General features: G+C 52.0%; 1 protein-coding gene across 1 annotated transcript; it reads right to left on the bottom strand.

Moving 5' to 3' along the window:
- Window positions 1-31,070: 31,070 nt before the first annotated feature.
- Window positions 31,071-54,892, bottom strand: MTX2 (metaxin 2). The gene is made up of 10 exons (XM_061557578.1): window positions 54,277-54,892; window positions 49,395-49,442; window positions 47,725-47,771; window positions 45,966-46,038; window positions 42,915-42,991; window positions 40,406-40,498; window positions 38,403-38,441; window positions 36,893-37,018; window positions 34,870-34,946; window positions 31,071-32,443 (listed from the first exon to the last, which is right to left on the bottom strand). The coding sequence occupies exons 1-10, from the start codon at window positions 54,311-54,313 to the stop codon at window positions 32,251-32,253; spliced, it is 810 nt and encodes a 269-aa protein (XP_061413562.1). The 5' UTR covers window positions 54,314-54,892; the 3' UTR covers window positions 31,071-32,250.
- Window positions 54,893-72,089: the final 17,197 nt, after the last annotated feature.

Below are 72,089 nucleotides of genomic sequence, written 5' to 3'. Positions count from 1 at the left end.
CAACACCATCTCTATGAATCTCAACACATCTCTATGGATCTCAACACCATCTCTATGGATCTCAACACCATCTCTATGAATCTCAACACCATCTCTATGAATCTCAACACATCTCTATGGATCTCAACACCATCTCTATGGATCTCAACACCATCTCTATGAATCTCAACCCATCTCTATGAATCTCAACACATCTCTATGAATCTCAACCCATCTCTATGAATCTCAACACCATCTCTATGGATCTCAACACCATCTCTATGAATCTCAACACCATCTCTATGAATCTCAACACCATCTCTATGAATCTCAACACCATCTCTATGAATCTCAACACCATCTCTATGAATCTCAACACCATCTCTATGGATCTCAACACCATCTCTATGAATCTCAACACCATCTCTATGGATCTCAACACCATCTCTATGGATCTCAACACCATCTCTATGAATCTCAACACATCTCTATGGATCTCAACACCATCTCTATGGATCTCAACACCATCTCTATGAATCTCAACACCATCTCTATGGATCTCAACACCATCTCTATGAATCTCAACACCATCTCTATGAATCTCAACACATCTCTATGGATCTCAACACATCTCTATGAATCTCAACACATCGCTATGGATCTCAACACATCTCTATGAATCACAACCCATCTCTATTGACACACATAGCTGAATTAGGGGATACATATATATAATGATTACTCATTACTCAAAGCTCATATATTTTTAGAATTATCACGTTTGTTTTCCCAACAAAGGCTCACTTAGTCCCAAGCGGTGTTTTCGAGAGGGTCCTGCCACGGTGGCGAGATGTTAACTACCTCGCCTGGTGTACAGGAGGTCGTGGGTTCGATTCCAACCCTGACGATTGTTTAAGAGTCCTTCTTAATGTAAATTATTTTTCATTATTTGGAGTTTGCGTGTCTCCCTCCCAGAGGTTGCGTGGATGTTTTATCCATGTCCTCCGGTTTTTCCCTCCACATTTAGAAACATGCGTCTCGAGTATGTGGTTGCTATAAATGTTGACATGACACGCCAGTACGTTGAGCTATCATTTGTGGCCAGGTCGCGTCTGATTTTCTTTTTTATATATATAGCTAAGTGGGGTTGACCTGGTAAAATAAAAACAATTGTTTTATAGTGTTAATTTACATAGCTTCCTTAGCAGGGTAGCGGGGGGGGGAGATGTTGCTGCTTTGTGTGATCCCAATTGAGTAATTGGGGTATTTTCCCAAATGACAGAAAACAATTACAATGTATGGGATTACTTTATTTTAATCTGAGAGACCGTAAGAAACACATGCAGGGCAGGGGGGAGAACATAGAAACTCAGCACAGAGAGGAGCCCGAGTCGGGATTCGAACTGAGGCCCTTCATTGTCGTGAGGCACGAGTGATATTACCACCTTGCATTCTCCACGTGATCACAACGTATTACTGCAAATGCGTTTGGTATCTTCAAAGCAAGGTAATTTGATTGCTTCATTACATTTACGATTCGTCTACTTGTAATACATCTGTATATATATAAACTAATTCTAAAAACTGACTTGTCAACGTCCATTCTTCATAGCACGTGGAAGGGACATTCCCCGAAACGTCGCTTATTATATATTTGCCCCCCCCCCGCCGCCCTGTTAAAGACCACGGTATTATTAACGAATGTGTTAACTTTGTGTTGTTATTTATACTTGTGCACCACTGCCAACTCCGCGGCAGCAGCAGCAGCATCGCCAGATATATATAATGTATATAGATTTTAAATTAGCGGACATTAGGCTCGATTTAACCTTGAGAGCAGTGGCACGGCGCTCGCTGCAGCCGCGTGGCGTGAACAGCGCGCGCTGCTGCCTGCTGCCGATACTGTCCTCCCATTGACCCAGACTGCTGACTCCATCATTACTTCCCATTTATATTTAATCACTGCGGGAGTCATTTTTTTCTTTGTTTAAAGAATTTCAAATTAAAGTACTCCAATCCCGCCTGGCCATGGAGCACATCGCGTGCCCTTGTGTCGTCGGATCTCGGCAAGCCGAACGAGGTTTTTTTGTTATCGACGTAATATGCGCCCGTACGTTGAACTTCTTTCGCACCGTACGTTGCACTTCTTTCGCGCCGTGTGTGGGTGGCCGTGCTCATCGCAGGTTGAACCTGGGTAGCGGTTGCACGTACAAACAGGTTGCCGTGGGCAACGTGATGGGCGCAGCAAAGGGCAGTGCAGAAAAAAAGAACATTGCTGTACTGGACTGCTATGCTTGCCACGTCTATGCTCCTCGCCTTTCACCAACACGCACTGACCGGAGTGGTGAAGTATGGTCAAATAACCCAATCCCGCTCCCAACGACTAACGGTGTAGTTAGGAGCCGTCGTCCAGCAGTGGATTGACAAAGGAGACGTTGCTACCGCGTACGATTACAAAAGCAATCCCAAACATGATCAACCGCCACGCGTCAAGTAACGGAATCTGGTGACACACTGAAAAAACAACAACAACAACAACGCAGGATTACGTTGTTGTTGTTGTCGTCCTTCGGTATAATCCGAACAACGAGCCCCATCGCCCGATTGTGGCCCTCGACTCGGCGACTTGAGACCGCGGAGACGCGAAGGCGAAAGCCGACGGCAACCAGATCCAGATGGGGAATTCGAGCGATGAGTATGAGACCACGGCGGCGGTGGCGGGGGTGGGGGTAGCGGAGTGGGGGGGGGCACAGCGGGCACAGCTGTCGAGTGTGCAGGCGGTGCAACTGCGCCGCGGCTCACGGGGCTAATGAGGGCCCAGGCGCCGGGCTAGAAAGAGAGGGACCATTTAACAGCCCCCCCCTCTTCCCCCATGTCATCCATTGCAGCAGCAGCAGCAGCAGCAGCGGCCGTGTTGATCTCCACTTTCATTTACACGTTTCCTCCGTATAGGCGTTTTCTACATTTTATATCACGGGGGTCCCCCCCCCCCCTCCTTAAATGTTTTTTTGTAAGATACGTGTAGATTTTGATTTAAAGCTTTCGTGACTGCAGGGATTCATCTTCTTGGTTCTTTCGGTAAAGTCACGTAGAAGGGAAGTAATAAAATAATAAAAATAAAACATAATAAAATTATTCTCACGACGTTTCGGCCACAACGCAAGCAGCCGTCCTCAGGTGAAAACCAGGTCCGTCGAGGCGACAGAGTCTGAATGAAACAGCACACGAGCTTGGAGCATATATATAAGCTGGGCGCCTTGACAAAGGAATTTGCATATCAAGAGGAATTTAGCATATTTATCACATTCCTGCATTTCCCATAAATATACTAAATTCCTCTTGATATGCAAATTCCTTTGTCAAGGCGCCCAGCTTATATATATGCTCCAAGCTCGTGTGCTGTTTCATTCAGACTCTGTCGCCTCGACGGACCTGGTTTTCACCTGAGGACGGCTGCTTGCGTTGTGGCCGAAACGTCGTGAGAATAATTTTATTATGTTTTATTTTTATTATTTTATTACTTCCCTTCTACGTGACTTTACCGAAAGGACCAAGAAGATACGTGTAGATGTTGAGCAGACTCTGGTAGCGTGCTGTAACGTGTTCTCTTGTAAACTGTTAATCCAATGTGTGAGCGGTAATTGGTCTTTTCTTCTCATTGGGTTCCAAAGAGAGACGTCCGCAGTGGCATATTTAACACTGCAGTTAGCCACACCATGCCAAGCCATGCCACACCATGGCATACCACACCATACCCCATGCCACGCCACACCAGGGAACTCCACACAATACGACTATAGCATATCATGCCACACCACACCAGGCCGCAACCATACCAAGCCACACGATGCTAGGACACACCACGCCATACACTCCCCCTGCGATTCGCACGGTTGGCTACGTACGGTGCGAAAGAGGTTCAGCGTACATACGTACGTACGTACATACCATGCCATCGGCACGCCATGGCCATGTCAGACCACGCCGCCGCAACAATCCACGACGGACTGCTTCATCTCAGCGTCATCGCGGCCAAATGCAGAGTTGTGAGAAACGAGCCGTGGGGTTATCGCGTGGGCCTTTGTCTATTGATATAGTGGACAGTTCGACAGTTCGTCACATGTTTCGCTTTACCAAGTCGAGAGCGGAAGGGCCCAGATTGTCTGATAACGCCAGGCGGACAATTGGTTACAGCGCCGCTGCCGTGGGAAGACAATTGGGAATATGGACCGGCAATGGTAATTATTATAATGATTTTTTTCTATAATTATTATAATTTTTAAAATCGTCGTCATCGTTAGCACGGGCCGTGGTCAATCCACAGCTGGTTTAAAGGGCCTCGCCAAGTCGCTACTATCTCTCACGATGGAATAATATGAAGCGTAGAAATACTAATGTTAAGATTTATGTTTCCAGAAAAGGTTATGATATGTTTTTTTTCCTCGGGAGAGAGCCCTGCATTGGAATGTTTTGCCGATTTCTTATTTTGTTTGGAAGAACCAATGCGAGTTTTTTTCCTTGGTGAAAAAAAGAAAAATACCGCAGCGTGATACGTAAGGAGAAGAATAAATCCGTGCATTCCGCGGTTTAAACAGTACGAAGGGAACTGTCCGACATAATTCCATAGACGAAACTCAACATTTCATACATTGTCATTGCAATCTGTAATTGGGGGAAATATCCGAATACTGACAAGAAAAGAAACCTGCAATTTACTCAATGGGGATCACACATAGTAGCAACACCCCTCCCCCCTCCCCTCCCCCCTCCCCTCCCCCCTCCCCTCCCCCCTCCCCTCACAGCTCCAGTTGCCTCGTAATATCGGAAGAGCGTTCCAGACGGCCGCAGAAGCGCATCTGAAAGCGCGCGATGTAGTGACCGTCTTTGTCGTCGTCGTCATCATCATCATCACCCACAACCAGTATAACGACCAACAACAGCAGCATCAGCACAACCACCACCACCACCAACATCAAACACAAAGATCCACCCGGGCTGTTGGGCCAAGTGCTGTTCGCGAGCACCTTCTGTGACCGGCACGGCACCGCTGCCATCACCAGCAGCGTGATCGCCACACGCCTCGTCCCTCGGGGCTTGCGCAGGAAACGTCTCCTCCCTCCTCCTTCCCGCTCCTCCTCCCTCCCCCTCCTCCTCCTTCTTCCTCCTCCCTCATCCTCCTCCTCGTCCGCCTCCTCCTCCTCAAAGATTCGCGCCGCGAGGCCTCCCCCGCGCCCACGGGAAACAGCCCCTCGGGAGACGGAGAGAGGGAGGGCAGATAAAATAGACTGAACCTTGTATAGATGCACGCGCACCCGTACGCGTATTTGTCTAGAATATGTAAAATGTAAAGTGCGTCAAAATGTCCGTTTCGACGCAATCGGTTGCTGAGCGCAGCAGTGGGACCAATGGCCTAAGAAAACATCAAGAGCGGCCAGCAAACAAACAGCGCCAATAAAGGCTGCAATAAATGAGTTGAACAAACAAAAGGAGGGCGGGGAGGAAGGGTATCCGCGTGGCGCGCGTCTTGAAAAGCGATTGTTGCCGTGAAAGTTGCGCGCGCATTCCTAGCCGGACTCTCGTGCGAGCAGAAGAGGATTGCGCGTGCAACGCGCAGCGCGCGCAATGCGCGCACCAGGGCCTTGACGTAGCGGTCTAATTGTACCGAGAAATATCAGAGACAGATGTCTGTTTTTTTTATGGAAATCGCTAGCTCCGATAGAATCAAGCCCCCTAACTCATTTGCTGGAAACATGAATCAACAAAAGACCTGGGCAATGCCACTAACGGCGAGCGAGATTTCACGGAAGGCGGATGATTTGATTCACCGAAGATGGAGATTTTATATATTTTTTCGTGAACGTTTAGGACGAGACCTAAAGCAACGTGCAACTCCAGATTGACCCTGTCCTCGAAGTGACACCAATAAACCGAGGCGCCGTCATCCTTTGCCGGGGGTTACAACTCGACAGTGTTGCTTTTCGGATTGCTCTTTGTACGCGTCATTCTCTATAGGACATCTGTCGAATTGACGTCGGTCACCGACTCCGTCGCGATCCTCTCGGTACGTCCGTGACGAGAGCCCGTCCCAGAGAAATTGTGGGATCAACATTCCCACTCGCTCGGAATACAGGGACGACGCGTCAACGTGGGACGCGGGGTACAAATGCGGTATCGTGACCGGGTATCACTGCAGCACTCATCGCTTGCCGTGGTTGTTGATGGGGGATGGGGGGGGCAGAGGGGGGGGGCGTAGGGGGGATTCGTGTTGGGTAGAGAGGACCGCGGAGTGGTTCAAGCGAGGAGGGGCGGGGGACGATATTTATCTTTCAAGAGTGGGAGTCCAACCTCAATGTACGACCACCAACACCACCGCCCATCACACTTCCTCCGGAAACCACGAGTGTCCTCTGAAACACTGCGATGGTGTGAAGACGATGACACAAAACACTAACAAAACCGCAGTCATCAAACACCGCCACCACCACCACTACCACCGCGCGCGGTGCCACCACGAACACCACGAATCTGCCGCCCCAACCCTCCCCCCACGCCCGCGGCGCACCGCGGCTGAGCCGCCGTGTTGGCGCCGCCTCCCTCCAGCTGTGGAGGTGCAACGTCCAACTCGGGGCCACACGTCCCGTGGGAGCTGTAGGGAGAGCAGATCCATTAGGAGCAGCAGGGCGGGGGAGGGGGTGGGGGTGGTGGAGGGGCGGGGGAGAATGGGGTAGAGGGGCGGGAGGATCTGACCCTTGACCCCAGGAATTCCCGGCCACCGCCCACACCTGTGGCCGCGCTAATGACAGGGGAAGGACCTCTCGGGGCGAGGGGGGCAACTTGAAAGCAGGTGAGGGGCACGCTGTGCCCAGGTGAGGGCACGCGCACTGGTTCAACAGGTACAGACAGAGGCGGTGTTATATTGGCCACTCAAAACACCATCGCGAATTGACATCGACTATTGCCATCATATTTACCAAGCCCAACTCCCATCACCAACTACCATCAGCAATTCCGATCAGCCATTTCAATCAACAATTACCATCATAAATTATAGTAATCCAATTGCCATCAACATTTTGAATTCAAAAATATACCATCACCGATTAATATGCGATATGCAATCACCGATTATTATTTAGTCCTCTTTCAAAGATCAGATCTTTGACCATGACTAATTATCAAAAATAATTATCACAAACTCACACCACCTTTCACCATCTACAACTACCATAAACAACAATGATCATAAACAATTATCACGAATTACCAGACAATAAATGTTCAGGCGAAAGAAGCCATTGGATCATAAATGACAACTATTTTGAATTGTTCCGTGACACAGAGATATAACGAGAGAGAGAGAGAACGCGACACAGCGAGAGAACACGGGCACGTGGCGAGAGACGTTGGAGACATCGTGAGAGAGACACGGAGACATAGAGACGTGACGAGAGAGAGAGAGAGAGAACGCGACACAGCGAGAGAACACGGGCACGTGGCGAGAGACGTTGGAGACATCGTGAGAGAGACACGGGGTGGGGGGGGGGGCTGGAGCGTTTCTGCGTAGGGCGATTGCGTGCCGAGTCCAGGAGGGGGCGGCAGTGACAGCGGCGAGAGAAGATCCAAGTCATCGTGTCGCCGTGAACAGTTGCGTGATGTGATCGACTCTCAACCTCCGTTTCCCCGTGTCTCCTCCATGTCCCCGTGTCTCTGTCTCCGTGTCTCCCCGCGTCTCAGTGTCTCGATTTTTCCGCGCCTCTTTGTGTTCTGAAGTCTCCGTGTCGCCGTGTCCCCGTGTCCAGGGACTCGGTGTTCTCGTCCCCATGCATCTGTGTATCAGTGTCCCCGTGTCTCATGGCCCCACCAATGTCCCTTTTGTCCCCGTAACCCCGTGTCTCCGTGTCCCTGTGTAACATTGTCTCTGCATCTTTGCCATCCCCGTGTCCCCGTGTCTCAGTGTCCCCGCGTCCCCTCCCTCGCCATGACCCCGCACCGCCCGTGTCTCCATCGCCCCCCGTGTCCGCCCCCCCCCCCGCGTCGTCTCTGCATCCTCGTCATGGTCCGTGTCCCAGTGTCCCAATGTCCCCGTGTCTCAGGCCGGCAGAGTTGTGGGGGGGGGCCGTGTGGGCCGTGGGTGCCCCCCCCGCCCCCCGCTCGAGACGAGGCAGCTATCGCAAGTCGGTCCGTGTCATCATCCCAAGATCTCTCGGTGGGGGGGGGGGGGGGGGCTGTGTGGGGGGGGGGGGGGGGCTCACTCCCCCCCAGGTGACCCCCCGCCCAGGGAGTGCTGAACACGACGCGCGCGCTCCCTTTAATTTCACCAGCGAACGACGACTCGGCAACAGCGAGAGGCGAGATTCTACGGTAACTTTGTTGTTGTTGTACTGCACCCACGATCACACACAGCAAGTATACACACGTGTACACACACACAGCAAGTACACACGTGTGTACACACACACAGCAAGTATAGACACGTGTACACACACAGCAAGTATACACACGTGTGTACACACACAGCAAGTATACACACGTGTACACACACAGCAAGTATACACACGTGTACACACAGCAAGTATACACACGTGTGTACACACACAGCAAGTATACACACGTGTACACACATACAGCAAGTATACACACGTGTACACACACAGCAAGTATACACACGTGTACACACACACAGCAAGTAGACACACGTGTGTACACACACACAGTATACACACGTGTACACACACAGCAAGTAGACACACGTGTACACACACACAGCAAGTATACACACGTGTACACACATACAGCAAGTATACACACGTGTGTACACACACACAGCAAGTATACACACGTACACACACACAGCAAGTATACACACGTGTACACACACAAAGCAAGTATACACACACGTGTACACACACAGTAAGTATACACACGTGTACACACACAGCAAGTATACACACGTGTGTACACACACAGCAAGTATACACACGTGTACACACAGCAAGTATACACACGTGTGTACACACACAGCAAGTACACACACGTGTACACACACAGCAAGTATACACACGTGTACACACAGCAAGTATACACACGTGTACACACACACAGCACGTATACACACGTGTACACACACAGCAAGTACACACACGTGTACACACACAGCAAGTATACACACGTGTACACACACAGCAAGTACACACGTGTGTACACACACAGCAAGTATACACACGTGTACACACAGCAAGTATACACACGTGTACACACACAGCACGTATACACACGTGTACACACACACAGCAAGTACACACGTGTGTACACACACAGCAAGTATACACACGTGTACACACAGCAAGTATACACACGTGTACACACACACAGCACGTATACACACGTGTACACACACAGCAAGTACACACACGTGTGCACACACACAGCAATTATACACCCGTGTACACACACACAGAAAGTATACACACGTGTGTACACACACAGCATGTATACACACGTGTACACACACACAGCAAGTATACACACGTGTACACACACAGCAAGTATACACACGTGTGTACACACAAGTACACAAACACACAGCAAGTATTTCTACGCACACAACGATTATACTTACGTGCACACACAGAAATACACAGCAAGCATGCATACGTTTACATATATACACACACACAGCACGTATACATACGTACACAGAAATATACACCGTCTGTACACTTACGTACACACACACACGTATACAGACATCCACATAATACAAACATTCTGAACATTTCTACTTATATCCATACATATATACAGGCTGACATGCATACACATACTTATATATACAGTATATATACTCATATACCAAGATACACATATCAAAGATAGAGGTCCCCCGTATAGATATCACAGACTGTTAGGGCAAGTGCTGTTAGCGAGCTCCTGTGAAGGTCACCTTTGTCTCCCCAGTGGCGATGTTTACACGCCGCACCGGTTACTCATTTGAGGCTGAGCCGACCTAGGGGAGGCCCAGGAACGGTTCAGATATAATCGTTACGGGTTCTTGGCCGTGAGTAGGAATCGAGCTCGAGTCGCGCTGCGTGCTAACCGCTGTTCCACCGCTCCCCATATATAGACATATATATACACACACACACTTACTGTATATACTTTACACACACTATCCATACATACCTGCAAGATGCACATATGGCGCATATACGCATAATGCATGCATACGTGTCTACGTAAACATATACACACGAACAATTATTACATAAAATATTAATAATACAAACAAAGACAAAGATCCCCCATATAACCTTTACAGACTGTTGGGGCAAGTGCTCTTAGCGAGCACACATAAGAACAAAGACCGGCACGGCACACGAGGGGTGGGTGGCCAACACCACGCACGGACGTCTTTGTCTCCCTACAAGGACAAAGATCCCCCGTATAGCCTGTAACAGACTGTTGGGGCAAGTGCTGTTAGCGAGCACCTACGAAGGCCGGCACGGCACACGCGAGGGTGGGTGGCCAGCACCACGCCCGGCCGCCTTTGTATCTCTCATGGCAAAGTTTACACGCTGGGTACTCATTTGAGGCTGAGTAGACCTAGGGGAGGCCCAGGGCCGGTTCAGATAATCGTCACTGGTGTTGGCCGTGAGCGGGAATCGAACCCGGGTCGCCAGGTTCGTAGCGCGGCGCGCTAACCGCTACACCACCGCTCCCCACATATATATATACACTCTCATATATACATACACAATACTCGCATATGCATATGCACACATACATACACGTACATATATGTATACTGTACGTACAAGAGCGGTATAATCACGCCGGAGCCGAACGGAAACAACGTGATAATTAATGTTCACTGCTTAAAAACATCACAGGTCGCGGTCCAAAAATATTCCAGCAATGAAAAACTAACTCTAAAATCGGAACAACAACAACCAACATCCACAACACTCGAAGCCACAATTGTTAACCACCAGAATAACAATACAACGAATAGTTCTAACGCATAATAATAATTTAGATTTATCATAATCCTGGCAACCGCCTGATGATGCTGGTTGTAACTACCGGCGCGACGCCTCTGGGTAAAAGTTGTTGTGGCTCGCTCTCCAACATCACAGGGTGGTGTGCTGCCGAAGCAATAATAACAACAACTTTTGTTCACGTGACACAACTCTATGTCATTGTCTGCGCCGGGTGGAGGAGGGTGGTAACGACACACATTTTAGCCAGGCGGCGATCTGACTAACCATTTTCTTTTTTCAAAAAGCAATCATCATCGTCATGTCGAGTTTGTTGCGCTCGGAGAAGAAAGCGATGCGAGCTCAAACGCTACGTTGGAAAACAATGGCACGAGCTGCCAAGATCAGCAAACCCTCCGATGCTTCCAAAAATAATGATGAAGGTGGGTGGTGGGGGAAGGGGGCGATGTTTGTCTAATTTTTACAACTTCAACATAAATCTTCGCTGCTTTAATTCACGTGGGAAGATGGGATATGGACTCGGCACACTCGTTGCAATGTCCCGAGCTGTTGGGCAGAAAGAAGAGTTCCTCGTTGTAAAGTTGTTGTACAACACGGACACAGAACTAAGACGGGACAACGTCGGCGAGACAAACGCCTCGCTGCGCTCCGAGCCTCGTGAAAACTATACTCTTAGTTCTTTCGGTAAAGTCACGTAGGTAAAAAATGAAATTAAAATTAATAAAAATAAAATAAAAAATAACGACGTTTCGGAGGCAACACAAGTCTCCGTCATCAGGTGGGACCGTCACGAATGCTTCAAATCTAGAACTCGTGAAAACTCTTGGCTGCCTTCCTCTCGCGCGAGGTCCGACGTTTCAGGCAGTAGGCCCCGTTCCTCCGGGAGATATGTATTACATTGTGGCGGCAATTAACAAAGACAACAATTCGTTGTGTGTAATTCAATATTGTGTAATTCGCTAATTGATTGCTATGCTTAAAAAAAAATGTAGACGTCGATTCAATGCTGCTGCGAAATTCATGAATATAATTGAAGGGGATTATTTATTTAATTACTAAAATAAGTCACTTTGAGAAGTAATTCTAGACTTTTTAAGCTTTCGTGACTGCAAGGATTCATACTCTTAGGCTTTTTCGGTAAAGTCACGTAGGTAAAAAAATATATATAATGATAAAATAATAATAAATGATTTAGTTAAAATATATAATGATAAAACAATAATAAATAATTATTTTATCATTATATATATATTTTTTACCTACGTGACTTTACCGAAAAAAACCTAAGAGTTTGAGAAGTAACTTTGCACTGGACTACCTGGCCGTTTGTGTTGATGAGTGTTTGTGCGAGCGATGGACAGATGCCTGATTTACACCATTGTGCCCTGCAGTCGTTCGTATACAACTCGACACACGCACACATATAAAGATCCCCCGTATAGCCTTAACAGACTGTATGGGCAAGTGCTGTTAGCGAGCACCTATGAAGGCCAGAACGGTACACGAGGGGGTGGGTGGCCAGAACCACGCCCGACCGCCTTTGTCTCCCCAGTGGCAATGTTTACACACTTGCACCAGGTACTCATTTGAGGCTGAGTCGACCTAGGGGAGGCCCGGGCCCGGTTCAGATAATCGCCACTGGTGTGTTGGCCGTGAGCGGGAATCGAACCCGGGTCGCCAGGTTCATAGCGCAGCGTGCTAACCGCTACACTACCGCTCCCCACACATATACACACACACACATATACACACGCACACATATATACACACACACATATATAAACACGGTTATGTAATTTGTAGTTTAGATGGACGCATGGAAATACTTGCGTTGTTTAAAGAAGACCTCCCGCTGCTAATTTAATGTCGATTAATCTGCTGCTAATTAATACGCGAATTTACCGCACAAATTAGGTAACTTTTAAAGTCGCGGCTCGAATCCTCACCCGCACCTAACCAAAATCAAGCTAACCACGCCACGGTACACCTAAACCATCAAATAAGACATTGTTTAAATGCATGCCTATACAGGCCAGCATGCTTCAATAGGGATTACCGTTGGTACGGCTATTTTCGTACACACAATGGACAGAAAGTTTCAAGATCAATGGGCTAGCATAATGCGCATGCATAATGTGCGTTGATTAATTAACACCCCTCCCCCCGCCCCATCACATCTACTCCTCTTTATAAGGAACGAAACAGGTGGACTTCTCCACAAATCTGGCTGTCACCTGATGAAGCTGGTTGTAATTACCGGCGAAACGTCGTGCTCAGATTGTAAATGTTGTGGCTTGGCTCTCCAACACACCGGCGTGCTGTACTAGTGACGAATTGGCCACGTTCTGTTTACGTGACAACCCTTACTAGTTGGATGTGTCGGGCGGTGGCGGGTTTAACGACACATCTATATATTTACGCGATCTAACCCAAACAAACCTGTATTATGGATCACATTCATATTCACTCAATTGTCTTCTCATTACATGTCCAATAAATCTAACTTGCCTCTCTCTCTCACTATTCTTGTTAATTCTATGTTGTGCCCGCTACTATCCACAACACTTTAATGTCACTCATTGTCGATGACTGTAACTTCCTCTTGTGTGCTTGTAGATGCTTTGTAATTGTCCAGCTTTCACATCCACACAGCAGAACAAACCATATATAGCATCTAACTACACTTAATTAAACCTAATCACACCTAATCACACTGAACCCCACCTCACCACAAATAACCACACATAACCACGCTTAACCACACCTAACCACAAGTAACTCCCCTGTGCTTTGCCTTTACGCATACCGAGCAATACGCAGCTGGCATCACCTGCCAACACACCTGCTCCTGCCTACACACACATCAGCCACACAGGGCCACACGTACCCACACTTTACCCACACGTATCCACCGGCCATCGGGGCCACCTTAGTCGAGGCGGAGGTCCCGTCGCTGCCGTGAGGGGTGGGAGGGGGGCGAGCCAGGGGAGTGCACGCAACACCTGCGCCGCCACACCTGTGCACGCAGCACCTGGGCACGCAGCACCTGTGCACGCAGCACCTGTGCACGCAGCACCTGTGCACGCAGCACCTGTGCCGCCACACCTGGGGCTCACCTGCTCCAGCTCGCCGCTGGTTCTCGGTGATTGGAGGAGCACCTTAGCGGGGCACCGAGCTCACCTGTCGGATAACTGCCCGACTCCTCCACCCTCACCGCGTCCGCAAGGTATATTTCAGAGTCGATTGAGTGCTGAAATGGGGCTACGCAGAATCGTATTTTTTAATGTATTTTTCGTCTTAATTACTTAATTCTATTCCAATTGTGATATCGGTGTCATGACACAAAGCGTCCATTCGGAACTCGGGCACGGGGAAGTGAGATAACGGCCCGCGGAAGGAGGCATAGCAGAACTACTTCTTGGATCCCATTCAACGCTAAACTTTTACTTGACGCACACTAGGGGGCGCACGTTCCCACGCGTCCTGGTTGCATGGGAACTTTCCGAGCTGAACGTTCGCCCAAATGGTCTACATCAAATGAAACTGTTGGGGGTTGTTTGGGCGATCATTGGTGACCGGGCCGAGCCAATAATAAACTCGCTACAATCGAGAATCTAATTTAACTACGAGTGAAACCCGGATTCGAGCCCAGGAACTCAGCTGTGCCAGCTAGGCGCTGTGCCATCAGACACTTCCAGGCATTCCATACGACTGTATATTATAGATTAAAAACATGTTTTGCTGACTGGCTATGAACATGAGTCTTTGGCTCTAACCAATGTCCACATGAAACGCCACTTTGTTGAGCTATCATTTGTGTCCAGGTCGCTTCTGCAAAAGAGCTGCATATATATGTAGTAGACACGTGGCATTGGTCATCGAATAATAGACACCTCAACAAGACAGACGGCAGCATGGATGTGATAAATACAAAGATCCCCCGTATAGCTTTTAACAGAATCTTAATTTTAACAGAATGTTCGCGCAAGTGCTGCTTAGCACCGACGAAGGCCGATGCGGTACATGAGGGGGTGATTGGCAAGCACCACTCCCGGCCCCATTTGTCTCCCCAGTATCTGATGTTTACACACCCACCGCACAAAGGCACGCAACAACAACATCAACCGCCATTCGCTACTAAGTGGCGGTGACATCACCACGAGGCTTGTGCCAGGCAAGGTGCACGTTGAGGCCACGTGAAGTGTCGAACGCCCGCTGGCACAAGGTCACGGGGCAGACCCAGGTGCCAAGGGTCGACTGACTGAGATGACTGGCCAATGCACCACCTGTGCCCCCTTACTGTGCCAACTTGCTGTGCTTTAGCCACACGACGCTCCGCTCGTTGTTGTGAGCGTCGCTCCTCCGCCCTCCGTTGTTGTTGGAGGGCGACTGCCTCCAACTGCCCAGTAACAGCGTCCTTCACGAGCCTCCACCACAGAGGCCGATCTTGACACCGCTGGTACCAGTCATCGGCAAGTCCACTCAGCGCGCGTGCATACACACACGGATGGACGAGGGGCCATCATCACGCTGAGCCTGCGCGTGTAAACACTTGGCACTGTTACAGGTAGCCGGAGCGGAGGTGAAGCCGTGCGAAGGGGTCGGGCGTTACGGGCGTGGGGACAGGGCGAGGGGCGGAGGTCCACGTGCTCATGCAATGCCCCCCAGAAGTTAAAATGATTAATGGGCCCCCCTCGGCCATATAAAGCCACCGCCCCCCCCCCGCTCGCCCCCCCCCCCCCGCCACACCGACCCCCACCACGTGCCTGGACTCAGAACTAGTAACATCGAACGCATCGGACCGAAAAGAAAAGCCATTTATCTCTAGGCGACGTTTCAGGCAATGGTCCATCTGCGTAGAAGAAATGCGTACGTGCGTACGCGATCGACGAATTCGTGGACAAATTTGTAGCGTCAGAGTTGGAGGAGGAGGGGGAGGGGAGGTTTGGGAGGCTTCCTCCCCCCCCCTTTCCACCCCCGCACCCCATGACCCGAGCTCTTCTCGTTTGTGAGCGGGGGCCCCATTTATTTTGCCAGCTTCAGCGCTCCGCGTTTATGAGCGGGGGTCCCATAAACGACAGAGACAGCGGCGGCTTCTTCCCTTGAGGGTCGCGGCCGCGTAGTGGCACCCACGGGAGGATGCGCGCTGAGCCAGATAACAACAGGGAGAGAGGGGAGAGAGGGGAGAGAGAGGAGAGAGGGGAGAGAGGGGAGAGCTGGGGGGGGGGGGGGTACGTGGAGTGGGGGTGGGGGATTACATGGAGGGAGATAGACGAGTCGATAACTGTTATCCATTTAAATGTTTACTGTTAAATTTCGATTTAAAGCTTTCGTGACTGCAGGGATTCATCTTCTTGGTTCTTTCGGTAAAGTCACGTAGAAGGGAAGTAAAAAAATAAAAAAATAAAACGTAATAAAATAATTATTTTATTACTTCCCTTCTACGTGACTTTACCGAAAGAACCAAGAAGATGTTTACCGTTAATTTATTTTTTATTTTTACCAGGTAAGGCCCACTGAGCTACGTAGCTCTTTTTCAGAAGCGACCCGGCCACAAATGATAGCCCAACGAAGTGGCTTGTCGCTTGTAAATCTGTAGCAGCCAAATGCTATAAACTCTAAACGCACGTTGGATTGTCAACGTGGACGGGGAAAAAAACCGGAGGACCCGGAGAAAAATTCACGCGACCACGGGGAGAGAGACACGAGCATTCCAAATATACAGCAGGCTTCAAGGGACGAGCTCGAACCCACGACCTCCTGTATACCAGGCGAGGTAGTTAACATCTCCTAGCCACCGTGACGCCCAGGAGATCCACGCTAAGTTGCCACGTTGGGGTTTATTATTGTTTTTGGTGTAAGATGTTTGCAGACAATTAATGATGCGTTGTGTTTATTGCACAAGCGGGGAGGAAACCGAAACAACTGGAGAAAGCCCATGGGTTGTGCGTACAGATGTAAACAGATGGCGATTAGTCAACTTGCTGTACTGCCTTCTCCTGGCGAGCCAGGGGTATGGTTCCCGCGAGCAGCACTTACCCGAAACGTTGTTGGAGGCTATACAGGGGGTGTTTGGCTTTGTCGTATGTGCATTACTATTAACACACAATTGCATTCAGTCTCATTATACTATATTACGAAAACAATATAAAATATATAAATAACTGAACATTTACGTACTTATTTACTGAGGACTTCTGAAGAGTGGAAACCTTTCTATAATATGTGCAATATAGAGAGGGAGTTGGGTGATCATGGAGGAGTGGGATTATTAGTCTCTCCGGGAAACAGGCAAATGCAGTAATTCCCCGGTTTACGTCGGGGATGCGTTCCTGAAAATTGCGACGACGATGATCGAAACGACGTAAATCCGAGCAATTTACAGGGCATTCGTAGGTGCTTGCTCACAGCACTTGTCCAAAAAAATTAAGGTTAAAGGCTACACGGGGGATCTTTGTCTTCTGCATGTGTGTGAACCCGGCGACCCGATTTCAATTCACGCTCACGGCCGACACCAGTGACGATTATCTGAACTGGTCCTGGGCATCTCCTAGGTCGACTCAGCCTCAAATGAGAACCTGGTGCGGTGTGTAAACTTCGCCGCTGGGGAGACAAAGGCGGTCGGGCGTGGTGCTGGCCACCGACCCCCTCGTGTGCCCTGCCGACCTTCATAGGTGCTGCTCACTCACAGCACTTGCCCCAACAGTCTGTTAAAGGCTACACGGGGGTTCTTTGTCTATACATGTCTGATTTTTTTTTGCTATGTATCCACGTGTGTCATTCTAAGGCCGTGTCGGTGAGAGGCGATTGAATAAAACAGCTCGTGACAAACACGTGCTCCGTGCCTCACCTAAAACCACCGCATGCCTCTCACGCTCTCCCTCCCTCCCCTTTACTCTCTCTCTGTCTCTGATCGTTAAATGCTTAAAGCGGGCCCGGCCCATCAACGACGCGAGCCGGTGACAGTAATTGATACTAATGCAGAATCTCTCGCGCGGTCATCCCCGTCTCGGGCTCTCCGGCAGCACTGAGAGCGCATTACGAGCCACCGCCGCCTCCTCCTCCTCGCCGAGTCGGTCGGAGCCGAGGAAACTCTGAGACGTGACCCCACCACCACCACCCCCTACCCCCCTTAACGTGGCACGGGCAGACCCCTCGGGTGTGGCCCACGTGAATCGTGACCCAGTCTCGGAGGGCTGGAGGAGGAAGGGGGAGTTGATGCCAACACCCCCCCTCAGCCCCCTCCCCCCCTCAGCCCCCCCCCCCCCCATCAACGCCTTCAAGATTCTGATAGTCAAGTCAAACACATTTCATCCTTTCTTCGGCATTGCCTAGCAGACACACAAGGGTTTGGGGGGGCGATGGCTGCGGCAGAATGCGCGGCAGACACGGGGAGATCGGTGTGTCCGTGTCTCACTCTGTTGAGCGTTTGTTGACCACCTTTGTTCGGAGTTTGTTGTGTCGTCGTGCCGTCCGCCAACCCCCCACCAAGCTCACGCTACAGCAGGGTGGTCGAAACCGCTGCCCACGTGGCCCTTCCACGGCCGCTTCATCCGCGGAAGCGGGGGCGGGCTGGCGGGGTAGGGGGGACAGCGTGCGTCCTGGGTATTTCAGTGTTTTTATTCAATTTCACTTTTGCATTCCCTCATTTTTTATCGCGACTGCACTATCGCCCTCTCGGAGAATTGTTCACCACCTCTGCCACCCACCCACCCCCTTCCTCCACCGCCCCCCCACCACCCCCGCCACCCACCCACCCGCCCCCTTCCTCCACCGTTCCCCCCCACCACCCCCGCCACCCACCCACCCACCCGCCCCCTTCCTCCACCACCCCCCCCCCACCACCCCCGCCACCCACCCGCCCCCTTCCTCCACCGTCCCCCCCCCCCACCACCCCCTTATGACGAGAGAGCTGCCCACGGAAGCAGGCGTCACGGAGCTACTTGAGGCTCCCCTACAGGTGACCTCTTGTCCACACTAGGGGGCAGCACTTGCCACCACCCGGCAACAGCGAGGAATGTCCGTCGCGGTCCGGTGGTGTTCGGTACTGCGTGGTGAACTTCTTTCGCACAGCACGTTGCCGACCGTGTTCATCGGAGGTGCCGGCGAGCAAGGACAACGGACTGATGTGAAGCAATTCTAAGCATTGGCTTTGCGTTAATTATAATCGGAGCTGGAGTTGAGCAAATGTAGCCGAAGCTACGTGCGTAACTCAACGTGATGTGACGGGGTGTTATGTGTGTGTTGTGTGTGGGTTGTGTGTGTGGGGTGTGTGTGTGTGTGAGTTGTGTGTGTGTGGTGTGTGTGTGTGTAGGTTGTGTATGGGTTGTGTGTGTGTGTGGGTTGGTGTGTGTGTGGGTTGGTGTGTGTGTGTGGGTTGTGTGTGTGTGTGTGCGTGGGTTGTGTGTGTGTGTGCGTGGGTTGTGTGTGTGTGTGCGTGGGTTGTGTGTGTGTGTGGGTTGTGTGTGTGTGTGGGTTGTGTGTGTGTGTGTGTGGGTTGTGTGTGTGTGTGCGTGGGTTGTGTGTGTGTGTGCGTGGGTTGTGTGTGTGTGTGCGTGGGTTGTGTGTGTGTGTGGGTTGTGTGTGTGTGTGCGCGCAGCCGTTGCTAACCTGGCTGAGACCACCATCAAGTCGGTGGAGCTGAGAACACAGTTGACATCACAGGCGGCTGCCCGGACTCTGGTTCTTAACGGTGCCGGCCCAGCGCCTGTAACTGCGAGCCTCCTTCGCCAACCTGCGGGACATTTTTTGTGTTAAAACGAAAGAAAAACAAACAAACGAACGAGAATCCTTGTTCATGCCAAGGGACGTGTCTTGTCGTTTGTTGTTATCGAGGTCGCCGGGAAATGGCAGCACATCAGTGGATTCTTAAATCCATCTGCGCGGCTACAATTGGAGTGTCACCCTGACGCACGAGCCAGTCGTGTCCAGATCGCACCGGTTCCCTGCTCCGAGCGAAACGCTCTCTCACGAAATTCGCCAACATTTTATTTGCAGGACCCCTCCCAGAATTGTATTTTACATAATTATTAATACTACTATTGTGGTTTATGAATACTACTACTGTGGTTTATTAATTCAACAGCAACAAAAAGTCTTGAGACTCGGCGAAGAGGCTCCCCCCTGAGTAAGAAAACCACGGGACAGGTCCAACCCAGTGGAGTGGCCAAACGCAACGCCCCCCCACCCCTCACCCCCCACTACCCCCCCCCCCCGTGCTAATTGGCAGGAGCCCCAACCCCGCCCCCCTCCAAGCCGTCAAGCCCCCCTCGAACCCCCACCGCTACTCGCTCCGGCTCAGCGCTTCATTGGCAATCGATTCCAACGTGGGCGGGGGGGAGGGGTCAGCAGTGGGTGGGTGGGTGGGGGTTGATAGAGAAGAGGAGAGAGGGGAGGGGGAATAGTGGGGAGGGGAGATAGAGGGGAGGGGGGATAGAGGGGAGGGGGGATAGAGGGGAGGGGGGGTAGTGGGGAGGGGGGATAGTGGGGAGGGGGGGATAGTGGGGAGGGGGGGGATAGTGGGGAGGGGGGATAGTGGGGAGGGGGATAGTGGGGAGGGGGGTATAGGAGTAGAGGGGAGGGGGGATAGTTGGGAGGGGGGATAGTGGGGAGGGGGGGGGATAGTGGGGAGGGGGGGATAGTGGGGAGGGGGGGGTAGAGGGGAGGGGGGATAGTGGGGAGGGGGATAGTGGGGAGGGGGGTATAGGGGTAGAGGGGAGGGGGGATAGTGGGGAGGGGGATAGTGGGGAGGGGGGATAGGGGGCAGTGGTGGGGGGGGTGAGACGCAGCCTCACGGCCGCTCCGCGCGTCCGCTCGATGAGCCGTCCGCGCTAATGGAGCTCTTCTTGCTTTGGCGCTCCCGGTGAAGGGCCCTGTCGTAGACGCGGCGCGATCATCGGCTGCCTCATTAGGGGGCCCCGCAGCCCGCGTGCTCTCACCGTCTGGGGCTTTTTGTTGTTGTATTTTAGCCGGGCTAATCGGCGAATCGCAACACACCGAGTGGCAGACAAGGAATGAACGGAGCGCGACCGTGGGAGATGGAGCGATGAAAATCAGTTGACGCGCCGGTTATTGTGGATGGATTATTGCATCGGGGAGGCCTTCATCCAGCAGTGGATTGATGATGGCTGACGATGACACCCATGCGAAGGCGCGGCGGAGTGATCATCGTGACACTGCAACTGGCGGCGGGGCCCAGGCACAGTAATAGACGACGTTTCGGAAGATGGTCCTTCTTTATGTAGCAGAGAGAGTGAGAGAGAAATCGAATAATTCGATCTGTTTCTCTCTCTCTCCCTCCCTCTCTCTCCCTCCCTGCCGCTGCTTTGCGGGTGTTATTGACGGATGTGTTGAGTTGGTGTTATTTGCTCCACGACAGAGACATCATTACAGCCAGCGAGTGGGAAGTGGGGCAGCATACAGAGCAGTGCATTGTGGGCGCACGAGCCAGGCAAGCCTGGGCAACAGGGGAGCGGTGGTGCAGCGGTTAGCGCGCTGCGCTGTGAACCCCGCGTTCGATTTCCCGCTCACAGCTAAAACCAGTGACGATTACCCGAACGGGGTCCTGGGCCTCCCCGAGGTCGACTCAGCCTAGAATGAGTACCCGCGCCGGTTTTATTAGGTGCTTGCCCCAACAGTCTGTGAAGGCTATAGGTGAGATGTTTGTCGTTGTCTCTCTAAGCTGTATGTCTATGTAGCTCAGACTGAATCTGTTTGCCTTGGCAGGGGGCACTGCGTGAACCACTACTGCCTGAGCAAGGTGGTCTACGTCGATCAGACGAATCCATCTGGCTGTCCGTCTAGACGAGGCTTGCCTCTGTCCATGGTGCTGGCGACCGACGAAGAGGGGCGCGTGGCTGCGTGCGGAGGCGACGATATGAGGATGGAGAGAGAGGAGCGGTGAGAGGGGAGAGGGAGGGGAGATAATAGGGAGAGGGAGGGCAGATGAGAGGGAGATGAGAGGGAGAGGGGAGATGAGAGGGAGGGCAGATGAGAGGGGAGATGAGAGAGAGAGATAGGGAGGGGAGATGAGAGGGGAGATGAGAGAGGGAGGGGAGATGAGAGAGAGAGAGGGAGGGGAGATGAGAGGGGAGATGAGAGGGAGGGCAGAGGGAGAGGGGAGATTAGAGAGAGAGAGAGAGGGGAGATGAGAGGGAGGGAGGGGAGATGAGAGAGAGAGAGAGGGGAGATGAGAGGGAGGGAGGGGAGATGAGAGAGAGAGCGAGAGAGTGAGCGAGAGAGTGAGCGAGAGAGTGACCGAGAGAGTGAGCGAGAGAGTGAGCGAGAGGTGAGGGTTTACATAAAGCAAAGTAAAAAAAAATTACGAAATAATGAACGAAGCAAAGTGCCGACTACACCGAGCATCTTCTTGTTTCTACTGATCGTAATAAAATAGAGAGGGGGAGAGAGAGGGAGGGAGAGGGGAGATGAGAGAGAGAGGGAGGAGATGGTGTGAGGAGCAGTAGGCCCTTCAGCCCCGCTGCTCCCCCGAGGCTTCATTAGCGCGAGCCAGAGGCGCCGGCCTCATTGCGGAGGCGCGCCTGTGGCCCCCCGCCGGATCCCCGTGTCAGGCGCACGGACAGCCAGGGACGCGGCCGCACCGAGACAAGGGATCCCGCTCGTACCGACAGCACCTGCAACCATCGCCAATGATCGTGACAGCCGCAACCGCCAACATCAGCACCGCCGCCACCAGCACCACCATGTGCACACGTCGCCCACCAGCACTTCTAACAGATCGAAAACCCATTTCGTTCGAAGTGCTTTTTGTGCACTCTTTGGTTTTTTCGGTAAAGTCACGTGGTTAAAAAAATGAAATAAAAATAAATTATTTTTGAACTACGTGACTTTACCGAAAAAAGCAAAAATAAAATAAAAACAAATTATTTTTTAACTACGTGACTTTGCCGAAAAAAACAAAAATAAAAATAACAATTATTTTTTAACTACGTGACTTTACCGAAAAAAACAAAGAGTATGAATCCTTGCAGTCACGAAAACTTCAAACCTGCTTTTTGTGTGTTGTGTGTTGTCCTCCCCCCACCACGCTGGCGAGATGTTAACTACCTCGCCTGGTATACAGGAGGCCGTGGGTTCGATCCCAATCCTTGACATTTGCTGCATGTCTCTCTCACCCAGTGGTCGCGTGTGATTTTTCTCCGGGTCCTATGGGGTTTTCCCATCCACATTTAGGTTTGAACGCGCGTTTAGAGTAGTTGCATGCGTTACATTTCCACGTGGTAATCCATTTGGGTGAGCTATCATTTGCGGCCGGGTCGCTTCTGAAAAAGAGTTATCTAACTCAGTCGGCCTTACCTGCTAAAATAAAAAAAGTATAAGTTTAAAGAAGGACAATACATACGTACGTACCACTATCCTCCACCTACTCACCGCGGCGGCCCCTGTTTGACTCGCACCGCACGACCTCAACACCGACAAACGAGGGCAGAAGTCAGCGATTGTCCCCCCCCCCCACCATCCCACAATTGAAACGAGCTCAGCCCTGCCCGTTGCCCTGAGCCCGTGGCGAAAACTCCACGCTCCTATGGCGGGGATCAGATTGACGTTGGCGGAGACGCTGTCCCGATGTTTCATAGAGTTAAAAGTAAGAGTCTGAGAACACACGCGTGCATCTTCAGACGCACCCTCTAACTCTGCATTGGGACTCACCTCTCATTGGTAGTTTACAAGGTTTTTATTTTTTGCAATTGAGAAACAATATTTATTTTCTTGATACATGCCCCATTGACTTTGATGACCCCTGGTGAGAGAACATGTTGTAGATACTATTTTGAAAATACGCACAATAGATAGCCCACAAAAGTAGTGCTTTCTCACGATCACTCACTCGGCAGCGGAAATTCGTGAATTTCTAACTTATTTATACACAACCTAACAATACTGTGCTTGACATAATTTACGCGTTTGTCTAATTCAGATACACGGTATTGTCGGATCCGAACGGAATCTCATCACACTCGTATTTTATATTGTTTCGGCATTGTCTCAAAGGTCAATACATAAATGCGTATTGCATGGAACGTAACAATGGCTGCAAGGGGGGGGGTAGTCGAAGGGGAAATCGTGTTTTCCACAGGATACGACGTGAAGGCCACGTTTGGGCTCGAGGCATGGAAAAGTGACAGCCAGGGACCCGAAACCTCAGCAAACTCGAGCGTGCCACGGTGGCCAGCTGTTAACAACCTCGCCTGGTTTACAGGAGGTCCTGGGTTCGATCCCGACCCTGATGCCTGCTGCTGCTGTATATTTGGAGTTTGCGTGTCTCCTCTCTCCCCGTGGTCGCGTGGTCGTGTGGACGGCGAGAATTTGCGGCAATGGTCACCCGATCAGAGCTCCGTCCCTCCACGACTCCATCAAGCCTCGCTTGCTCGATGTGACGGTGAGATCGGGCGCGTTTCCGTGCCCGATCTCATGGTTATTGTCGCCATCGTAGTCGTCGTCGTCTTTGTTTTACTCGACGCGAGCCCACGCAAGGTTCTCAATAACGCGACAGCGAGTGATTGTTGACCGGTGTGCCCTCCAATAACACCGGGGGTCTCGGTCGTATTTTTATTTTTTTGGCGTAAGTAAAAAATAAAAAAATACACAACTCAAACAAAGAGCGACGTGCCAACAACGCCTCGCTAACAAATGCTTACGTCCGGGCGAGTTGTAAAAATGTCCGCGGAGCCAAAAATGGGCCTTTAAAGGAGGCTATAACACGCACCGTGTGTGATGAAATATTATCGGTTTTTATTGTAAGATTTCTGTGTGTGTGTCGTCTTTTTAGTCGATGCGGCCTCGTAATGAGCACCGCGCGATGAGTGATGGGTCCCCACGGAGGCCGCGGAGAAGGCTCAGACACTCACCACTAAGACACTCACCACTGAGACACTCACCACTAAGACACGCACCACTGAGACACTCACCACTAAGACACTCACCACTCACTCACCACTCAGACACTCACCACTAAGACACTCACCACTGAGACACTCACCACTGAGACACTCACCACTAAGACACTCACCACTGAGACACTCACTCACCACTAGACACTCACCACTAAGACACTCACCACTGAGACACTCACCACTGAGACACTCACCACGAAGACACTCACCACTAAGACACTCACCACTGAGACACTCACTCACCACTAAGACACTCACCACTGAGACACTCACCACTAAGACACTCACCACTTAGACACTCACCACTGAGACACTCACCACTGAGATACTCACTCACCACTAAGACACTCACCACTGAGACACTCACCACTAAGACACTCACCACTCACTCACCACTAAGACACTCACCACTGAGACACTCACCACTGAGACACTCACCACTAAGACACTCACCACTGAGACACTCACCACTAAGACACACACACACCACACACACCACACACAACCCCTACATCTGAGAAACTCACCACTAAGACACTCACCACTAAGACACTCACCACTAAGACACTCACCACTGAGACACTCACCACTAAGACACTCACCACTAAGACACTCACCACTGAGACACTCACCACTCACTCACCACTCACTAACCACTAAGACACTCACCACTGAGACACTCACCACTAAGACACTCACCACTGAGACACTCACCACTAAGACACACACACACCACACACACCACACACAACCCCTACATCTGAGACACTCACCACTAAGACACTCACCACTAAGACACTCACTCACCACTAAGACACTCACCACTGAGACACTCACCACTAAGACACTCACTCACCACTAAGACACTCACCACTGAGACACTCACCACTAAGACACTCACTCACCACTAAGACACTCACCACTGAGACACTCACCACTAAGACACTCACCACTGAGACACTCACCACTAAGACACTCACCACTAAGACACTCACCACTGAGACACTCACCACTAAAACACACACACACCACACACAACCCCTACATCTGAGACACTCACCACTAAGACACTCACCACTAAGACACTCACCACTGAGACACTCACCACTAAGACACACACACACCACACACACCACACACAACCCCTACATCTGAGACACTCACCACTAAGACACTCACCACTAAGACACTCACCACTAAGACACTCACCACTCACTCACCACTGAGACACTCACCACTGAGACACACACACACCACACACACCACACACATCGAGACACACACACACCACACACAACCCCTACATCTGAGACACTCACCACTAAGACACTCACCACTAAGACACTCACCACTAAGACACTCACCACTGAGACACTCACCACTAAGACACTCACCACTAAGACACTCACCACTGAGACACTCACACTCACTCACCACTCACTAACCACTAAGACACTCACCACTGAGACACTCACCACTAAGACACTCACCACTGAGACACTCACCACCAAGACACACACACACCACACACACCACACACAACCCCTACATCTGAGACACTCACCACTAAGACACTCACCACTAAGACACTCACTCACCACTAAGACACTCACCACTGAGACACTCACCACTAAGACACTCACCACTGAGACACTCACCACTAAGACACTCACTCACCACTAAGACACTCACCACTGAGACACTCACCACTAAGACACTCACCACTGAGACACTCACCACTAAGACACTCACCACTAAGACACTCACCACTGAGACACTCACCACTAAAACACACACACACCACACACAACCCCTACATCTGAGACACTCACCACTAAGACACTCACCACTAAGACACTCACCACTGAGACACTCACCACTAAGACACACACACACCACACACAACCCCTACATCTGAGACACTCACCACTAAGACACTCACCACTAAGACACTCACCACTAAGACACTCACCACTCACTCACCACTGAGACACTCACCACTGAGACACACACACACCACACACACCACACACATCGAGACACACACACACCACACACAACCCCTACATCTGAGACACTCACCACTAAGACACTCACCACTAAGACACTCACCACTAAGACACTCACCACTGAGACACTCACCACTAAGACACTCACCACTAAGACACTCACCACTGAGACACTGACCACTCACTCACCACTGAGACACTCACCACTGAGACACACACACACCACATACAACCCCTACATCTGAGAGTCGTACCACGCAACCTCCTTGCCCCTTGGAAGCCACCGAGCCATGGTGCTCGTCCCCCCCCGCCCGCCGCCGTAGCCGCACTCTGTTCGCGTGCATTGTTTGTGGTAAACACCGCTCCCTGCTCGCTCCCTGCGCCTGGCATTCGTCCAGACCGCTGCCTCGACACACGGGGCAGGCGGGCACCACGTGGGCACGCGCGGACGCGCCTCCGGCGCACAGACCTAATTAATAACGCGTAATGCAATACCGTGGCAATAATGCATTTTTTTTGCAACGACTTTGATTTCTTCGCCCGCACATCAACATCGCAGATTGTGCTCTTTGCGCGCTCTGGGTTGCCCTCTGGCAGGGTTTAGATGAAAAATGAACCCAAAACACACACACATCGGCGCAGGGCTTGCGAGGGGGAAGGGGCTCTTCACGTGGCGAGCTTCGCTCACCGAATTCGCGACGAGATAAATACCAGCACGCGCAAATTACCGCAGCCGTTGAAGCACGCGCACGCGCGCAATTGCATGACCCTGTAACCTCGACACGTGCTCAAATTTATGTACGAAAAAAATTATATATTTTTTGTAATATATGCATTACTTCCGTTAACATGACCACAGGGAATTGGGAAATATCAGCCATATGACTGTGGCCATATCGTCGGGGCTTACATTCGTCCGCGTCCGATCCGGGAAATCGTTCAGCAACCTCCGGCACACCACATCCAGTATACCGCTCTCGCTCGGTCCGTGGCTGCTAACGAAACCCGTGCCCCCTACGCCAGCCGGTCGACCAGCGACCCGGGGAAATATTCCGGGAGAAACAGAAGCCGCGGCTGTCGTGGTTCGACACAAATGGAAAACATTCTGGGACCTTAAGCCGCTGCCCGGCGACCACATCCGCTGGACCTCGTGACTCGGACGCTGAGCCGCGTGTTTGGAGGCTCCGCTTGACACTGAGCCGGGCTCTTATCGGGCTCAGGCTGACGGCTACGACGTGGCGTGGAGACTCCCCAAGCCTCATTAGCAGCAGCTACTGCCCGCGATCAGTCAACCTGCAGCAGCAGCAACACGGTGGCTAGGAGATGTTATCTCCCTCGCCTGGTATACCGCCGCATCCACTACGCGTCGCCATCGCCTCCTTCCCTGTGCCAGACGACGCGGCAGTGACACGGTCGACACCACTTGACCTCCAATATTCGGAACCTCAACTTCACCCCCCCACCCGCGGACGGGGAGTGACCCCCCCCCCCCCACGTATAGGGCGGTGCCCCCCCCAGCCCCCCCCCCGCCGCCGCCATCGTCATCAAAATGCACAACTTTAAATAAATATAGACAACACGTTCTACAGCATCAAAGTGCAGCGCCACATTAAATACGCACTACAATGACAATAGTTTAAAGCGATTTGAAGCGTGTTTTATTTTTTCGGGTGGGGGGGGGGCAGAGCTTTGTGACGTCATATTTGAGGAGTGGGGGGGGGGTCTGACTTTTTGTGACGCCGTGTGACGAAGGAGGGGCGGGGGGTCAAAATTCGTCCAAAAATCGCGTGACGTCATTTATGGACGGGCCCCAAAACGACATCAAAAGCGGAGCCTCCCCCGCTCCTCCTTCCCCCCCACTCCTCTCTCGCGCTCCTCGGCACGGCGACTCGCCTCTTCACTGCTCCGCTCGCATCTCCCTGCGTCTCTCCACACGATTCTCCACCCCCACCCCGACCCGCCCGCCCGCCCGCCACCCTTCATCCCCCACACCTCCTTGCATCTTCCCCTCTCTCCTCCCCAACACCTTCCATCTCAAAGGAACCTCTCCCCTCCCACAACCCCACCTCTCCCAATCCACCTCCCCCAATCACCTCCGCACTCCTCCCCGCCGCACGAGCATGCACCCCGACACCGCAGATCCATTCTCTCCGGGGTGAGCTGCGCAAATAAATCAATTAGGGCCGATGCGGCATCAGTCAGAAACGCGGCTCAATAAAAAATAATTAAAACAGCAGCGCGCGTTCCTGCGGCTCATAGCTGCTGCTGCTGCTGCCGCTGTTGTTGTCAACGTGGCCCGGCACCATCCCTCCTCCTCGGGGCACGAGTGTGAGCGGAGCGAGCGCCATGCCGAGGGGGGTGGACAGCCTCGACACGAGCTCGTGGATTTGCACGGCATCCGAACGCAGCGGCCGAGGTCTCGAGTCTCCCTCACAGCCCCCCGCCCCCCTCCTCCCCACGGGGGTGGGAGGGAGGGGGTGGAGTGGGGGGGGGTGGAGTGGGGGGGGGCACCCACGGACATCAAGGGACGGCGGCTGTGAGCGCGTGCGAGAAAGACACCGCGGGGCCAATTATCGTTTGAAGCGGGTTGATCAACCACCCCCCCACCACCACCATCCCCCCCAACACCCCCCCTTCCCCCTCTTCCCCCACCACCCCCGCCCCCTCATCCTCCTCACTTCAGTCGAGCCTCAGCAGGAAGCGAGTTTGAAAGACAAAACGCTAAATAAACTGCACGCCTTGTTGGCCACTTAGCGCGAACGGAATGGATTGCCGCTTTCCTTTCATGCGTTCGTAGGTAGCGGGGCCCTCTCTCGATTTCGGGCTTTGAAGCCGCAGTGCCGTGAAACAAGAGGGGGTTGGGGGGGGCGGAGGAGACGGAAACCGCTCGGTGGGGGGGGGGGGTGTCTCCTTAGCACCCACGCCCGCATGGACCCCCGAGGCTTTGACACCCAGCCACCGTTGTCACTTGCAACATCAAACCCCGTCCGCTCTGCCTCCACCCGTTTGATGGCACTCGGTGTGAATTTGCCAATTGCCCCGCGGTAAGTAACAAAAAATTCCTGGCTTTTATGTGCGCTGGCAACCCACCCACGCCTCTGCGTCGCTCGCCGCTCAATCCATCCGTCAGAAAAGGTCGCACGTCGCTAAGCTAACGTTACACGCAGCTGCGTTCGGAGCAAGAGAGTTATGGGATTTGGCAGCGCGTTCAGGAAGGGAATTGTTACGCGTAGCGAACGTAACACGATTCGACCACCACCCCACCCCAACCCCTCCCCACCTCCAATTTCATTCCCTTGGACGTGGCCGGGATGGCCACTCCGCTGGCAAGGCGCGCGAGCCGCACTAGCGAAGCAAGTCACCGAGAGGAGTGCGAGCCAGCTCATCCCAGATCGTCGCCCACCATCAGTCGCACGTAGGCCGACTCGGTGCTCGAATTAGAATCTGGTGTGATGTGTAACAAATATCGTCACTGGGCCAGGCGTGGTGTTTGGCCACCCCACCTCCTCGTGTGCCGTACCGGCCTTTTGCACCTCCGATTGGCACGGTTGGCTACGTACGGTGCGAAAGAAGTTCTACATACACACATCGCTCGCCTGGTATACAGGTCGTGAGTTCGTTTCCGACCCCCGACGCCTGCGTATTTGGAGTTTGCGTGTCTCTATCTCCCCCATGGTCGCGTGGATATTTCTCCGGATCCGCCGGGGTGTTCGCTCCACATTTAGAAACATGCGTTTAGAGTATTTGGCTGCAATACATTTCCACACGATAAGCCACTCTATCATTTGTGGCCAGGTCGCTCCTGAAAAAGAGCCATATAGCTCATTGGGCCTGACCTGGTAACTACAAGTCAAGTTTTAGTTCACCTCCTAACACAATGCACTCTCAGACGGGAAGGAGCGCCAAGCATCGGTCGGCAATGCACTTTGCCAAATGCCCATCGCTTGATTGATTTGACGTGTAAAGGAAATCCCAAACACCAGCATCATCATCACCACGACCGCCACCGCCACCACGACCACCTCCGATGACGGTGAAAGAGCCGAGTGGCCGTGTACAGAAAGCGAAATGTCAACATGAACGAGGGACATCTCCAAGCGCAGCGAGGCACACCACGCACTTTATTTAATAAAGGCGAGAAAGTGAGATATTAAGGAGACCAAACGTAAATGTACTCCATTCGAATATATCTTTATTTTCATCCAAGATACTAAATTCGTTCTTTGAATTTAATAAGGCAGCTCATTAAACCCGCAGGAGAAAATGAAGCAGATGTCTTTAATAATAATAATGAGCTCACTGGAACTGGTTGTTTTTTGCAACTGATGAATCGCCACTGGCCCATCAAATCACTTTCATCAAACTGGGCTAATCGACGCTCGCGGCCGCACGTTTCCTGTGTACCTGCACAAACATTTACACATGGCACATGGCGGTACGCGCGTGCACGCGTGTGAAAGACACCACAGCAACAGCACGAAACAAGGCGCGCGCCACATTAACATGGCAATGCTCGCTCGCTCGCTCTCTCCAGCACTCGGCTGGAATCTCGTTTCCACCAACTCAAACAAACAACACGTGGCAGTTTAATAAAATATGGGTAGTAACGATGAACTTGGGAGGAATCGTTCAATATGGGGCGCGAAGTGACGTTCAATATCAGTGTAACGTTTATTGTTGACGGAGGGACCAGTATAAGCATAGACAGATCAGTACCCCGCGCGTCTCGCTGCAGGGTCATCCCAGGAGACCCACACGCGCACACACACACACACAAAGATCCCCCGTGTAGCCTCACAGACGGTGGGGGGCAAGTGCTGTTAAGCGAGAACCCATCGCAGCTGGCACTGTGCACGTAGCGGTGGTGAGCGCCACCACCACCACCACGGGCCGTGTTTGTCTCTCCCGTGCTGGTGTTTACACGCCATGCCAGGTTAACTCATTTAAGGCCGAGTCAACCTAGATGAGGCCCAGGACAAATGAAGACACCACTCTCCACCGAAGCAGTGTTTTAATCGAATTCAGTTTGTTGCAAACGTCCAATACTGTGCTAACCACTGCACGACCACTACTCACACACACACACACTGCCACACCACAGCACACCAACCAAAGTTCGATTCTTGGCCAAAGCGAACAATATCAGCGGAAAGCGAGATCTCGACCTGTCCAGGGCCTCTCCTTAGTTGGTCGCACGCTTGAAACAAGTACCTAGTGTGGCGTGTAAACAAACGCGCCAACACGAGACGTCCTCCTGTGCGCACGGTGTCACTCGCTCTTCCCGTCGGCAACGAGCCACGGGGAACCAACCGCCGTCGGGTTCCCCCCCCCCCGGGGCCCCCGTCGGGGACCTCACGCGCTGGAGCCCTCGGTGGAGGCGGTGGTGTCATCGCCAGGCTCGCGGAAGTACTGGCGCTCGACGCGCTGGCACAGGTCGGCGAGGTTGGGGTAGGCGCGCACGAGCTCGGGGAGCGTGTCGCTCGACAGCTCCGTGGTGAGCAGCGTGAAGAGGTGGCCAAACACCAGCGCGTCCAGCTCCGTCGGCCTAGAGGATGGTGACGGGGGGCAGGGGGGTGAGGGGTGGGGGCACAGACAGCGGCGATAATAGTCATCGTTTGCCAAGACTGGTGGCGCTGAAGCTTCGCACAATCACCCCCCCATCTCCACCTCCCTCACCCTCGGAATGGAAATGTGGAATTTAGGCCACCGGTTCAATGACGAGGGTCGAGATACCGGCCGCTCCGTGGCGGCGTGGGGGCGCTTTCACCCGGGGGGGGCTTGAGTTCTCACCGAATATTTTCCGGGTTGGTGGTCGGGGCTTGCGTAGGGCAGTGACGTCGCGTGGGCCACAGACATTGATTGGCAAGAGGTATGCTGGATGCGGCGTGGGCGGTGTGTGTGTGTGTGCGCGCCGTGTGTGTGAAAATAACGTCCCCGGTTCACCGACCCCCCGGGACAGAAACGAAGCTCTGCTTTGAGCCGACTTTGATTGACTCAGCTGCGGGCGGGGGCCGGCAGTCAGTCACTAACGAGCCAAGGAGAACAAAAAAAAACATCCACTCCAGTGTTTGTGGAAACTCCACTCAATAAAGAAAACAACGTAAAAGCTTAAACTGTACTGTCAGTAATTTACCTTATTTAATGCCTCCACATGGGTGTGTAAATCGTGCGCATGAAGCTACTGCCAAGAAACGTTTGGGGCCATCAATGTTAAAGAGCCATAAAAGCAATAATTAATGACCTCCTTACGCAGCCGCGCTGTAAACTGCAGCCTCCTCTCGCCGCACAGGGCCAACGGACGGGGCGACCAACATGCGCACGCGCGGCCAAGCTCTAAAACCCACTTGTCATATTTCCCAACAAATTACCAAGGTCACACACAAGAGGCGGGGGGGGGTGGGGGTGGTGGTGCTGTGGTGGAGGAGGAGAAGGGGTAGGGATGGGAGCGGGGCGGGGTGGTTGGGGGTAGTGAGGGAGAGAAAAGCACACAGTAGCCAGTATTTACACCGACCTCAACGGCGGCGGGGGCACATTATAACCACTCCCAAGTCTGCACCTTTGCAGTCTGATGAATGGCCGAGCGCCCCAGCTGTCTGCGGGGGCCTCTTGCAGCCGGCGCCGCGGAAAAAATGGAAACGGGCGCGCAGAGGGGGTGGCCGCGGCAATTCTGAGTTTCCCGGGGTGGCGGCGCTAGGAGCGCCGATCGGAGGCTCAACATTCCTTGGCACCGAGTGTGCGAGCGAGCGAGAGAGAGAGAAGGGGGGACAGACACGCGGCCGGTCCAGTGGCTCCCCCTTTATTAAACAATAACGGCGAGCCTCACGCCGCGGCCAGCACAAAAGTGATACGACGTCACGCGCGATTTCTCTCGAGCCTCAATAGCACTCTTGGGAGGGTCTCAGAAAAATATGCGAGCCTAGGAATGGGGGGGGGGGCGACCTGAAAAAGGTACAGGTTACCAACTCTGGGGGGGCGGGAATGATGCATTTCAGTTCAAGTGAACTACAGCGCTATTATAGCCGTTAACGCCGGCGCAGATTAACGGCTCGCAGCGAGGTGCTGCCTTTCTCCATGAGGCACCGATACCATCCCCCAAGCCCCGAGGTGCTTGACCAAACCAAGACCCACCCCAAGGCGAATTCCCTCTCCTCCACGCGTAATTCAGCGTGTGTGTGTGTGTGGCGCTCGCTAACAGCACTTGCCCCTACAGTCTGTTAAGGCTATACGGGGGATCTTTGTGGCGGTGTGCAGCGGTAGCGTAGCGGTCAGCGCGCTGCGCCATCAACCCGGCGACCCTAGTTCTATTCGAGCTCACGCCAAACACACGTGACGATTATCTGAACCGGTCATGGGCCTCCCGTAGGTCGACTCGGCCTGAAATGAGTACCTGGTACGGTGTGTAAGCACCTGGGGAGACAAAGGCGGTGTGCGTGGTGCTCACCACCCACCTTGATAGGTGCTCGCGAACATCAATTGCCCCAAAAGGCTCTTAAAGGTGGTGTGTGTGCGCGCGCCTGCTGTTGAGAGCAGAGCTGCAATGGTTTGCAGACTGCGCTACCAACCTGACGACCTGAACACAATTCCTGACCTTGGATAACGTCGGTGGCGAGTGACGTCTTAACCGTTCCTGGGTTCTCCCTAGGTGTGTAAACGTCAGCAGCAGAAAGGCAACGGCGACCGGATGTGCTGCTGGCCACACCACCCCCTCATGTGCTGTGTTGGCCGCAATAAATGCTCAGTTGCAGCCCTTAAGAGTCTGCCATTTTTGTTCGTACGTTTGTGTGCATGCTAAGTCGTCAATTGGGGCCTGTGCCATGATCACCCTACCAGCGAGCTTTCAACACTTGACGTGACCTCAACGTGCATCTAGCCTGGCACCAGTGCCGATCGTTTGCCGCTGTTGTTGCTGCTGTGTTGTTGTTGTTGTTGTTGATGATGATGATGATGTGCTTGAGATAATGCGCGTCTCACTGGCGGCCGAAGAAGTAGGCCTGAGATCCGAGCCGAAGCGACAGCGCTCGCAGACACTGGTTCACCTCGTCATGCACCTGCGCGGGGAGGGGGGGAGGAGGGGAGGAGGGGGGGAGGAGGGGGGGAGAGACGGACGCAGCACGTCAGACGGGGCCGCACGCGTCGCCATCACGGCTACAAATTAGGTGTCGCCCGTCGCTATTTATAACTGGCCGAGAGCTCGTTAAGACGAAAGAAAGTGTCTTTGCGTCAAGACGCTGGGATTGAAAGGGCAAGAAAAAAACAAGCGCAGTAGGAACATTCGCCACCGAAAACACAACGGTAAATACCGATATACTTCCATTTTTTTTTTTCCACCAGATAAGGCCCACGAAGCTATACAGCTTTTTTGCAGAAGGCAACACAGGGAGAACATGCAAACTCCAAATATAGAGGCGTCAGGGTCGGGATCGAACTCATGATCTCCTGTATACCAAGCGAGGTAATTAACATCTCACTACCACAATTTATGACCGTCATGTTACATCCCAACATCAATTTGCACATCGACACTCACAGTGCACTGCCACAACACAAGCGCAAGCCCATCTTTTCGTCCCGTGCAATGTGCGTTCCAAGGGAACAACACTATTCGGACTTCGCCACGACGATCGTGGCAGCCTCGCTCGGGTCAGGGAGGCAGGAACCGGTGATGACGACGGCCCTGAACTCGTGCTGCCGAACCCAAGCCCCTCTCGTAGGCCTCGCTCAACCAACAACTAACTGGGAGAGGCCACACGCATATCAGAACACGAGTGACGGTTGCGAGATTTTCAACAATCGCGTTAAAGGCCACATAAGACGGGGCAAGTATTTTTGTATAACTCCTCGTGCAGTCGCCGGGACATGAATAAGCATCTGTCCAGAACAGGCGCCAGAAATATGACCCCTCGAATAACATAAATGGCTGGGTAATTACTCAGGGAGAATACGGTATTCTGTTTGGAAACAGCAGCCTATACAAACACTCTTCTTCTCGAAAAGCGTTTGGACCATTTATCCTCCCCACATTAGCAAACATCATTAGCGGAGTCCTAATGATACAAGCACAGGGCCCCCCACCCACCCACCCTCCGAGTCAAGCTGCAGGGGGTTCTATCGCAAAACCCGGCGCCAGCAGCACAACCGTGCAGAGGCGCTTCAAGGCAATCGCCGCTTGTCTGGCCCCCCGTAGCGCTGCGCCAGCCGGGCCCAGCGGGACTGGCGTGTCAGCGGCTGGAGGTGCAAGGGCTGCGCCAGATGCCAGCGCCGTGTGTTCACATCCACGCGCGGGGGCTTCCCAAGCGGCCTCGGCTGCAGTGCGCTCGATAGCAGCGAAACCGCCGAGACGTCACGGACAAAGCTCAGCCGGGGGGACGAAATGCCACCCCCCCCCTTTCAGTATGAATGTTGAAATGTTTTCGCACCGCACGTAGCCAACGAATTGGGAGGTGCTGGGGAAGAACCACAAACTGAACACAAAAAGAATGCAGCTTTTTTTAGGTTAGATCGCGTAAATATATAAATGTGTCGTTAAACCCGCCACCACCTGACACAGCCAATTAGTAAGGTGTGTTACGTAAACAGAACGTGGCCAATTCGTTACTAGTACAGCAACTCCGGTGTGTTGGAGAGCCAAGCCACAACATTTATAAACGACGTTTCAAAAGAAATTACAACTAGCTTCATCAGGCGACAGCCAGATTTGTGGTGGCGGGTTTAACAACACATTTATATATTTACACGACCTAACCCATAAAAAACCTGTATTATGGATGATAAACTAAACACAAAAAGTAGTTCCAAAGAAATTAGATTTCAAAGTGCATAGCTCCAGCGGCTTCCTAATATCGGAAGGAAGAGCATTCCACACAGCACCACCGAGCTGAAACTCCCCTCGCACTCCGACAGATGTAACGCACGCACGCGCACACGCGCACACGCGCGCATGCAAAACCGCAGGCCAACGAACGCCGCTATCCCCACACGGGCACGGGGGACTCGCCTGCTCCGGGGTTTTGCTGGCCCAGCTGAGGGCCTTCATCTTGCGCCGCACCTCCCACTGCTTCTGGTAGGCGAGCAGCCGGTTGAGAGGCCAGGGGTAGGGGGAGCCGTACCGTGGTCGGCTGATCTGCGCCACGACGGAGAGAGACAACATTCCCCGTTAAGCCTTTCCCGTTCCGAGAGGTCTGTGCAAGTTGCAGGGTGTGGGGGTCCCGTTGACCTCTGCATCTCAAAACGCGCAAGCGGCTCGGCCTTCATTTTATTTATAGAGGCGTAGTGGCGCCGTTATTTTTAAAGACATTGTACTCACCGCACGGAACTGTAACTACACGACCGCACTCTGACAGCTGGCCCAAAACTTTGCTACATGTCCTACCACACGGCCTTGTGGGAGCCTCGGTACTGATAAAGTTAAATTATAAAAAAAATTCCTTCCGGTTTTGTTTAATGATGTACACATACGTCATCGAAACGGAATCAGAAGAAAAACTGATGGCGTACACGTACGTCATCGGAACGAGAAAGGGTTTAGCCTCGACGGATTGCGGGCACAAGGTGGCGGGCGGGGGGGGGGGCAGCAGAACACCAGCGACACTGAAGGCCCCAGCGATTTCCTTGTGAGGATTTAGCGTGCAACACTTCCGGCCGACAGGGATGTCAGGGGGCTTCACTCTCTCCAATAATAGGCATGCGTCTTAAAAAACCCGACATTTAATTACTGCACGACAGAATTTGGATAAAGCGCTGAAATGCGATTTATCTCAAGACGCCGTCGTACAGATAGGGGCTAGAGAGAAAATTGAGATCAGTGATGGATGGAAGAGAACAGGAGACTCTTGAGCCTGGAATTCGACAGGTTACCTAAACCTATTTTTATCTGCCCAGGTATATAGATATTTTTCAGAAGTGACCTGGCCACAAGTGATCATTCAATGGAGTAGCTTATCACGTTGAAATTTATAACAGCCAAATACTGCAAACGCGTGTTTCTAAATGTGGAGGGAAAAACCGAAGGACCTGGAGAAATATCCACACACGACCACGGGGAGAGAGAACACGCAGACTTCAAATATACAGGCATCAGGGTCGGGGTTCGAACCCAAGACCTCCGGTAAACCAGGCGAGAGAGATAACATCTCGCCGCCAGGTGAAGGCTCTCGCCATTGCGGAAGGCCAAGAGACAGAAATTCCAGACTGTGGGAACAGCAGAACGAGGGGTGACCCCCCGTCAACAGCAAAGGCCGACAGGTTGTTCACACAGGGGCTTGGCTGGTGTGGCGAAGATGACCACGGCTACGGGAGCAGAGCACAACCTAACAACCTACCCTAAAAAACAGAGGCGTTACGATTCCTTATACGGGTGCTCGGGGCCTAAAGGTTGTTGAGTTCTCCCTATGGTACGCAGCGGTGCGGGGTTGTGATCAACTCTGCGAGCGCTGACACTGGCCACAGCGCGCCGGCGAGTCTGCGTTCCCAGGGCAGGCACCGCGCCACGAGCGTGCGCCACTCACCTCCTTGCACGTGGTGTCGTCGCACCACAGGATGTAGAGCTGCGGGAAGAGACACGGCGTCCCGTTAAAGAGGCGAACGCACGTTGTACATACAAACGTGCGCGTGCACAAACGTTTTAAAACTAGATCAGGTATAGCCCTTTGTTGTCCAATCGGCTGCTCGACGAAGGCCTCCCCCCCCTCCCTTGCCGTGTCAGTCACGGGGGTCGATTGACACCAACTCGCCATGCTGGTCAGTGCGGGCAGCCGAAGGGCAGCGGTGACCCTGAGGGACCAGTCCGTGACCCGCGACTGACCGAGAATCCGACTCACGGCTGCGGGCTCGCAGCAACGCGCCGTGCCACTGCTGCACCTTACGGGGACCAGGGGAATCCAAGCAGCAGCAGGCGCGGCGCACCTACGGGAGAGTCGAATAATCTACGCGAGCCGCGAGCAGATCCCGACATCTCGCGGCGTCGCGCACGCGGGCGGGCGGGAACTCGCGGCGGTCAAGAGCAGAGCGAGATGCATCACGTCTCCAATTACCGTTGCCGGGTCCCGAGAAGCCCTCTCCCCCCTGTTTCCGCCGAGGCGATGTAAGCCAATTAAAGGCGCGTCGCCGCCGCGCCACCGACATCGCATGTCAATGCGGCAGGTCGGGCAATCAAGCCGGGACTCTGCGAGGGGGGGCGGAGGGGGGTGATTGGGCGGAGGGGTGGTGGGTCGCGATAAGACATTCTGCCAGCCAATTCCACTTGCACACCGACCGTGACCTCGCTCGCTCTGATCGACAACAGATAACGCCCACTCGGGCGGAGAGAATCCTCGCGCCGAACGGTTTCCGACGATCGATCGCGCGCCCATCTCGGCCAACTTCCTCACTCTTTTGTTTCACAAAGCCTCGCCGAGCGCCACCGCTCCCCGATGGCACGGTTTCCTCGTCGGAGACCACGGGTCAGCGTTTCGCTCGTGTGCCCGGTGTGGTGCTGGGTGTTTCTGGTCACTCGACATGCCGGTTTTGTCGTCCGAGAAGGCGATATTGTCGGGCTCGCGAGAAACGATCGGAAAAGAAGGCATTCAAGTCGGCCGTCCAGCAGAGTCCCCGAGCAAAGCCACGTCGTCATGCGACGCTGCGCAAAATTCTACGTTTCGCATCGCTCTGTAACCTTGGTAGCTACGATCCCATCAAGCTGTGTAATAATGTACCGGCAGCAAAAATACGCCGCCTTAAGACGAAAGTTGCACCTGACGTACGATCAGGTCTCGCTGCACGCGGTTGCCAACCGACTTGGTGAACCAACGCTGAGACAAGGCAGAGCAGCTTCGTCACCGGTCTGGGCAGAGGCATAAGCTAAGACACTCATCGCCGCAGCAACACTAATAACTTATCATTGCATCACTCGTCACCACGGTACTAATAACTTCTTATCGCATCACTTACTGATGGATCGCTGCATCACTCATCGCTTCCTCGCTCATGACTGCAGCTCTAATAACTCGATACTGCATTACTCATCACTTCATCTCCTATCACTACAGTACTAATAACTCACGACCGGGCCACTGATCACTGGCTCTTTCACCAAGGCATCACTCATATCACTACAGCAGTCATCATTATATCGTTGCATCGGCCACAGCTACAGCAGCTGCAGCAGCGGGCAGTAGCAGCAGCAGCCGCGCCTATCCTGCCCCATCGCAGCACGGACACCGCACCATCGCGCCAGACACCGCGCCGTTGCAGCGCCGGTAAGCGACGCTCGAGGCGGCGTTCCGGAGAATTGGGAATCGGCTTGGGGTCTGTGGCATGTGCGGCGTCACGGCGAGGGTTGCGGCAAGGGTCGCGGCGAGGGTCACGCGGGGTCACGGCGAGGGTCGCGGCGAGGGTCACGCGGGGTCACGGCGAGGGTCGCGGCGAGGGTCACGCGGGGTCACGGCGAGGGTCGCGGCGAGGGTCGCGGCGAGGGTCGCGGCGAGGGTCGCGGCGAGGGTCGCGGCGAGGGTCACGCGGGGTTGCCGCTCACCTCGGCGGTGAGAAGAACATTGTTCACCAGCTCCATGTAGGCCTTCATCTCTGCCTTCTGCTGTTCGTCCAGGCTGCTGCTCAGGCAATGGCCCTGGCAAGCCCACACAGCACACAGGTCAGAAGGGGGCATATATATACACACACACATCATCACGATGCATGCGTGGATGGCATCCTGTGCGCAAGAAACGATTATTTCCGACTAGGTTATGTTGTATGTGTGTTTAATTGGGTTCATATGACCCCTGCGGCCTCGAGTGACCGCTCTACAATCACCGCAGTGTAAAAAAAGATTCACAGCTCGAACTATGAACCTGAATTAATCAGACCGCCAGGCAGGTGGGGGTATTCCACCTCTGACACAATCAACACAAGCACTGATATATCCACACTTCTCACCCCCACATCACACCCACATCACATCCAGATCTCTCACACACACAACACACAATCAACACAAGCACTGATGTATCCACACTTCTCACTCCCACATCACACCCACATCACATCCAGATCACATCCAGATCACACCGAGCTCCCACCCAGATCTCTCACACACACAACACACAGCACACCGATATCACATTGAGATCACACCAAGGTCACACCGACATGACGCACACCACCACACCGACTGCTGTGCACAGACTGTGCTCTTTCTGTATGCCGTCTGCATCGTGCACATAGCGGCTGCGACACGGGCTGCGTGCACGCGCTGTTAACGCTGTGCAGAGGATATCTGCTGGACTGGAAAAATTAAAATCAAGTCTCTAATAATAATCTGTCGCCGTCATCATCGTCCACCATTAACCACTGCTGCACGAAGGCCTCCCTGGTGGCGGGTTGAAGGACACTTATATTTACGCGATCTAACCCCCCAAAAAAAACCTATATTGTGGATGATATTGGTCGAGAAAGCCAACGCGTTAAACTGAGGCCTCCCTGAGCCCCTCGCAGCCTGTCACAGCCCTGCAATGTAAACAATTCACCCACCATCTGAGGCACGAGCCAATTCTACAGTAACAATGATTAACAATTGTAAAAAAAACGAACAATAATTAACAAATGCAATACTTTAACACGAAAATAAAACCAAGCGTTTCTTAACTACAAGCGAATCTCCATCGTAATTATCACCTACATTATCAATGCAATTATGACCTGAACGGGATAAAATTACTGTTGTTGTTATTATAATTCTAATCATCCACGCTACAAATACGCGATTCTCTTGCACAGTATTGTTAGCATGCCAAGGCAAAGACCCCCATATAGCCTTCACAAGCACTTCGGGCAAGTGCTCTTAGCGAGCATGCGAGGGGGGGGGGCCAGCACAATGCCCGAACGCCTTTGTCTCCCTACTGGCGATGCTTACACATTGCACCAGGTACCCATTTGAGGCTGAGTCGACCTAGGGGAGACCAAGGGCCGGTTCAGATAATAGTCACTGGTGCTTGGCGTGAACAGGAATCGAACTCGGATCGCCGGATTCGTAGCATGCAAAGGCAAAGATCCCCCGTATAGCCTGAACAGACTGTTCAGGCAAGTGTTGTTAGCGAGCACCTATGAAGCATTCATAGCATGCACAAATACGCACCAGAGCCTTCGAGCCGATCACTCACTATTTCAAACGCACGGAGCGAGCCATGGACACGTGTACGCACACAGGATTGTGGCACAGAAACTGAGCGACGCTGGGAAATTATCAACATTTCACCCACTTGTGCCCTCTCCTTATCCAGGAATGGGACTAATGCATTTGTGACCAACTCTCCTCGCGGTGAGTAGCAGCAGCAGCAGCAGCCGCACGGCTCGTCGCTTTGTACGCATGCACTCTGCACCCGGGACCTCGGCAGTCAATTGCAGGCGGAATGTAAACACCGGCTATTTCATTATTCAGCAAGAGCGGCTCCAGGCAGCAGCGGTGGTGATGCAGGCCGGCCCTCCCCTGCATTACGGTGGAGTGGGGGATGGGGGGGGTGGGAGCTACGCAAATCATGGGCTGCCACACATACACACGTGTGCGCACGCGCGAGCGCGCGCGTGACTCGTTACCTAGCTCTCGCTGGTGCTCATTAAAATTTCACCGCTGTTTTTTTTCTTTTGGCCACAACAACATTTGCATCGGAATTCCTTTTTTTTTCCCGACGATTTAAATATATCGGTAACAGCTCATCATCCCTCCATGGGCTAATAACGTGAATACTCAATGCCTGCCATAGAAATGTGGAATTTCCCTTATGGGGAGGGCTCAGGGCCACTCGCAGAGTGAGCGTGTCCAACGCTCGTTAATGTAATACCGATACAGACTAATATTCAAAATACTTTTTTATACTACAATATAACTAGCGGTAAAGATGAACACGTACAATACGTTGAGCATCGTATTTCTGTTATCTCCGCCTGACTGAACTGCAGACGATTAGGAAGAGAGGTGATGATGACAATGTTGACGTTGATGATGATGATGATGACGATAACGACAAGGAGCGCCACCGCTGCCGTACCTTTGCCTTCACAAACTGCACGATGGGACCCAACTCGGAGACCACGTGGTTCCCAACGTGGATGAAGGGCACCTTGCCTGCAAGAGAGCGTAGCAGCCCCAATCACCACCGCCGTTCTCATTCTTAAACGGGTTGTTTATCGTCATCGTCGTCAGCCGTCGTCAATCCACTGCTGGATGAAGGCCCCCCGCTCCCCCCACCAACCGCCACTATGGGTTCGTTTAGTTATATGGGTTTTAAAAATGAAATCTTCTTTAAAAAATAAAAAACATTCTGCCTGACCCAATTTTCAAGACTCTCATATTGACATATTGAGACTTTAATGCAGGAATTTAATTCAGTCGCAGCTTGTTCACATCATAGGCTTTAACAATACTGCACAATGAAGTTGAAGACTCTATAAGTGAACGGTGCATGAGCATCACAGACACTTGTCTTATTAAGCGAGCGACTTATTACATTTGGTTAAATATGGCAGTTCCTAAAATGGTAAGATGTTGACAGCGAAATGTATAAATCCTCGTTTGAGCTTATGTTGATGGATTTCACAGTTTAAAACATTTTTTTAAAGACAATTTGCATGCAAACGAACACCCACCCACCCAAAATGCAAGTGGCGAGCGCATTTTGCAAAAGCTTGGAATTTATCGGACTTCCATTGTTCAGAGCCATTAGTTTCCAGAAGAAACAAAAGTAAAGGCAATTAACCTCAGCTAAAGGAATGTGAGAAACAAACCCATAAAAGACTAAAGACAGGAACAAAGGGATGCAAGGCAGATGGCTAAACGCACGGGAGACGGGGCGCTGCGACAAAAATATCATCACAAAGATGGGGGGGGCTCTCGACCGCTGGCCCCTGCGTACACTTTGCCCCGTTTGCGCGGCCAAATTTTCCCACAGCCTCGAGAGAGAGCGCCGTTACCTGGTGCTCGGATGAACCGGGGAGGTGGGGGGGGCAGGGGGGGGGGGGGCGGGCGGTCGTGGGGGGGGGGGGGGGCAGCCCCGCGCCCGCTGCCCGCTGCCTCACCTTTTCCCTCTGCCTGACCCCGGCCCGCAAACACCCACGGCGCCGAATACTGATGAGGCTCGCGACGGTTCAATAGAGTCCATCCGATCAACCTCAAGGGCAGCGCATACATTAGGCACCGCCGGGGCTCGGCGTCCCCCCCCCCCCCCCCCCCCCCCGGTAATGAGACGGGGCCGCGACGGCGCTCGCTCGCCATCGTCGGCGGCGGCGTAATGAGAATTTAAATATTATCTAATAGGCCCTTAATTATCGAACTCAAAGTTCCAATTGAGTGCACTTTTTAAGTATTCCAATTACGCTGGCGCAAGTTAATGTTTTAAATCGAACCATTTACTGGCATCCCGCGACGTAGTGGCGAGGCGGACGGGGAGTTGTGTGCTTGCTTTCTTGTTTCTCTCTCCGGCCGATCCGTCCTTCGCCGCCAGCCTTCATCGCGGCCGGAATCCTGTTGCTCGTTACCAGCCCCCCCACCCCCCTCTTCGGAATCAACAGGAGGCCAGTAGTTTTATTTTTTACCTTTATGCCCAACGAAGCCGGCGTACATCCCATCTGGCCCATTTGCAGGCAAAGTTAATTTATCGTTCGTCGCCTCTGATGAGCGGCGGTTGGGCTACGTATGGCGCGAAAGAAGTTCACCATACATACAAATTGGCCGCTTAACTCTACTACGGAAAAATCTGCATATGCGTCCGCGCATGCTCACAAGCGTCCGGAGATGGATGCGAAACGGCGGCCATTACCATATTATGTATAATGTATGGCGCTCCTCTGCGAGCGTTTCGCAGCTCCGTGCGTAGCACCTGCTAGGGCCGGACGGAGATGCAAGAGGGATAGAGCGCGGGTGGGGGGGGGGCATCACTCTGCGCCGGTGACAGCCCCACACGGTCACGCAGAGTTCAGCGGCGTGCGCGATTCTCCGCGAGTTTGCGTGACGCTCTGCTCACCTCCCGTTCACCCTCTGTCGCCGGGCGAACACCAGGGCCTCGCCCACTCGCCAGCCGCCGCCACGCCGCCATTCTTTATCATTATCCCTTCCCCCGGCGCGAGAGAAATGGGGAGAGAGCTCAGCGACCAATCCTCGCCGGTGCGATTATTCCCTGATTAATGCGCCGCCTCCGAACGGACCGGAGCGGTGAGGTACCCAATTAGTCTTGGGCTGCTGCTAAGGGCCCCCGGACCTGCAGTCGGGTTTGATATTAAGTTGTGACATTTTCCAGTGACCTTTTTGGTTTTCTCTTCCACCATCGTTTAGCATTTAACAAATGTAACGTTCCAACACGGGCGCTAGTCCGCGTGACCTTTACAGCTGATTAATTCTTCCCAACTTTGCTTTTCTCAATAGTTACCGTTAATAATTAGCAGCCGCCACCGTGTTTTAGAATTACGCTCGAATATCTCAATTCCTCCGGCTTCTCAGCCTGCAAAAGGGAAGGGCTCGAGTTTTTCTATTCGTACCGGAGCAATACAACGAGACGCTGCGACGAAGGGAATTCTGACGGATAAATTACGGCAAAGTGACTGTAAAAACTGCATCAATTTACACGACCGTTTCCCCCAAGCATAAAGTCAAGCGAGTATTAGAAAATACATTGTAATTTACCGCGGCACTAAAACTGATAAGCCCAATTAAGTCACAAAGCACAATGGCAATGAGGCAATTGTGATAACGACTGCTTTAGAGTTCATGAACTTCCTAAGCACATTCACGCTGACAATGAATGCAGCAGCCACTGGACCCGAGAAGAGAAATTGGGGTAAGAGAGTCAGGCTGGCTGCCCACAGCACCCCACCCCCACCATGCACTCCCGCCCACCCACCCGCCCGCCCACGAGCCCGCCCTGCGTGCGTGCGTGCATGGGTGCGTGGGTGCGTGTCTGCACGTCGAACTCTCGCTCGCTCCCTCTTTCTCTCGCGCGCGCGCGCACCCTCGGGCTGACGTATCGCAGGCGCCACTAAGCGCCGTCGTTCTAAAGAAACGAAAGGGGGGGGGGGGGGCAGAGAAACCCCACGGCGGCAGCTCTCACCGGAAGGGGACATCTGCTCGGCGTTGGGCCGGTAGACCACGTACACGGGAAGGCTGCACATCCGCAGGAAGGCCTGCGGACGGGGGCCGACAGAGCGCACACATGGACACGCGCGCAAGCACGGAGCGCCGTTCACCCGTTGCGGTGCAGTCACGGGGCAGCGAGACGCCAAATGACCCGCAGCCACCGCCGCAGCCACTGCCGTGTAATGATCGTCGCTGAAGGTCAAGGGGTCACGGCGCTAACCCTGCGTGCGTCTGCTGGAATTCAAGCTCGCTAAATATTTTGTTTTAATTAGGCGTGAGCGCACACGTCGCTGCCCCTTTCATTATCAATCCAACACTGGACGAGGGGGGCCTCCCCCACACCGTGTCGTGTGCGGGTGGCGAGGGCTATTTGACCATACTTCGCCATGCTCATCGGTACAGGCTGGTGCAGGCAAGCTGCGTAGGCGTGGGAGCGCAGGAGTGCAGTACAACAAATTGACGTTGCCGCACCGCCCTCTGCTGCCCACCACGAGGACAGAAATAAATAAATGCACGTTATCGTAAGCAAACAAAAAAAGAGCCACAGCGAGCAATTTTTTCCAATAGCAAATATCGCGCCGACCGTGTAGAGAGCGTGTGAAATATAGAGCGCGTATAAAACCATCAACGAAAATAACTCGGCGACGCTGAGATAGCATCTCTTGCGGGAACACTTCCACTTTGACGTAAAGACATTGCCGCCCGATATCGCAAGCCGCGAGTTACGGAGACAGATGCGTGTTGATTACATCACAGCCATCACCTTGTTATTTATTTCGTATCATATTCCTATATATATAGAGTTCCCCGGTTACATATATTGCAAAAACAACACAGTGGAATGACATTTCCCACACTTCAGATGCTTATGCCGTTTAACCTGCATCTGCAGCAATTCCACAAATTTATATTTCCGTGCGATTCCCAACCTGGTTTGCAAATGTCCAATAAAACCAACACCGTTAATACCAATGACCTGGAAGCGCGGCTGTTAACAACCGCGTCTAATACAAGTGCACCGTGTTTACGGCCCCGTCTGTCTGACCCAAGCAGGCCGCTAACGAGGCACAGCTCGCGACCATTTGCACCGCCGCCTAATTAATCGGGGAATTACTGAGATGGCCGGACTTGTAAAGCCTAAAAAAAAAACCCGTTCCTGCCGATCACAGCCAATATTTGTGTTAGCAATGGCTTTCCCACGATTTCTAAATATAACATGACAAGCAAAAATAAACTTAAAACAAAATATTGGCCCGATTGTTTTTGTCTTAATAAAGCAGGGCCCTGGGTATATATACATATACAACAGTGCGGCACTAAATCACACAGCAATGAATGACACTTGTTAATGACGTCACGTTTATATACTTCATATCACGTTTCATTTAGTTAATGTGCTTTTTACACTGCTGCACTGCGTCACCGCACTGCTATAAAAGCATTCTCCCCGTCGTATTACTTCCTCAACGCTGCCGCCGCCGCCGCCGTGAAACACCGCAATTGATATTCGCGTTTGCATTGTTGACATTCCGCTGCATTGTAATTATTTTTGTATAACACAGCGCAATCCTGCACTGCATCAAATTGCAATTACACTAACTTACTTGGCACGGTGTAACACATTGCTGCACTACATCACACTGTCAGTAATGCATGTCTGCAAGCTGCCTTGTTTTTTTTTCCCCGAGCCAAGCCTCGCACTTGATGCTTTAATCTGCAGGTAGTGGCCTCACCTGAACCGCCAGGCACGATGCCGCGTCCGATACCAGAATCTGCTCACCTGAAACACAAGCGACGAAACGGCAGCGGGTTTTAACAAGAAATCCCCGCCGACTTCACACAGACTGGAAGAAACCCACGCTCGCTTTTTTTCAAATCTGTAATATGCCGACGACGACATAAAATATTTTGTTTTATTCTTCACGCAAGAAACGTTCCACAAAATGTTGCCGACGCACCAGCGTGGTTCGATTCATTTGCCGGAAACAAAGGCGTTTGGCACGCGGTCTCAAATTGCACCGAGAATCAGTTAGGAGATAAAATGGGATTGAACTACGCTGTGGAGATTGTCCAAATGGAATATGAGAACGGGCCAACCTTTTACAGTATTGCCAAGTACTACAGACATGTGCATTATCAGTATGTCAGTACAATATTGAACATAGCATCAACTGTCACTTCTGGCCTTATTACACTCACGAAGGGGCCAAAGCAGCTGACAGCCAGACTTTCACCCACTAACTGCAAGTGACAAGATTTTAATAAAATGTTGTGGCTGTTCAATATTGTTCGATGTTTGCTGAAAATATATTGTCACATAGCCGCATTAATAAAAAAGAAATACAAATCCTTTTTGACGTTATTATCTTTACGTAATGGTCAGCGAATATGTAGCCGGTTACAGAAAATGGTCCAACTTTTTTGTTATGTTTATAATATATACGGGCAGGTTATTTCAAACAAAATATTTTTGCATTACAAGTTATGAATTATAAGGTTAATAAAAAAAAATATATATATATATAAATATATTTAAATATTCAGGAAAGACTCACCAAATATTCTACGTTTCCTGCATTGGGATGTTTGACCTATTCCATTAATGAGGCAACACTTAAAGCTCCGCACAGATAGATTCATGAATCCATGACTGCACTGCCATCTCCTGGCGACTTTGATAAAAATGTTCCTGTGGTTAAAGCACATGCAATAAAAAATCTAACAGTTTCTTTGTGAACAAAGAAATGCCTGGTGCTGCAGAGTTGCTCAGATGTCAGAGGCACTGAGCTTGCACCGTCGAAACCCTGAATGAAATCCGGCTTTTCTGCTGCCTGCGTTTTTAAGTGGAGCGATTTGATTTGTCTCAGCCCAGTCGACCAATGACTGGCACGACAAAGGGTATGTTGTCACTTTATTTTTGTCGAAATTCCAGATGTTGAGAATTAAAACGACTGACTTGATCGGCGGCATGGAATAAACATTACTCTGTGTGTTGCAGGCCAGGTGTGGAGGTGCAAAGGTCCACACAGATGGGGTCACAGCACATTTTCTGCACTGCCACCTGCTGGCCAGCTCACAGCCTTGACACAGCATACAGAATCAGAAGAATCAGATGTCCAGTAGTTTCACAGATGCCCAGATACAAATATGCACCTCGTACTGTAGCACAGCTGGCTATATTTCCAGTGGAGGGCAAAACAATACTCCGACGCCTTTCCGGGTTGTACCGCGCGTACTGTCGAAGTAGCTCACAGCATGTGGCACGAGACGTCGGACAATCGTGCCTAACAACACACCACGGTACAACCCGGAAACACGTCGCAGAGCCGCGCGGCACGACTGCGAACAGCTACCCGGGTTGGAACAAACTCGACTGGCTGTGTGTTTGGATGGGCGCGCGTACCTCTCAGCGGCTGGTAAAAGGCAGCGTTCTCCGGCCACGGCTCGGCAGCTGGTCCACACACAAACAGAGAAACGCGTCGTTACAGATGACACGGCCCCGTTTGCTCCACAGAGCCTGCTGATCAGCATTTAGGCTTCCGGCACAATAACCGCAAGGAACGTTCAAGACAGCACGAAGGAAATACAAACCGACCACTCATATAGTTTTAAGAGTGAAGAAAAATCGAAGTTATATTGGAAAAAAAATAAACATTTGTTTTCAATGTGTACGGTCGAGAGGACTGTCGTCACTGCAATGCAACGTTTGGGTTAAACAGCGCACGTCCATTTTAAGCGTAAAGCGCAATGCGATCGGACACATGGCTGGATTTTTCATTTCATCCACAAAATGACTGTTTCCACTGAAATGTCAGCGAGGTTTTTTTTTTACGTTCCACAAGGCAGCTATAAAGGGGAGCCCCTTCGTCCAGCAGTGGATCGATCGCGGCTGCTCGATGACCTCTCACTCGCCCACGTGAGGAATCGCACCACGTCGGTTTGGCACGGGGGAAAAGCCTAGAACCACCGTTTAGCACAGACCCTCGCCTAATTTCACGTTGTTCGGGAAGAAAATTGTGCAAGAGGTGACCGGAGCCGTGTTCTCATGTATATACGTAGCCGGCCCATCCCATAATCCCAGCTATAAGCCCCACACCGGCTACATTTACAAATAACAAACACAGCCTATTATTTATTACCGATTTTTTTATTTTTACCAGGTAAGGCCCGCAGAGCTCATTTTTCAGAAGCGACCTAGCCACAAATGATAGCTCAACGAAGTGGATTGTCATGTGGGCATTTACAGCAGGCAAATACTCTAAAAGCATGTTTCTAAATGTGGAGGGAATAACCGCAGGACTCAGAGAAAAACCCACATGACCACAGGGAGAACATGCAAACTCCAAATATACAGGCGTCAGGGTTGAACCACCGACCTGCTACATACCAGGCGAGGGAGTTAAAATCTCGCCACCGTGGCACCCAAGACACAGACTCAATTATCAGAACACCTGAGCTAAGTGTAGGCTGTCAATATACATCCTGTGAGCAGTGCAAGCGATGTTACAGAAGTATCAAATGATTCCTTCTCTCTCGCGGAGATTATTGTGCAGAAGCTTAAATCTTTCACTGCAAGAAATGTTTTTCGTTTAATCAGATGAGAATTCAAGAGTCCATGATAGTCTCATTTGCAAGAGTGACCTGGGGCATTATTTTACCATCAGAGGGCGATGATTGCAATGTTATTGCATCATCACAATGTATAAATTTGCCTAATTTACAATCAAGTAATGTGATTGGTTAGGCTTGTGTGTGAATGTCTTGTTCTTGTCATCAGCTTCCCACCAGTGAGATTAATGCAAATCAACCGTTTAGGGTCGGACAAGCGGCCTTTTTGTACACGAGATAACATAAAATCATTAGAAAACAACAAAAATAAACATCGTCTCTCCTTGAGGTCGGGTGAACAATTTAAAATTTGTGAGCAATTAATTGGTCAGTCCTAGATTTACACGAATGGTTCTGTGAAACCGATTTTAACAAGCCCAGTTTATTTTCATTTCTCAAACAGGGTCGGTGGACCCAGCCAGGCGAGTGCTCCCAGGATTGTTGTATCACTTCCCTCACCCCCCCCCACCACAAATATTTCAACATCTCACGTCGTTTGTGAAAGAGAGATGAGCGAGGGGGAAGTACACGGGCATGCCGAATCACATAACTCCTTTAATGAAGACGCAAAGAAATGACATCAAAAGTACCCATAGAACTTTTTTTCATTAATATCCCCGAGGCAATGCTCACCCACCCCCCACAGGACCAGTCATAACAGCCACCTGAGACGAGGCGAACATACAAACTCACACCAAGTGATGTAATACTGCGACGCGAGACATAATGGTGATTCATTATCTATCCTGGCAGCAAATCAGCAACCACAAACTGCTTAGCGAGGGCACACATGGAAATAGGAAAATAAGTGATCATTGCGTGATTGAACGGCGCACCACCCTAGCCTAAAACTCAGCCACACGTGAAATGGATTCGCTATCTTCAAGGAAATGCTGTAATGAAATATTTCCCGTAATGAGATTAACGTGAAATGCTTCGTATTACTGAAGTCCAAAATGCTGCGTTTGGTTTTAAATATAACTTGCGAAGAGTAATAATTACGATGACGACAGATTGACCTTACGTTTGCAGAATAGGTTCAGGATATTATTTTTATGAATGCCAAAAACTTGCTTATCGCTTACCATATCAGAAACACAATTACCAAACGGCTAAAAGAGATAGTATATAATGACTTAGTCATAGAAGCTCCTTTGGCTACGTACGGTGCGAAATAAGTTCAACATACATACAGAAGGTGAATATTAATTAGTTTAAAATGTGATTATTACTAAAATTATAGATAACATAGACTCTATGAATATTGTCAAAGTTTATAAAAAGAGAACACATCCATGTGTACAGGTAATGAAATGCTCTCCCACTGAATTCTGGGACATCATTGGCCGTTTAATGAGGCATGAGCACAAACGCTGATCATGGTGAGGTTAGAGACCCCACGTGTTCAGAAAATCAATCACCCAGGACAGAGGGTAGGCGTGGCTGCAGCATAGGCAAGCGCTGTGCAGAATCATGAGCTACTGCACAGACTTAACAGACAGCTGGGGCAGGTGCCGTTAGCGAGCACATGTGAACGCTGGAACGGCACACGAGGAGGCGGGTGGCCAGCACCACGTCCGGCCGCCTTTGTCTCCCGACAGGCATTGTTTACACATCGCATCAGCTACTCATTTGAGGCCGAGTTGACCTAAGGGAGGCCAAGTACTGGTTCAGAAAATCCTCACTGATGTGGGCCGTGAGCGGGAATCGAACTCTGGATGCCGGCTTCGTCGTGCAGCGCGCTAACGACTGCGCCACCGCTCCCACCACAACATTTCGACACACACACACGCATGCCACCAACCACAATAAACACTGCACACTTACAGCACTGCACAGACGGGCACCCCACTCGCCACAACGGACAGAACATGACTACACGCAAGTCGGGTTCAACAACACCACACACATCACTCGTTCCTGTGTTCATCACGCGATCCCGTGGCCACAGTGGTTCTCTATGGGTGCCGTTATTCACTCGCGCTCACTCCAATTTCAATCGTGCGTAGGGCAATATTGTTGTGCCGAATGCCAATGTGGATGTCTGCTGGCCACGAGGGGGCTTCAGGGAGAGTCTGGTGTAGCGCTGACAAGTAGTGGTTTACAATACGGTTCAGAGTTTGGGTTACATGGCCAAAGCACTCCTGTGACTTGTCTTTAAAATACATCTCTATGTATCTCTAGGTGTCTCTACGGGTTTAATGTGTGGTCTGAAGGCTGGCATGCACGTCTTTTATGTCTCTATGGGTTTACTATCTGGTCCATAATTTGGCTTGCATGGCCACAATTACAAGCTTTGGCTTGTCTTTAATATACCGATATAGGTCTCGATGTATTTCGAGGAGTGTTTGTGTATTTGCACGTGTCTCCCTGGGTTTATTGTATGGTCCATAGTTTGGATTACATAGCCACAATCACACTACTGCAGTTTGTCTTTAATGTGTCTCTATGGGTTGCTGTATATGTATCTCTCGGAGTGTCTTTGTATCTCTATGCTTCCATGGATTTACTATATGGCCCCATAGTTTGGGAAACATGACCACAGTCGCACTACCCTGGCTTGTCGCTCACTCAATCACTGCAGCTCTTCTCTAGTAGCTACACTAAAATATTTTTTTATTTTACCAGGTAAGGCCCACTGTTGCTATATATCTTCTTTGTTCTTTCGGTAAAGTCACATAGAAGGGAAATAATACAATAATAAAAATTAAACATAATAAAATACAATTCTCACTTGTATTTAATTATGTATTTTATTTGTATTATTTTCTTTCTACGCGACTTTACCGAAAGAACCAAGAAGATGAATCCCTGCAGTCACGAACGCTTTAAATCGAAATTTGTTGCTATATAGGTCTTTTTTTAAACGACATGGCCACAAATGATAGCTTAACAAAGTGGCTGATGATTATGGAAATCTTGATTTGAAGCTTTCGTGACTGCAGGAATCCATACTCTTTGGTTCTTTCGGTAAAGTCACGCAGCTAAAAAATATAACAAGATGTGAAAATTGTACAACAGCCAGATCATCTAAACGCAAGTTTCATCTAAATGTGGAGAGAGGCAAAACCCAGAGGACCCCGAGAAAAATCAACGCGACCACGAGGAGAGAGAGAGACACGCAAACTCAAAATATACAGCAGTAGCAGGCGTCAGGGACGGGGACAAACCCACGACCTCCTGTGTACCAGGCGAGGTAGTTAACATCTCCTAGCCACCGTGATGATGATGAGAGACACGCAAACTCAAAATATACAGCAGCAGCAGGCGTCAGGGACCGGAACGAACCCACGACCTCCTGTGTACCGTGATGATGATGAGAGACACGCAAACTCAAAATATACAGCAGCAGCAGGCGTCAGGGACCGGAACGAACCCACGACCTCCTGTGTACCACGCGAGGTAGTTAACATCTCCTAGCCACTGTGATGATGATGAGAGACACGCAAACTTCAAATATGCAGCAGCAGGCTACAGTACGAGACAAGGATACAGTACGAGACAAGGGTACAGTAAGACAAGGGTACAGTGAGACAGGGGTACAGTGAGGCAGGGGTACAGTGCGAGGCGCTTGTACAGTACGGGACACGGGTACAGTGCGGAGACAAGGGCGCGGTGCTTCCACTGGTACAGTATCGATGCGCGTACAGTCGACGAGTACAGTGCCAGGCGCTTACCCGCCATCTGGTTGACGAGGCTCTCCGCGGCCAGCATCGCAGTATCCTGAGACTCACCCTCTCCTCTTCGCGGGCCGAGGGACGAGTGGGGGTAACACGAGAGGGAGAGACACGGGGGGAGGGAGAGACACGGGGGGGGGGGGGGGGGGCACGGGAGGGGGAGAGACACGGGGGGAGGGGGGGCACGAGAACACGGCGGGCAGGGCGCGTGGGGTGTGTGGTTAGGAGGGGACCGTGTGGGGAAGAGACTCGATGTGGTATGCGAAGCGACGGAAGCGCACGCCGAGAGACACGCGGAGAGACAGAGACACGTGGGAGAGTTCGATACGGAGAGACAGAGAGAGACACGTGAGAGAGAGACAGAGGGAGACAGGGACACGTGAGAGAGACACACACACAGAGAGACCGAGACACGTGAGAGTGAGACAGAGGGAGACACGGGGAGAGAGAGACACGGAGAGACAGGGACACGTGAGAGAAATACACACAGAGACACAGAGAGAGACACGGGGAAAGACACAGAAAGACACGGAGAGTGAGACACACGGGATAGTGACTCGGATTCGCCAAGGACACGCCGGGGCCGCTCCCACAATACCCCGCGCGAGGACTTCCGCTCGGCCGCGTGACCCCCGCACGCGCCGCGCGCCGGGGTCACGCGGTCGATCACGTGCTCAGCGAGATATCGAGATTGGAAGAGAAGATATCAATTATAGATTTGAAGCTTTCGTGACCGCAAGGATTCATACTCTTAGGTTTTTTCGGTAAAGTCACGTAGGTAAAAATAAAAATAATAGAAATAATAATAGAAATAAAATAATTAGCCGTGCCTTTTTTACACCTGATGAAGGCAGCTTGTGTTGCCTCCGAAACGTCGTGATTTATTATTTTATTTCTATTATTATTTCTATTATTTTTATTATTTATTTTTATTTTTACCTACGTGAATTTACCGAAAAATCTAAGCGTAAGATATCAATTGTGAATCACAATGAGAATATTGAGTCACAACAACAACAACCGCCATTCGCCACTAAGTGGCGGTGACGTCACCACGGCGCTTTGGCCAGGCTAGGAGGCCGTCCATAAATGACGTCACGCGATTTTGGACGATTTTTGACCCCCCCCCCCCCCATCGTCACACGGCGTCACAAAAAAGTCAGACCCCCCCCTCAAATATGACGTCACACAGCTCTGCCCCCCCCCCCCCCAAAACAAAATAAAACATGCTTCAAATTGCTTTTAACTATTGTCATTGTAGTGGGTATTTAATGTGCCGCTGCACTCTGATGTTGTAGGAGAAAACATTTATCAAAAACTATTTAATTAAGTAAAACGTGTTGTCTATACTGTATTTATTTAAAGTTGCGCATTTTTATGTGACGTCACATTTCTCAAACCCCCCCCGCCCCTCGTCACACGTCACAAATGTCTGACCCCCCCCCCCCTAGGTGTGTGACGTCATTTATGGACGGCCCCTAAGTGGCGGTGACGTCACCACGGCGCTTGTGCCAGGCTAGGTGCACGTTGAGGCCACGTCAAGTGTCGAACGCCCGCTGGGCAGGAGGTCACGGGGCAGACCCAGTATAGATGCCACGGGTCGACCGACTGAGTAGTACTGACACACACCCAACCCCCCGGCACCCCGAGGTGACACGTGTGTGACACGTGTGTGCCTCGCTTTGTGGGAATTCAACAGTTGAGCCCGTAGCCGTGGATGGATCTAACCCGTCGATGTAACGTGGAATTTCCACCGCTGGTGTATGGGCCCGTGATGATGTGCATGGTCCTCGTGCTCACTGAAAATTAAAATGTTTTTAATTTTACCAGGTAAGCGCGAGAGAGGAGTGGGGAAGGAGGAGCGGGGGAGGCTCCGCTTTTGATGTCGTTTAGGGGCCTGTCCATAAATGACGTCACGCAATTTTGGACGATTTTTGACCCCCCCCCGCCTCGTCACACAGCGTCACAAAAAGTCAGACCCCCCCTCAAATATGACGTCACAAAGCTCTGCCCCACCCCCCCAAAATAAAACATTGTTCAAATCGCTTTAAACTATTGCCATTGTAGTGCGTATTTAATGTGGCGCTGCACTCTGATGTTGTAGGAGAAAACATGTATCAAAAAGTCTATTTAATTAAGGAGAACGTGTTGTCTATATTTATTTAAAGTTGCGCATTTTGATGTGACGGCACATTTCTCAACCCCCCCCCCCCTCGTCACACATCGTCACAAATGTCTGACCCCCCCCAGGTGCGTGACGTCATTTATGGACGGCCCCGAAGGCCCACTGAGCTCTGTAGCTATTTTTTCAGAAGCGACCTGGCCACGTGTGATATAGCTCAACGAAGCGGCTTATCGCGTGGAAAGTTAACAGCAGCTAACTACTCTGAACGCGTGTTTGTAAACCCGCAGGAGCCGGAGAAAAATCCACGCGTCCACGGGCAGAGAGACATACAAATTCAAGATGTAACAGGGTGTCAGGTAGGGCTGAACGATTAATCGATTTCAAATCGAAATTTGAAACAATGTGAGTAGCAAATCGCATTATCTGTCAGAAAAATCGCAAATAGATATTTTCCCCAAATCGTTCAGCCCAAGTGTCGGGGTCCGGATCGAACCCACGACATTCTGTGTACCAGTTAGTTATCAACTCGCCACCGTGTCGCATGGAATCATCAGCATCGCTGAAGCTCACATCGTCACATACTACCTCCCTGGGAATTCAACAGTAGCTCATCTCCATGGATCGACCTAACCCGTCTAAGGAACGTGGAATTCCCACCACTGGTGTAACCCCGGTGATGAGCGCAGTCCCCATGATCACTTGAGCATAGAGACACCCTGACTCCTCGCAGCGTGTACACAAATAGTACACAGTAGTAGTAGTACCCGCCGAATCATCAATATTCTATCTGTTACGCCGAAAGTGGTGATCCAGGTGTGTGATTGTGTTGGGGTCACGTGTTGACCTCTCTGTGCACGGAGACGCAGCACGAGTGTCCCATACCCCGCTCTACACATGTCATCTCCCCCTCTCATCTCCCCTCTCCATCTACCCTCTCATCCCCTCTAAACCTCGCCGCGGAGGGGAGGGGCCGGGGTGACCCCCCCCCCCCAACACACCCGCCCCCCTGGGATGCCCTCTTCACTCCTCGCGTACGCGCAGAGGAATCTCGGCTGTGCCGCGTGGGGTCGCTCTCTATGCCCCGGCGTGAGGACCGTGCGAGAGGGGAGCGCGTATACTCTCAGACACGTGTACCCATAGTGTACTCTGCCACGTGTACCCATAGTGTACTCACCCACGTGCACCCATAGTGTACTCACCCACGTGCACCCATAGTGTACTCAGACACGTGTACTCACAGCCCCGCTCACCCACTTGTACCCATAGTGTACTCAGTCACGTGTACTCACAGCCCCGCTGACCCACGTGTACCCATAGTGTACTCACCCACGTGTACCCATAGTGTACTCACCCACGTGCACCCATAGTGTACTCACCCACGTGCACCCATAGTGTACTCAGACACGTGTACTCACAGCCCCGCTCACCCACTTGTACCCATAGTGTACTCAGTCACGTGTACTCACAGCCCCGCTGACCCACGTGTACCCATAGTGTACTCACCCACGTGTACCCATAGTGTACTCACCCACGTGCACCCATAGTGTACTCAAACACGTGTACTCACAGCCCCGCTCACCCACTTGTACCCATAGTGTACTCAGCCACGTGTACTCATAGTGTACTCACCCACGTGCACCCATAGTGTACTCAGACACGTGTACTCACAGCCCCGCTCACCCACTTGTACCCATAGTGTACTCAGTCACGTGTACTCACAGCCCCGCTGACCCACGTGTACCCATAGTGTACTCACCCACGTGTACCCATAGTGTACTCACCCACGTGCACCCATAGTGTACTCAGCCACGTGTACTCACAGCCCCGCTGACCCACGTGTACCCATAGTGTACTCACCCACGTGTACCCATAGTGTACTCACCCACGTGCACCCATAGTGTACTAAAACACGTGTACTCACAGCCCCGCTCACCCACTTGTACCCATAGTGTACTCAGCCACGTGTACTCATAGTGTACTCACCCAAGTGCACCCATAGTGTACTCAGACACGTGTACTCACAGCCCCGCTCACCCACTTGTACCCATAGTGTACTCAGTCACGTGTACTCACAGCCCCGCTGACCCACGTGTACCCATAGTGTACTCACCCACGTGTACCCATAGTGTACTCACCCACGTGCACCCATAGTGTACTCAGCCACGTGTACTCACAGCCCCGCTGACCCACGTGTATCCATAGTGTACTCAGTCACGTGTACTCACAGCCCAACTCACCCACGTGTACCCATAGTGTACTCAGCCACGTGTACTCACAGCCCCGCTGACCCACGTGTACCTATAGTGTACTCACCCACGTGTACTCACAGCCCCGCTGACCCACGTGTACCCATAGTGTACTCACCCACGTGTACCCATAGTGTACTCACCCACGTGTACCCATAGTGTACTCACCCACGTGCACCCATAGTGTACTCAGCCACGTGTACTCACAGCCCCGCTCACCCACTTGTACCCATAGTGTACTCAGCCACGTGTACTCACAGCCCCGCTGACCCACGTGTACCCATAGTGTACTCAGTCACGTGTACTCACAGCCCCGCTGACCCACGTGTACCCATAGTGTACTCAGTCACGTGTACTCACAGCCCCGCTGACCCACTTGTACCCATAGTGTACTCAGCCACGTGTACTCACAGCCCCGCTGACCCACGTGTACCCATAGTGTACTCAGTCACGTGTACTCACAGCCCAACTCACCCACGTGTACCCATAGTGTACTCAGCCACGTGTACTCACAGCCCCGCTGACCCACGTGTACCCATAGTGTACTCACCCACGTGTACCCATAGTGTACTCACCCACGTGTACCCATAGTGTACTCAGGCACGTGTACTCACAGGCCCGCTCAGCCACGTGTACCCATAGTGTACTCAGCCACGTGTACCCATAGTGTACTCCCCCACGTGTACTCACAGCCCCGCTAACCCACGTGTACCCATAGTGTACTCAGACACGTGTACTCTTCATTCACGTGTTCTCATCATCCACGTGTGCTCATCGTGTACTCATTACCCACGTGTACTCATGGTGCATGTGTACTCGTTACCTGCGTGCACTCGTAGCGTACTCATTTCCAGCGTGTACTTACAATGTGAGCACTACACACGTGTACTCGTATTGTGCTTATCACACACGTGCACTCACAAACCATCTGCACTCATAACTCGCGTGTACTCATCACCCACGGATTCATTGTGTATATTGCACTTCTTTCGCACCGTACGTAGCCAACACGTGTACCCACACACCATGTTTACTCATCACTCGTGCGTGCTCATCACCCACATGTACTCCACCCCGCCCCTTGCCACCGCTTCTAAGAAACCCCTCAGGGTCCCCATAGAACCCCTTCATGAACAATTCCCTGGCAGGAACCCTCACCGACTCTTCCAAGTGACACCAGTGACACCAGCCCCATCCAACCCCCTCGCCCACACCCCCCCTCCCCCTCCAACTTGTCTGCCCACTTGCAAGGGGACTCCCAGGAACCCCTGCAGGGACACTCCGGCACCCCGTGATCAGACCCCCGCGTTGAGTGGAGGTTGCCGTGCCTGGAGGAGCCGCGCGTGGCCCTGCTAGGGCTTTTACTCGCAATTTTATCTGCGGGACGAGGCAGGCCGACTTCAAAGGGGGTCCTCTTCCCCCCCTTCCCCCCGTGAACTCGGCGTGACCCCGGCCGGAGGGAGGGACGCTGCAGTTGCTGGAGATGGTGACTGATGCGTTGTTGTGAGGGAAGGAGGGAGGGAGGCAGGGAGAGAGGAAGGGTGGGAGGTGATGGTGGGAGGGAGAGAGAGAGGGTGGGAGATGATGGTGGGAGGGAGAGAGAGAGGGTGGGAGATAATGGTGAGAGGCAGGGAACAGGGAGAGAGAGAGAGAGGGTGGAAGATGGTGGGAGATGGTGGTGAGAGGCAGGGAAGAGGGAGAGACAGGGAGAGAGAGAGGGTGCAAGATGGTGGTGAGAGGCAGGGAAGAGAAGAGAGAGAGGGTGGGAGATGGTGGGAAATGGTGGTGAGAGGCAGGGAAGAGGGAGAGACAGGGAGAGAGAAAGGGTGCAAGATGGTGGTGAGAGGCAGGGAAGAGGGAGAGAGAGGGTGGGAGATGGTGGTGAGAGGCAGGGAAGAGAAGAGAGGGTGGGAGATGGTGGGAGATGGTGGTGAGAGGCAGGGAAGAGGGAGAGACAGGGAGAGAGAGAGGGTGCAAGATGGTGGTGAGAGGCAGAGAAGAGGGAGAGAGAGGGTGGGAGATGGTGGTGAGAGGCAGGGAAGAGGGAGAGAGAGATGGTGGGAGATGGTGGTGAGAGGCAGGGAAGAGAAGAGAGAGAGGGCGTGCCGCGTGGAGCTTTAATTGTCCCGCAAACACGCGGAGCCTGCGCCGTGTTTCCACTGCCGCTGGGAAGCGTGCCGGCTCCGGTCAATGCACTGCGTGCACGCCCTTTATGCTGCTGTTTTTAATTTCATAAAAGTTTCTTAGTCTCGTCCCCCCCCCCCCCCCGTATTGCTGAATATGTCATGCTGGGTTTTGTTTATTTTGTATCATGTGAACTCTATGCATGTTGAACTTCTGTCGTACCGTATGTAGCCAACCGTGCTAATCGGAGGTGCGGTGAAAGGACACTAAACAATCTAGATTTAAACGTGCATAGCTTAAGTGGCTTCCTAACATGCGAAGCTCCTGTTCAGTCTCAGTCGTCTCTCATTTGGTGTAAAATAAAGATTATGAACCACGTCAGCCATGATCAAGCCACTGACGGTTCAAAAGTTGATCCAAGCTGTCTCCACGACCTCGCGACGTAATCATCCATCTAGCTCCCGTGCCGAGCCGTCGTCAATGTGCCCTTACCTGACTATAAATAAAGGAGGACGTTGATGGTGATGGTGTTTCATAAGTTGACTGCTTCAGGAAATAGTGCGGGAAAGGCAGATGCGGAGACATATTTATTATTTGAGTTTTAAAACGACAACGCATAATACACATCATCATTCGCTCTCAGCCTGGCAGTGGTGGCACATGTCAGTAAATCCAGCACCATAGGGCGGGTAGGGCTGGTAGATCGCTCAATTGTTCTAAAACGTTCTTCTCGTGGGCAATGAGGTGCCACATACGCTGGGTTTCCAAGAGAAGGCAGTACAGAAAAAAAACGTGGACTCCACCTCTTCTGTCTGTATCGAATAGTGTTTTTTTTTTCCCGTCTAGCGCGGATGGATTTGCTTCAGGTGCTGTGGTGTTCTCCCACGGGTAAATGCTCATTCATGGGCAGATAACATATGGAGGGCCGCATGGCTGCCTTACTGATTGTCTGTGCTTCCTAACGCCCCTGAGTTCTTATTCTTTCTCTCATCGAGAGTGAGCGAATACTATGCGCGTTACAAGTTGAAATAATTATTATTACAATCTAAAACCTTACGTTTGCATGTTGTGTTGCTTCATCGTATTTTTCCCCGCACCTCCGATGAGCACGGTTGGCTGCGGACGGTGCGAAAGAAGTTCAACATACACATGTACTGTAATCACCCCATGTCGATGTACCTCGTGCGGGTGAGAATTGCCACGTGTGGAGCCCAACGCAGATATCGAACCCTATCCCACCCTACCCGGGGACTTTGGGGTGAAGGTTATTTTCATCCCTTGAGAGTCGGGTCCCAGCTTCAGGCCACGAATTGCAGGACAGCAAGTGGGATTTTGACATATCCGTACGGATTGTGCAACTCACCTTATGCCCTCGTGTGCCTGCTCATTCCTGCCGGGTACGGCGCTCCAGTTTTCCTCCTCTCTCGGTCATTTAAAACGCAAATAATAGGGGACGGTCCAAACATCTAAACAAACGACTCTCCTGCAAATGGATCTTGAGACTCAGCGAGGAGGCTCCCCTGTGACTGCGTTTTTGTGTGTGTGTGTAATTATTATCGTGTGCACCTTCAGCACACAGAGGGTGGGCGCAAACTCCCAATCCTATACCTCATTTATCTCCATGAGTCATAACAGCTTTTAAGACAGGGGTATAGGGACCTCCCGTCCACGGGTCACTGGCTCTGTCTGGGGTGTGGATTGAGTCGTTGAGAGCCCTGGTGGTGGTGCTGGTGATGATGATGGTGGTGGGAGTGATGATGATGGCGGTGGCAGTGCTGATGATGGCGGTAGTGATGATGCTGATGGCGGTGGTGATAGTAGAAGGGGCAGGTGCGGTGTGCAGGAGAATCACAGGGGGTGTGTGTAGTGTTAGGGATCAAGGAGGGCGGTGTTGAAGGGTATACAATGGTCATAGAGTGGTAGACGGCAGAGTGTATGGGGGTGTGGGGGGGCTTTAGGGAGTGGTAGTGCAGCGGTTAGCGCCCTGCTCTACGGATCCGGCGTCCCGAGTTCGATTCCCGCTCACGGCCAACAACAGTGACGATTAACTGAACCGGTCATGGGCCTCCCCTAGGGCGACTCAGCCTCAAATGAGTACCTGGTGTGGTGTGTATACATCACCACTGGGGAGACAAAGGCGACCGGGCGTGGTGTTAGCCACCCACCCCTGCGTGTGCCGCTAACAGCACTTGCCGCAACAGTCTGTTACAGGCTATACGAGGGATCTGTGTCTTTGTCGGGTGTTTGTGGTGTAGGGGTGGTGTTAGTGGAAGTGGAAGGATGTGTGTGTGTGGAGGTGTAGAGGTGGTGGTAATAGGGCTAGCGTAGTGTGGGTGGGTGGGTGGAGGGGCACGTGGGGTCTCGTGCCACTGATAGCTGGGTTATCTCGCCTCTCGTTCTGAAGGAGCTGACATCGGCTGTGTGAGCCGAGGGCGCGCGGCGTTTCCCCCAACCCCAGGCGCGGCGGCGTCCTCCAGCTGCAGAGAGCAGCCCTGTGAGACAGCGGTGGAAATTCCACGTTCCTCAGGCGGACGGGGAAATTTCCTGCAATTATTGACGCTTCTCACAGTGCTACCTCGGAGGTGTAATGTGCGTATACCGCTACGCGCCGTCGAGTCTGCGTTGTTCGCGAACGTAGCGAGCGTGCGATTGGTGACATTCTTCCAGTGGCGGTTGTTTAAAAAAGAAGAACGGCGATGCAACAACGTGGGTGAGTTAATCGGGCAAATGGAAACGATATGAAGAGTGAGAAAGATAGCGATGAAGCACGTATTGATTTGTTAAAGTGATGAAAATCCACCGCACGTACGCGCGGCCAGCTCCGCTGCAACCCCCAAATGGTGATGGGCCCCCGGCTCTTGATGATTCACTCAGCGATGAGAAGGAGTTATGATATAGAACTATATAATCACGCTTATCACTGGCTCTCTCACCGAGTCACATGACACATTTTCAGGAGAGTCCGGCCAGGTTTTGGCAGGAGGTGGACGATGATTGTTACACTGTATGTGTAGGGCGCCGCAGTGGCGAGATGTTAACTACCTCGCCTGGTATGCAGGAGGTCGTTGGTTCGATCCCGACGCCCGTTGTATATTTGGAGCTTGCATGTTCTCTCTCTCTCCGTGGTCGCGTGGATTTTTCTCCGGGTCCTCCGGGTTCATCCTCCACATTTAGAGCCAACGTCACGCGTTTAGAGTATTTGATCAGCCACTTAATTGGGCCGTCAATTGGGACCAGGTCGCGTCCGACAAAAGAGCTATATAACTCAGTGGGCCTTCCTTGGTAAAATACAAAGTTTAGTTGAATGTAGTTTCCAATGAAATAATTACTGCATCGGGAAGTTTTTTTGTTTTATATTTGGCTGATGCCGCCGACACCCCGTAGCCTACTCTTGCGAAGACGTCACGGGGTCTTTAGCGCCCACTCTGAAGCAGAAGGCGCGGAGTATATATAGTTTTTTTTTTATGTTGACCCCCCTTGCGGTATTTATAATTTATCGTTAATTATCCTCTCGCGTGCTACACGTCATCGAGATTTTCGCGTTTGACTCGGAGTAGCAAGAAAATTTGCATTTCATTTTCGACGATCCCCAACTCGTGAGATGATGCCACGCGAGGGGTGCCTTGAATGGGGACCTTTTAAACTCAAACTATGCGGGCCACATTCTCGAATGCCTCGGCAAAGAAGTGTTTGTCACGTGTCAATCAACCCCCGCGAATTCTTTTCGATCTGATGATAGCCGGAATGGGGTGGGTGGGTGTGGTGTGGGTGTGGTGCTGCGGTTGTTAAGCGCAAGGCACTTATAAAACTACGTTATCCCTGATTTTGCGATTCCCGGCCAATGTTTGATATTCGTGGGGAAAAGTGGCATCAGAACCGTCACCGAGCCGCCCTGATCGGCTCGGTGAAGTATGTTCAAACAAATCCCCGTAGCTTGGGAATTGATTATGCAATTTGAACTTATATACTTTATTTATTCATTGAAGGGGCGCCACGGTGGTGTGATGTTATCTTCCTCGCCTGGTATGCAGCAGGTCGGTTGATTCGATCCCGACCCTGACGCCTGCTGCTGTATATTTGTAGTTTGCGTGTTTCTCTCCCCGTGGTCGCGTGGATTTTTTTCCTCCGGGTCATCCGGGTTTTCCCCTCCACTCTTAGAAACATTAATTGAGTGTATTTATATTATGTTGCTGCTCCAAAATTTTTACGTGATAAGCCACTTTTTTTTTTGCTATAATTTGTGGCCAAGTCGCTTCTGAAAAAAAAAACAAGTTAATACCTCAGTGGGTTTTTGTTTGTATATTTTAAGTAATTTGTTTCCGTTTCCTCTACTTTGCACTCCAATCGTTTTTTTTTGTATTGTTGTGGCCACGTTCCGATCCGCCGCTACTAGGACATCCGTAACAAGCTCATCGGATTCCTCCAGTATGAATGCATATTGCGATGATGATTCTGGATTAACAAAGGGCTGCAATTATTTATAGCCAGAGTGTGCGGTTGTAAGTGAACAATCCACATTGAACGTGATGTATTTTTTTTGTGTGTGTGTATGATCGGTTTTTGTTTGTTTGTTATAGATTTGTGTGTGTGTGTGCAGTCATCAACTCACTGCACCCGAGGTGGACCCAGTCCAATCTCAGGCCGCAACCGAACTCGACTCTCCACGCACTCGCGTCGATCTCCTCTCTCCTCCTCCTCCCTCCTCCTCCTCGCGGCCACGTGTAATTTCTGCCACGGATCCCCTGGTGAGTGCAGGCCTCCAGAAAATGTAAAGAATGGGCGGGGGAGGGACGTTGGAGGGTAGAGGGGAACGGAGGGAGTGGGGATAAAAGAGAGAGAGAGACGGGAGGAGGGGGGCAAGGTGGGTGGGTGTGGGTGTGAAGCCTTCTCCCGCAAACGGGGTGGACGCACGTGGCGATGATAGCGCTGTGACGTCACGCGTGGGTGTCCTCGCTTGCGTCACGTGCGCGTGTGTCTGTGTGTGTGCGTGTGTGATAGGTGCTCGCTAACAGCACTTGCCCCTACAGTCTGTTAAGGCTATACAGGGGATCTTTGTTAAGGGGAGCGGTAGTGTAGCGGTTAGCGCGCTGCGCTACAAACCTGGCGACCCGGGTTCGATTCCCGCTCACGGCCAACACCAGTGGCGGTTATCTGAACCGGCGCCGGGCCTCCCCTAGGTCGACTCAGCCTCAAATGAGTACCTGGTGCGATGTGTAAACATCGTCACTAGGGAGACAAAGGCGGCCGGGCGTGGTGTTGGCCACTCACCCCCTCGTATGCTGTGCCGGCCTTCATAGGTGCTCGCTAACAGCACTTGCCCCAACAGTCTGTCCAGGCTATAGGGAGATCTTTATCTTTGTGGGCGAGGGTATATGGCTATGTGTCCACTGTTACATTTGTGTGAGACCGTGTGTGTGCAAGTATGGGTGTGTGTCCGTCTGCCACTGTCTAACTATGTGAATAGGTGTGTGTCGACAGCTTCAAAGTGCACCTAGCCTGGCACAAGCGCTGTGGTGGTTGTTGTTGTGTGCGAATCTGTGTATGTGTCGGTGGCGTGTGTGGAGGAGCGGTGGCGGTGTGGTTGCGTTACTGACAAGGCGACCATGGGTCGATTTCCAGCCACGGCTAACATCAGTGGCAAGTGGTGTTAGAAACTAGAACTTTTCCGAGGCCTCTCCTGGGTCGACTCAGCATTAAATGAGAATCTTGTATGGGGCGATAAAGGCGGATTTCTGGCTTTACATCACTTGCCACGACAGTCTGCATGCATGTCTCTAAAGAGAGATCCTTGTTTTGTATGAATGGATGAATGTGCCTGCGTGTGTATGTGAGACCGTGGTTTTCAAACGACAAAGGTCAGGCTGTTATAGTCAGATGCTGTCGTATTGGGGGTTTACTGATGGTGATGAATGCGCCGCAGTGGCGAGATGTTAACTACCTCGCCTGGTATACAGCAAGCCACTGGCTCGATCCTGACCCTAAGTCGCCGTCCATAAATGACGTCACGTGATTTTGGACAATTTTTACCCCCCCCCCCCATCGTCACACGGCGTCACAAAAAGTCAGACCCCCCCTCAAGTATGACGTCACAAAGCTCTGCCCCCCCAAATAAATAAAACATGCTTCAAATCGCTTTAAACTATTGTCATTGTAGTGCGTATTTAATGTGGTGCTGCACTCTGATGTGTTGTTTGTATTTATTTAAAGTTGCGCATTTTTACGTGACGTCACATTTCTCACCCCCCCCCTCCCTCGTCACACATCGTCACAAATGTCTGACCCCACCCCCCTAGGTGCGTGACGTCATTTATGGACGGCCCCTAATGCCTGTAAATTTTGAGTTTGCATATTCTCCCCGTGGTCGCGTGGATTTTCCTCCAGGTCTTCCGCTTTTTCTCTCCACATTTAGAATCAACATGCGTTCAGAGTAAATTGGCTGCTATGAATGTCCACGTGATAAGCTACTTGGTTGAGCTACGATTTGTGGCCAGGTCGCTTCTGACAAAAGAGATGTATAGCTTAGTGGGCCTTACCTGGTAAAATAGAAAAAAAAAAACACGTAGTTTAGTTTCTAGTTTAAGTAGTCGCGAGGTGGAATGGGACTCACTGTCGATGCTGTTGTAGAGGAGTAAAATGGGGACGTGACGTCATATGTGCCGTTCAGTGCAATGATGTCACGTCTCCTAGAGTACTTCAGGGAGACCCCGTGACGAGAGCGGGGTCACTGTGGGAACGGGTAGAGTACGAAGGGTGAAGAGTGAACCAGGGGTAGAGAGAGGGATCGAATAGTGAGTCTGGGGAGAAGCCGGTGGTAGCCGATAGAGTTGCTCTCTCTCCGGTCGGTGGAGTCGGCAGAGTCCCCGATCCGACACAAGAGAGAGAGAGACCGGAGCGAGCCGGCAGGGACCCGGACTCAGAGTAGGACCCCTAGCCCCTGGGAGTTGTGTACCTTGTGTGTATTGTGAAGTCTTTAATAAACCCTGGCGAAAGCCCATATCTTACCTCCGTCTCCGAGTGCGTCCGTGGGAACTCCTCGACACTGTGATGACCACTGTCCGGATGTGACGGGACCCCAAACTCACCTGTTGCATGCGGCGTAGTGGCGCTCAGAGAGCGGGGTTTGTTCTGAATAAACCGCACATTAAATTCCCAATGATTTATAGGCTCTGCAGCGTCTAACGCGATTACGGAAAATTACAGTAATTAAAATAGAATGTGCCGGCGAATTTTCTAATTAATAAAAAAAACCACACGAAATATTTATATATAACTAAAAATTATATAAATAAATAACCACGTGACCCTTCCCGTCACCACACGGCGACGGTCCGCAGGGCTCCGTGTGCCGACGCGGACAATTGCCCCGCGGCCCTGTCAGCCCAGAGGTCACGACAAATCCCAAATCCCCCCCTCCCCCCGCTAATCCACACAGGGGGTGAATAGGGCACCTGGTATCTGCATGGCCGCCCTGATACCAGGAAGGGCGCGTGGCAAGTTTACAGACCACAGACACCCCCCTCCCCCCCCCCCCGTAGGGACCGCTCTAATCCAGGGACCCCTGAGCGTGGCAATCGGGACCCCACGCTGAGAGCTTGGCCCCATGGCTGATGCCCTTAATGTCCTCATGTCTTTACAGGGCCCTAAGCTGGTCTCCTGTCTGGGCTTTGGACCACGATCCGATCTCTTCCCTGGGCTATGATCTCACCTCTCCAAAGCGCCCTGAGCTATAGTCCACCCATTCCCCGTCAACTTTTACACGCGAGCCCACCCATAGGCCCACCACAGAGGCCCACCCTCCCCACCTGCACGCTTGGCCAATGTTTCTGTTCGTGCTCCCAACGCTGCCGCCGCCACCACCGCTGTGGATTGCGCCCCAGCTCTGGCCGCCCGCCTCGCGCGGGTAATGTTCCGTCCGCGTGACCCACGTGCGAATTCCCACATTGTGTCTGCACCAAGGTAAATATTTACCGTGGACTCGGGCCTCATTTCCCCCAGCGCTGGAGGAGGAGAAGGCGGTGGGGGTGGGGGGTGGGGGTTGGGGGGCGCCGCCTTCGCCACTGCCTCGGCAGGACGCGGGGGCCCTTGAAGAAGTGTGTCGGGTGTCGGGGCCGCCGGAACTCGCGGTTTCAAGGCAATTTGCGTTTCCTTTTTGCAACCGCGAGCCGGGCCCCCGGTGGTGTTTACCCTCGAAATGAGTCCCGTTTCGTCACCGCCGCCAAGAGGAACGCGTGCAGAAATGTCATTTGAGGGCGGAGACATTGGTCCTCTATCGGGGCCTGAACTCCTCATTCCACTCGTCTCTCCATCCCTACGCCCCCCCTCCGTGAGCTCATCCCTCTGCCTCTCAATCCCCCCTCTACACTCCGTCTACCGCATCCGTCCATCTCCTTCCACCCCTCTTCTCTGTGCTGTATCGCGATCGCTTCTTGGGAACAGCGCCACCAGTGTCTGCCCGGCCGCTGAGAAGGAGGCAGTAGCAAACAGCAACGCTCTACGGCCTCCCCCACCCGCCCCCATCTGCTCGCGTCCAGCAGCGAGGAGGGAGCGAGTAACCGCGCTCATCAATATTCCTCGCGGGGTCGCGGCGCACTCCGTACGGCACGCCCGGAGCCTCCTCATCATTCCGCACCACGCGCCTCGCTCCAGCCCCTACGTGCGGCGAGCGTCCCTGGCCCATGCGCTGCACCGCGGCGGCGAGATGTTAACTCCCTCGCCTGGTATGCAGGAGGTTGTGGGTTCGATCCTGACCCTGACGCCTGCTGTATATTTGGAGTTTGCGTCTCTCTCTCTCTCTCTCATCACGGTGGCTAGGATATGTTAACTACCTCGCCTGGTATACAGGAGGTTGTGGGTTCGATCCTGACGCCTGCTGTATATTTTGAGTTTACGTGTTCTCTCTCTCTCCCCCCGTGATCGCGTGCATTTTTCTCCGGGTCCTCCGGTGTGTTTTCTCTCTCCCTCCACATTTAGATTGAACTTGCGTTTCGATCATTTAGCTGCTGTACATTTCCACATCATAAGCCACTTTTCCGAGCGATCATTTGTGGCCCAGGTCGTTTCTGACAAAAAGCTACAAAGCTCAGTGGGCCTTGCCTGGTAAAAATTGATGGAAATAGTTGTGGAGCTGCCGCGCTCACAGACGTGGCTGGCGAGAAATGCAGCACTCTGAGTGCAGCTCGGTGCGATTGGCTGGTGCAGTGATGGCTGGTGCAGTGATGGCTGGTGCAGCAGTAGCAGTTGTGCGCCGCTGGACAGGAGCTCGTGTGTTTTTTTTTAAAGCAGCAGTGCCAGTGCGCTTCATCAGTTCCTACCCCCTCCAGGCCCAAACTTTGTATTTGTTTTAAAGGGAAATTATTAAATAATCACGCCTCCACAAACACGCGTGAATGTACCCCTCTGCGTGCCGAGGGGTAAGCGCTGGCTTCTTCTCTTAATGCGTATTCCTTACGTGTGTATGTGTGTCGATGTGCGCACGCGCGTGTGTGTGTGTGTGCCATTTAAATACGTTGCATGTTTTACAAAAAAACGTCACAGTTCAGTTGCCGTGCTGACGGACGCCTCTCCCTCTCTTCCTGGCACGGAGCTGTCATCACCCCCTGCAATGGAATTGGCGATTACATCCCCTAGGGCAAGGCCCACCTGTAAAAGAGTTTCGAAACTCAGCGGAGGCTTCCCTGCGTAAATAAATGATATAATAATTATTAATTGTAATCATAATAAACCTACGACTCGACTCTGCGTTGCAAAAAAAATGTTTTCGGAATATTGGCAATCTACTGCTGGATGATGATGTTCTCTCCACGCTCGGTCGGTCAGTCATTTAGCAAAATGGTTTGAGCCAATTTCGCCACCCTGCCTGGTGAGGGGTGGGGGAGGGGATGACATTCCTTGCCACTGATGTTAGCCGCTGTTGGGAATCGAACTCAGATGGCTAGGTACATGTTTCAGTGAGCAAACCCACTGCCCCACCGCTCCGTCATCCCCATCGTATTACCTTCCTTTTAAAATATCGTCCGATTATTATTGTCCAAAAGTAGTTTTTAAAATCAAACTGAACTATACTCGCACTTTATATATATATATACAAAGGCATCTGTTATTACTGTACCCTACAGAACTTTGTCAACCCATTGATGGTTAGTCGCATACGAACGTCATGTTAAGTCATGGGGGAGGGGGGTTGTTTGACCATACTTCACCACACTGGTAGATGAGGGAGGGCTAGTTCAGATACGTGTCGCTCGCCACTGACGGTATCCGTGGCCGGGAATCGAACTCATGCTGCAGGTAAATGGGGTTCATCGCGCAGTGGAACTAACCACTACGCCAACACACCGACCCACAGACCTCTACAGCGCATAATAATCCTACTACTGTAGCCATAGTAACATGCGTCTCTGTCGGTCATCACCAGCCATCATCGATCCACTGCTGGATGAAGGCTTCTCCAACGCCGCCGTCGCCATCGCCATCTCGCACGATCCTGCGATGTACCTACTCATCGTCCACCCACAACATTCACACGCGCTGATTTTATATAAGACGCATTAAGAAAACAAACATTTATAATAAAAAAACAGTTGAAGCAAAGGGCACCGCTCCTTTGGTCGCGCCGTTCCAATACTTTGTGTGCGTGTGCGGCTTGGCTTCCTCTGTCTGTGTGTGTGCGCTCCCCTAGGTCGACTCGGCCGCAAATGAGTACCTGGTGCGGTGTGTAAACATCGCCACTAGGGGAGACAAAGGCGGCCCGGGCGTGGTGCTGCTGGCCACCCACCCCGGCCTTTGTCGTTCCGGCCTTCATAGGTGCTCGCTAACAGCACTTGCCCCAACAGTACGTTAAGGCAACATGGGGGATCTTTATATTTGTCTTGGAGTGGTTAGCACGCTGCGCTATGAACCCGGCCGGCGACCCGAGTTCGATTCCCGGCTCACGGCCAACTCCGGTGACGATTATCTGAACCGGTCCGGGGCCCTCCCCTAGGTCGACTCTGCCTCAAATGAGTACCTGGTGCGGTGTGTAAACATCGCCACTAGGGGAGACAAAGGCGGCCCGGGCGTGGTGCTGCTGGCCACCCATCCCGGCGTTTGTCGTCTCGGCCTTCATAGGTGCTCGCTTACAGCACTTGCCCCAACAGTACGTTAAGGCTACACGGGGGATCTTTGTATTCGTGTGCGTCACAGAGGGCGATCTTCTCAAAACAAGGTGGGCCTCAAGATCACCCGAGCGGCTTCAAACTCTCGCTGGAGCCGCGTGCGCGAAGCCTCCTTCGCGCCCGAGTCACGATTTTCACGCGACCTTGAAGCGTTGTCGCCCCTTG

This window comes from Lethenteron reissneri, chromosome 23 (genome assembly GCF_015708825.2).
Source record: "Lethenteron reissneri isolate LAM-NWPU_2019-01 chromosome 23, ASM1570882v1, whole genome shotgun sequence".
NCBI classification, from domain to species: Eukaryota; Metazoa; Chordata; class Hyperoartia; order Petromyzontiformes; family Petromyzontidae; genus Lethenteron; species Lethenteron reissneri.
The sequence above is the reverse complement of the archived record's forward strand: the minus strand, read 5'-3'. Positions and strand labels throughout refer to the sequence as shown.

What these genes read in the sequence shown, in the direction of transcription:
- MTX2 (XM_061557578.1), bottom strand. Translation starts at nt 54,313, where the DNA reads ATGCTGGCCGCGGAGAGCCTCGTCAACCAGATGGCGG. An exon ending in CCTCGTCAACCAGATGGCGG is followed by an intron (nt 49,443 to 54,276) that starts GTAAGCGCCTGG and finishes TGTGTGGACCAG; the next exon opens with CTGCCGAGCCGTGGCCGGAG. An exon ending in ACGACACCACGTGCAAGGAG is followed by an intron (nt 37,019 to 38,402) that starts GTGAGTGGCGCA and finishes GTCGTGGCGCAG; the next exon opens with ATCAGCCGACCACGGTACGG.